The 60948-nt window shown below is 40.5% G+C and overlaps 2 protein-coding genes across 3 annotated transcripts; one reads left to right on the forward strand and one right to left on the reverse strand.

Annotated features, from left to right (window-relative positions):
* Positions 1-23932: 23932 nt before the first annotated feature.
* On the forward strand, positions 23933-60724 carry LOC308696690 (GTPase IMAP family member 8-like; the record flags this gene model as incomplete). The annotated part of the gene is made up of 5 exons (XM_081375586.1): positions 23933-23939; positions 25291-25995; positions 31158-31823; positions 32104-32283; positions 58232-60724. The coding sequence occupies 5 exons, from the start codon at positions 23933-23935 to the stop codon at positions 58450-58452; spliced, it is 1779 nt and encodes a 592-aa protein (XP_081231712.1). The 3' UTR covers positions 58453-60724.
* LOC308695804 (uncharacterized protein) lies at positions 36008-43054 on the reverse strand. 2 transcript variants are annotated; one of them, XM_081374021.1, is made up of 5 exons: positions 42744-42989; positions 42079-42154; positions 41074-41166; positions 40356-40490; positions 36008-36242 (listed from the first exon to the last, which is right to left on the reverse strand). In XM_081374021.1, exons 2-5 carry the CDS (start codon positions 42145-42147, stop codon positions 36240-36242), a joined length of 300 nt encoding a protein of 99 aa, XP_081230147.1. In that variant the 5' UTR covers positions 42148-42154; positions 42744-42989; the 3' UTR covers positions 36008-36239. The 2 variants fall into 2 exon arrangements, with proteins under 2 accessions (XP_081230147.1, XP_081230146.1); XM_081374020.1 differs by lacking the exon at positions 36008-36242 and having other exon boundaries at positions 39677-40490; positions 42744-43054.
* Positions 60725-60948: the final 224 nt, after the last annotated feature.

Genomic DNA, 60948 nt, shown 5'->3' on the forward strand with positions numbered 1-60948 from the left:
TGATGTGGAATAACGTTATGGAATAACGTTAGTGTAGGCCTATGTAAACCGCAAAAAGATGAATCGCATTTCTATAATATGACTCGCCTTTCTGTGAGATGAATGAAGGGTACATATTTGTAAAGACTGTTTAGCCTAAATATGAATCGCGCGTCTGTGTGTGAAAGAATAAACTGCTTTTGCTACTGAGATGAGTAAAAATCGACTGAAATATGTTGAAATAAAATATATTTGTATAAGCAACATATTAAACAGTTTTTAGGCTACTGTAGAATATACTGCCACATCAAATAAGCTTTTGTTTAGCAATTTCTGCTCATATCTAATGTTTTATATATATATATATATATATATATATATATATATATATATATATATATATATATATATATATAAAATAGCCTACTATTTTTGTCAAAAATAAAGTCATAGACTAAGATGTTAGATGTTCCAATGTTGGCTATATTCAAACTAATGAATACATATGATAAAATGTAGGCCTATATTCTTTTTTTTTTTTTTTTTTTTACAAAGAAAGAGTACACTTGAAATATTGTTGAAATTGTAATTGTTGTAATTGTAACATTTTTAATAAAATAGCAAAACATATTTACAAGAGAGATGTAAGCGAAATCTTAAATGGTCAATGTAAGTCTAAATACATCTTTTGTCCTTGCATTGGGGCTCAGTCAGTGTCACACCTGGCTCATTAGGCAGAGTCATTATGCAGAGTGGGTGGGACATTGTAATCTAAGGTGTAAACTACTCCTCCTCCTCGCATATTGGCTTTCCAAGCAAAACCTGTTTTACACCATTTAAATCAATGTATTTTTTTTTGTGAACGATAAAGCAAGACTATTTTCACATCATTTTGAAGCTAGAACTCAAAGGGACAACATCCATTAGTCAAAAGTCTTGTGGACACATATTTAATATGTGTTTTGTGGTCTTAATTCAGCAACTTTCATTTTTATTTTTTCCAATAACCACGCATAAACATTATTCTCTTAAAAATACAAACATCTACATACACGTTGCTCGCATATTATGGTAGCCCTGTTTGTGCTATATAGAGTGAATTTACACCTTAGCCATTAACATATCAGTATTAAATAACTGAAAAAAGCACAAATGTCAAGGCATGTCAGAACATCTCAAGGACCCCAAAAACAGCTTGGTCCCCAGAGGGTTAAACATTAAACATTAACCCAAACCCGACCCGCAAATTTATCGGGACCCGTTGGGCTCGGGTCGGGTAGCAGACCTCTATAAAGGAGGAGCGACGACAGTGAAGAGCGAGAAAGGACAGGCCTGAATTTGTGTTGTGTTTTGTTTTATTTTATTGTGACAGCAGTCGTCCGTGAGGGGCTGCTGTCTTTTACTTTCATTTTGTATTTGTATTTACATCATTAAATGTTTGAATGTTCGCCAGTTCCCGCCTCCTTCTTCCCATAACATCTGAACTGCATTACAATCTCCTTTTATCACCTAATTTTAACTTCAGCAAATCAGCACAGTGCTCAAACGACAAAGTTTGGATTACTACAAAAACGCAGAATTCTTTTATCCGACTAGCTTACATTCCGGGGAAAGGAAAACACAACTGCCTACATTCATAAGGATAAGAGAAAATGCCTCTTCTGGTTCAAGAATCTACTTGCTGCTCTAACTGCCACAGACTTTTACAAAGGATTGCAGTTTTTGAAACAAAGTTACTTACGGGACCACCAAACCAGACGGAACACACAATAGAGCTTCGTCATGGACACCCTCAGCATATAGCCGGTGAGTCCCATGAAACTAGTGCTCCTCGACAGGCCATACTGAGTGTAGAGAAAGAAGTCGAACAACTTACAAATCGATGGCACAAACAGGGAGCGAGACCCAAAGGCACTCGAGACATCAGATTGTCACGAGCATCACATATTGCCGCAGTAGCATCCTCTACCCTAGATACAGCTCTGAAAAGGATTGCAAACACTGGTCTCCTACCACCGCCTATACATCCTGAGAACAGATATGAAGTACTAATGAATGCAAATGAGGAATCCCCAAACGTGATGAATGTGATCGAAAACAGACTGAATGGGCCAGTAGCTAACACTGATGTTAACTGGTGCTCAAGGTCGAGCAGACAGCGGCACTCAGCTCAGAGCGCAGCCGAGCACAGGACTCTGATAGAGGGGGACTCCATAATCAGAAACATTAGCGGCAGGGATACAACTACGTGCTGCCTTCCACAAGCAACAACCTCTCATAAACAGGGAACTTCCGAACATTCTGATGAAACGTAAGACTACAAATCGACTCATCATTCATGTAGGGAAGAATGATATTCATAAAGAGCAGTCAGAACTCCTTAAGAAGGATTTTAATGAACTTTTTGAAACACTTAACCCTCTGGGGACCAAGCTGTTTTTGGGGTCGTTGAGATGTTCTGACATGCTCTGACATTTGTGCTTTTTTCAGTTATTTATAAACATGTTAATGGCAAAGGTGTAAATTCACTCTATATAGCACAAACAGGGCTACCATAATATGCAAGCAACGTGTATGTAGATGTTTGTATTTTTAGGAGAATAATGTTTATGCGTGGTTATTGGAAAAAATTAAAATGAAAGTTGCTGATTTAAGAACACAAAACACATATTAAATAGGTGTCCACAAGACTTTTGACTAATGGATGTTGTCCCTTTGAGTTCTAGCTTCAAAATTATGTGAAAATCATCCTGCCTAATTTTTCACATAAAACACTACATTGATTTAAACATTGTAAAACAGTTTTTTTGTCAGAAGAGGTTTATGCGTGGGAGTGGTAATGGGTCATCAATATTAATGAGATTCAGACCAGGGGTGTGACATAGACGCTCCCCCAAGTGCTAATGGGCCATCAAGTGAGGCAGCCTTAACAAAGAATGAGGAGATTCAAATGTTTTGTTTTTCAATCTGTTTTATTGTAATTTTGTAAAAACAAAAGTAAAGTAAGTAAGTAAGTAAGTAAAATTTATTTATATAGCACATTTATCACAGCAAAGCTGACCAAAGTGCTGAACAAAGTCAAAGAATAACATGAAATAAACAAAACATACGATACAATAAAACAAATGGAAACATAGATAAAATCACAAATTTAAAATGCCTGGGAATAAAAATATGTTTTCAACTTCATTTTAAAGGTTGTGATAGACGTTACAAGGCGAATGTCCAGTGGAAGTTGGTTCCAGAGACGGGGGGCCGCAATAGAAAAAGCCCTATCACCCTTTGTCTTTAGGCGTGAACGAGGGACAACTAAGAGAGCTCTATCAGAAGATCTTAATGATCTGGGGGATGAAAACGGAATAAGATGATCTGAGAGATAAGATGGAGCTTGACCATTGAGAGCTTTAAAAACAAACAACAAAATTTTAAATTGAATTCTGAAATAAACAGGAAGCCAATGAAGAGAGGCCAAAACTGGTGTAATGTGATCTGTTTTCTTTGCCCCAGTCAACAGCCTTGCAGCAGCATTTTGTACCATCTGTAAGCGTGCAATGGATGACTGTGGAAGACCCAAATATAATGAATTGCAGTAGTCGAGGCGGGAGGTAATAAAAGCATGAATGACTTTCTCCAGATCATTAAAAGTTAAAAATGATTTCAGTCTCGAAATTATCCGTAACTGATAAAAACTGTTCTTGACAACTGTATTAATTTGTTTAGTTAAGCAAAGTTCAGAGTCCAAAATGATACCAAGATTCCTGACCTGGGATGAGACTGAGGGGAAGTGCTTGCCGAGCTCATTTATGAGACAACTTCTCAACTTAGAGGGGCCAAAGACGATTACTTCCGTTTTATTTTCATTAAGTCTAAGAAAGTTGTTGGAAAGCCAATTTTTAATGTCCCCTAGGCAGGCCAATAAAGGTTGAATGGTATCACCAGCTTTCAATGGTATGTACAGCTGGGTATCATCCGCATATAAATGAAATGCAACTTTGTGTCTCCTAATAATGTCTCCCAAAGGTCGCATATATAAATTAAAAAGGAGTGGCCCTAAAATGGATCCTTGAGGCACTCCACAGATAATAGGAGCAACAGACGAAGAAAACTTACCCAACTCAACAGAAAAAAAACCTGTCTCTAAGATATGAATTAAACCACTGCAAAGCAATACCCCCAATACCAAACAAATTTTCTAACCGGCAGAGAAGAATATCATGATCAACTGTATCAAAAGCTGCTGTAAGATCAAGAAGCAGCAGAACTGAATTTTTACCACTATCCGCTGCAAGCAAAATGTCATTGAATACTTTAAGCAAAGCAGACTCAGTGCTATGATGGGCAGAGAAACCAGATTGGAGAGGTTCTGTTAATTTAGCTGCATTCAAAAAGGAAATCAATTGTGAATATACAACTTTTTCTAAAACTTTAGATAAAAATGAAAGCTTAGAGACAGGCCGATAATTATCAAGACAGTTTTCATCTAAACCCTGTTTCTTGAGCAAAGGTTGAACTACAGCATATTTAAAAAAATTCGGGACTACCCCAGCACTTAGAGACGAGTTAATCACTGACTGAATGGAAGTACCAATTTCAGAAAAAGAGGCCTTAATAATCTCAGAAGGAATGACATCAAGTGAAGAGGCAGTTTTCTTCATCTTATTGACCAAATCACAAAGTTCCCTCAAAGAAACACTTTGAAAACAAGAAAAAGAAGCCGGACTTGCCAGCGAAAACAGTGACAGATCTGATGACTGCAAGGTAAAAGAAGAGCGGATAGCTAAAACTTTATCTGAAAAAAAACTGTAAAAAATCTTCACAAAGTTTAGTTGAGGGTTCCACATGAAACTGACAACCTGGATTAATTACTGAATTAATCGTGGAAAACAGAATTCTAGGTCTATGAGAGTGTGTAGTAATTAAATCTGAAAAATACTTAGACCTAGCTGATTTTGCAGCTTTCTGAAAGTTAAATAAACATTCTTTGAAAAACTCACAAGACACAGTTAACGAATCCTGTTTCCATTTCCTCTCCGCTTGACGACATGCCCGCCTAAGAGAGCGAGCATTGTCATCAAGCCAATAATAAGATTTATGTCTGGGTGTCTTTAACTTAAAAGGTGCAATAATATCTAAAATATTTGAACAATTTGTATAGAGAAGGGTAGTCAGTTCATCAGGCCCAGTGGAAGACTCAACAGCATTCAAAATAGATCCTTCAACAGCGTTAGCATGATAGATTTCACTAAACTGAGGAGGAATAGATGAATTTATACAACGAGAGTAATGGCCCAGATGTTTTTCCATGACTGCAGAATTCTCAGCATGGACATTAAAAACAATAGGGCAGTGATCAGAAAAGGAGACATCTTTCTATGTAAAGGCAGGTATCTCACAGTAAATGCTTATGCCCCGTTGATGCGGGCTCTAAGCAAATCAAATGTGACCAAAATAAATAATCAGTCGGCTATTGTGAGCGATAAATAAACAAAAGTAAAGGCAGGTATCTCACAGTAAATGCTTATGCCCCGTTGATGCGGGCTCTAAGCAAATCAAATGTGAGGAAAATAAACAAAAGTAAAGGCAGTTGGTAAATATGTACTTACTCTTTCTGATTTCTGACTGTGTTGCTAAGCGCACTCCGAGTTGCAGGCGGAGGTAGTGATGAAGCTACATTCCTTTTAAAAAAGTTGAAGAATATTATTACATAAATATAACTATAGTAGCATTAGTCTATAATGAATAACTGATGTAAATAATTTTAGACGCGTGCAATAAGCCTATATGCGTGTCAATGGGCCATTACCGGAAAGGCACACCGCAAACATTAGCCTAACACATTTGTGCACTTCATTAACTGGGTATATTTACACATTTCAGCACATTTACACACATTTACAACTGATATTTGCGAGCATGCATCGTTAATGATAATGAGGCAGCATTTATATAGTCAAAATATAATCTAAACACCTACTAGGCCTACTTTCTAAAATAATTTCTAAATTCTATCTTTCATACATAATGATCTAAACATATCATTTACTGCTAGGCTACACATACAAATACAAATTTTCTTAACCAAGGGGAGTAGCATATGTACACACAAAAACAGAACAAAACATTTTTGACGTTGAAATGGTACGAGATATTAAATTCATGGTATAGATATGCACTTTCATTAGATCGTGTTGAATATAGGTAGATATCAAATGTCAATACTCTGGATGGCAAGTCCACCCAGTATAATATGTAAGCTCATGTATTGAATAGCTTGTCAACTAATGCAAGTAAGAATAAATACTTACTCATCCGAAATTCTATCCACGGCTGGATCAATTCGCTCTTCAAAATACAAACGGTCGTCATCAGAGTAGTCGCGCTCCTCTTCTGATGAAAATCTGGACTCTTCGTCGCTAGTATCCAGGACGAGCTGAAGGGCTTCCGCACCGGTGTACCGTGTCATCTTCCCAACGCGCAGGTGACTGAATGATGAAACTTGAAGCATTTAATGCATTTGCTTGGGGGCGTTTACCTGTTTTGCATAGATGGCTTAACACATTATCTTGTGAATAGCGCGCTCCGTGAGTAGGCGTGAACGAATTAAAGTCAATGAGCTCGTAATGAGCTCGACTGGAATCGCTCTCTTTTTATACAGATTACAGAAGCTGATAATATTTGTTTTTTATATAAATTACTTCATTTAAAAGCTGCGATCTCAAGCTTTATGCCCGTGGGTCTGTTTGCCTGTTTGACTGAATTTTGGAGTTATAGATCATTTTCGAACGTGTTTCAAATGGGAGTTTACTGACAGAGAGAAGGCAGAAATCGCATCATGTTAAAGTTTCTTTATTTGTCAAAAAGCAAAACACTTTATTTTTATTGTGAGTATACAGAAAAAAAATTGAAACTGAACAGGATCGATTGATGTATAACACGAAAATTAAAGATCAAAATTAACAGAGCATTTTGTGTTTATTTTTCATTGCTAAAAAAAAAAAACGAGCAAAACGCGCAGGCGCGTTTTTGGTCCCCAGAGGGTTAAGACTGAAAGTTCAAACATTCATCAGTGGACCTCTCCCAGCAAGAGGAACAAACAGGTTTTCATGGTTGCTTGGGCTAAATACATGGCTGCAAAAAACCTGCAATTTAAAAGTAGTGAACTTCATTGACAACAATCTTTTCTGGAGTCAGAGACAACTGTTTCATCAGGATGGCCACCACCCAAACAAACTTGGTTCAAGAGTGTTAAAAGACAATATCTACTTCTCCCTCAATCATCCTTCTGCAGTGAGTGCCAATCCACTCAATCTGAAAGGCACACACACACCAGGACACAGTATGAATGACCACGGGACTTCACTTCAGCAGCAGAATGGACATGCGGTTGATATATCACACAAGGACAATGATAACACCACTCCGCCACAACAACCTCTGCTTATGGACTCAATCTCAGCTGAACCCTGCCCACAGAGACTGCTCGAAGATTCAGCACCCAAGGACGACTTCCTGGAAAACAGCCAGGGAAGCCAGGACAGCATATTACAGCCTCCGATAATACCAGAGCAACAGCCCCTCTCACCAGACACTTTATCCCTCTCTCCAGCATCTCCACTTCTGTGCTTCTCACAGAAAATGGAAGAACTGGTGTATGCTGGAACCAAACTATCCCACTCTTTTGCTGCAAGCCCCCAGATACCAACCAAAAAACGACAGGCACCGCTACCACCAAAGCCTGCGGGCCCAGCTCGCCCTCCCCCTCCTGTGAGAGCTCTTCGGCCTCTGCCACAACGCCAGGGCCCACACCCTCCTCCATCTGCTCGAGGTGAACCAAAAACAACTGATACCAGCTCTCAGTGATATGTGTTGGGTCCCCACTATGATAACAGTAACTTTCTCAAATGTTTACAGAACAAGCGGGAACCCAGTGTGCCTGTATCTTTCTCTATTGCTGTTCTATTACAAGATAGAAAGTCTAAGGCCTTCAATAGCCGTACAGAAAACCCAACTAATCTGGTGCCTATTACACGTCAAACTAAGATTGCTATGGGGACAAAAAGTAAGACTGTTAAGTTGGCACTTTTAAACATCTGCTCACTTAAAAATAAATAATTTCTAGTCAAAGACTTAATAACCACAAACAACCTGGATGTTATGCTTCTAAATGAAACCTGGCTAGAAGACAGCAGCAGTGCAACAATCCTCAATGAAGCAGCCCCTCCTAACTTTACTTTTATGAGTGTCTGCAGAGCTGTTAAGAGAGGTGGGGGTCTAGCTGCTCTTTTTAAAGATATCTATCAATGTAAGCAAATATCATTTGGGAATTGCCTGTCTTTCGAATATCTGGGTATTGTGTTAAAAGGTGCTCCACGCATTTTACTTTATTTACAGGCCTCCAAAATACTTTGGAGCCTGTCCAGTCTTTGCTGAGGACTTTACAGAACTGTTATCAACAATTACCTCAGAGTTTGACTGTTTTGCCATTGATGGAGATTTTAAAATTCACATAGATAATGCAGAAACCAATATGGCAAAAGAAATCAAAACTGTTTTAAAAACGTTTGATCTGACTCAGCATGTACATGGACCCACACACAATCGTGGACACACTCTAGATTTACTTATCAGTAAGGGTCTAAACATTTCATTGATTGTTAAGGATGTAGCACTGTCTGATCATTTCTGTATTTCCTTAGATATATTGATCTCTCCTACCATTGAAGCTAGATCTGTGTCTGTCAAGAAGAGATGCTTAAATGAGAACACTAGTGTACTATTTATGAAGGCTATATTTTTAACATCAAGCATATCTGCAGACTCTGTTGATTTTCTCCTTGATTCTTTTAACTCAAAAGTTAAAAGTGTAATTGATGATATTGCTCCTGTTAAAGTCAGGAAGAAGAGTGGCAGACAAAAAGCACCTTGGAGAAACTCAACAGCAGTGCAAAATATGAAAAGACAATGTAGAAAAGCATGTGGCGCCGCGGAAGACAAAACTTGTAGTCCAATATAACATCTACAAAGACAGCCTTCATGCTTTCAATATGGAACTAGGCAAAGCTAGACAGACTTTTTTCTCAAATATTATAAACAGCAATTTAAACAACACACACTATTTTTGCTACAGTAGAGAGACTGACAAACCCCCCAAGCCAGATTCCCAGTGAAATGCTCTCAGACAACAAGTGCAGTGAGTTTGCTTCTTTCTTCTCTGAGAAAATCAATAATATCAGAAAGGTGATCAGCACATCCTTGAGTTGCACTGAGGTCAGACAGATCAGACCTCCTGAGAAAGTAGTTACTATGTCTGATTTCAAAGAAATTGATGGCAAAATTTTGGAAGAAACCATACAGCACCTTAAAACATCAACATGCGCCCTTGACACACTTCCCACATCTTTTTTCAAAAATGTGTTAAACAGTTTAGAAGCAGATCTTCTAGAAGTGGTAAATGCCTCACTTCTCTCTGGGAGTTTTCCAAACTCCCTTAAAACTGCAGTTGTCAAGCCCCTCCTGAAAAAGAGCAATCTGGATAAAACCATATTATGCAACTAGACCAATCTCAAATCTTCCTTTCATAGGCAAGATCATTGAAAAAGTTGTCTTCAATCAGCTGAACAAATTCTTAAGCTCGAATGGATACATGGATACAGATTTTCAATCTGGTTTTCGACCGCACCACAGCACAGAGACAGCGCTCATGAAGATAATAAATACTGATACAGGCAAATTATCAGTGCTGGTACTACCCGACCTCAGTGCTGCATTTGACACTGTCGATCACAACATACTTCTTGACAGGCTGAAAAACTGGGTGGGGCTTTCAGGGATAGTCCTAAAATGGTTCAGGTCATAGGTCAGAGGTTATTATGTGAGTATAGGAGACCATAAGTCTGAGTAGACATCCATGACATGCAGAGTCCCTCAAAACTCAATTCTTGCGCCACTCCTGGTCAACCTGTATATGCTCCCAATGAGCCAAATAATGAAAAAAACCCAAATTGCTTACCACAGCTACCACAGCTCTACTTAGCCCTATCACCTAACGATTACAGCCCCAAGTCATTGCGTTTGGAAACAAAGATGAAGTTCTCAAGGTGAATGCATACCTTCACTGTAGGGGCCCTATTTTAACGATCTGAAACGCAAATATCAAACGCGAAATGCAAGTAACTTTGTTGGCGGATCTCGGGCACTGTTGCTATTATACCAGCGGGATAAATGACTCTTGCGCCCGATGCAAATCTAAAATGGGTTGGTCTGAAGTAGCTTCATTGCTCATAGGTGTGGTTTGGGCGTAACGTGAAATAAACCAATCAGAGCGACATCTCACATTCCCTTTAAGAGCAGGCGCTTGTTCCATGGCGGATCGCTATTATAACGGCGGATTTGCCAGGCACACACCGGGAGTGTTTCACAGCCGAGGAGACCGACGTTCGCGTCAGGGCCGTAAAAGACAGAGAAGTAACATTGGGGATGGGAGAAACCTACCCAAATTATCTTCGGTAAAACAGGCGTATAATAATTTGGGTAAATGTGTAAGCTAGATTTCTGCCTATTTTTTCACATCTTCATGGACACAACAATGATTTTCCTCGTGTGTTAATATTTTTCCTTGTAATAATGTATGATTTGCAAAAATGAAAACTGCTGCTTCTGTGTAAATGAGAGAATCAAAGTTTATGCACATTGTGCACACGCTACATTATGGCCAAGCATGCGCCCTTAAAATAGCATATGAATAACATGTGCAACGCGCCACTGACTTTAGACGAGGTTTTTCCTGGCCTGTGGCGGAATTGTTTTCTAAACCTGCAAAATAGCACCAGGGAACGTTTGCGCCGGAACACACCTCCTCTTTTCGCTGAACTGCCCACGGAGCGCAAGTTCATTCCCTAATTTACTGACGTGCGTCTGTGGAGGGAAAAGTCTGCTGTGCACGGGTGTAAAATAGGAATGATACATGCGTTGTATACAAATTCAATTGCACTGGGTGCAAGATAGGGCCCTAGGGGTCAAACAACTAAAAATCAAGTCAGGAATCTTGGTGTGTCACTAGAGTCAGACCTTAGTTTCAGTAGTCATGTCAAAGCAATAAGTAAATCAGCATACTATCATCTCAAAAATATTGCAAGAATAAGATGCTTTGTTTCCAGACAAGACTAGAGAAACTTGTTCATGCTTTCATCACCAGCAGGGTGGATTATTGTAATGGACTCCTCACTGGCCTTCCCAAAAAGACCATAAGACAGTTGCAACTCATACAGAACGCTGCCGCCAGGATACTGAGCAGAACCAGAAAATATGAACATATCACACCAGTCCTCGGGTCTTTACACTGGCTCCCACTTAGATTTAGGATTGATTTTAAAGTATTATTACGTATATAAATCATTCAATGGCCTAGGACCTCAATACATTGCAGATATTCTCACTGAATATAAACAGATCACTCAGATCATTAGGATCACATCAGCTAGAAATACCAAGGGTTCACTCTAAGCAGGGCGAGTCCGCTTTTAGCTATTATGCTGGAACCAAAGAGATCAGATGTGCTCCTACAGTAGTCACATTCAAATCCAGACTCAAAACACATCTGTTTAGCTGTGCATTTAATGAATGAGCACTGTGCCACTGTTCGTCCGACTGTTTGCACTGTACTGTATTTTATTCTATTTAACTGTTTTAATTATTCTTATTTCTTTTTATTATTTTAATTTCTTCTATGTAAAGCACTTTGAATTGCCATTGTGTATGAAATGTGCTATATAAATAAACTTGCCTTGCCTGATGCGATACTGTAGTAGACGGTTGCATAGTAATAATTTTCTCCCTGATATTATCAATCTTATAAGTGAAGAAGATCATAAAGTCATTACTGCTGTGCTGCTTGGAAACTTCTGGGCTTGAAGCTTTATTAGTTTAGCCACTGTTTTAAATAAATACCTAGGGTTTTGTTTATTTTCTTCTAATAGGGTTGAAAAATAAGCAGATCTAGCTGCTTTTAAGTAGCCTGGAAATCTAGACACCCTAGCGGCAGCAAAATTTATTTTGCAGCCAGGGTAGTCTAGCAACTCTCCGTTGACTTTCGAGTTGTAAAAACCAAACTCTAGTCAGGCCAATCAAATCATGTATAGAGTCGGTGGGCGGGCTTAACATAATGACGTCAGAGTTGTGACGGTTCTGTGTGAATTCCCTGCTACTTGAAAACAAAGAAGAGCTGCTGCTGGCGAACAGCGGTCTTTCGAATCGGCTTTGGCCGCGACACTGGAGGACTTGGAGTTTTGTTTGAGAAAAGAACAAAGAAAGGCACTTAAGTCATTCTTAAAAAAAGGAAGATGTGTTCGTAGTTTTGCCGACCAGAAACGGCAAAAGTTTAATCTATCAATTAGCTCCGCTGGTGGAAAAATGCTCTGGTTGGTTGTAGCGTTATCCTATTGTGTGCAGAGGGAATTTGAAAGACAATTGTTTATCCCACCCCTCAGATTGAGCCGTGCCAATGTTGCGTTGCCAGACCTAACATCTTGATGTAGGTCTGGCTTGCCAGGCTAGCTTTTAAGGCCTCTCTGTATGCAATCGAGCTCTCTTTCCATGAAATGCGAAATACCTCTAGTTTTGTTTTCTTCCAGTTGCGCTCCATTTTTCTGGCTGCTCTCTTAAGGGCCCGAGTGTGCTCGTTGTATCACGGAGTTGGTGTATTTTCTTTAATCTTCTTTAAGCGTAACGGAGCAACTGAGTCTAAAATGCTGGAAAAGAGAGAGTTAAAAGTTTAAAAGTTAAAAGTCGCAATATCGAGTTCTTCTAAGCTATCTGGGATGCTGAGATGATGAAACTGATCAGCAAGATTATTACTGAAGCAATATTTAGTGGCAGAAGTGATAGGTCTAAGTCGGTGATAGGTCTAACACGGAGTCCGCTTTGCAGCCTTGGCTAAATGAAGTTTACACAAGACTAGATAATGATCTGAGATGTCATCGCTCTGCTGCAGGATTTCAATGGCATCAACATTGATTCCGTGTGATAATATTAGATCTAGGGTTTGATTACGACAATGAGTAGGTCCTGACACGTGTTGTCTAACTCCAATAGAGTTAAGAATGTCTTTAAATGCCAATCCCAATGCATTTTTTTCGATATCTACATGTATATTAAAATCACCAACAATTATGACTTTATCTGCAACCTGGACCAACTCTGACAGCAAATACTTTGATAAAGTCTGTATGGTGCCCTGGTGGCCTGAATACAGTAGCCAGCACAAATCTCAAATGTGATTTATCATTTACACTATATATTGCTATATTAAGCACCAACACTTCAAAATAATTATATTTGAAACTAGACTTCTTAGTAATTCTAAAAATATTAGGCAAGGCAAGTTTATTTATATAGCACATTTCATACACAATGGCAATTCAAAGTGCTTTACATAGAAGAAATTAAAATAATATAAAGAAATAAGAATAATTAAAACGGTTTAGAAAAATAAAATAAAATACATTACAGTGCAAACAGTTGGACGAACAGCGGCACAGTGCTCAATCAGTAAATGCATAGCTAAACAGATGTGTTTTGAGTCTGGATTTGAATGTGACTACTGTAGGAGCACGTCTGATCTCCTCTGGAAGCTGGTTCCAGCTGCGGCTGGCATAATAGCTAAAAACGGACTCGCCCTGCTTAGAGTGAACCCTTGGTATTTCTAGCTGACATGATCCTAGTGATATGAGTGATCTTTTGGGTTTATATTTAGTGAGCATATCTGCAATATATTGAGGTCCTAGGCCATTGAATGATTTATATACCAGTAATAATACTTTAAAATCAATCCTAAATCTAACTGGGAGCCAGTGTAAAGACCTGAGGACTGGTGTGATATGTTCATATTTTCTGGTTCTGCTCAGAATCCTGGCTGCAGCGTTCTGTATGAGCTGCAACTGTCTTATGGGGCCCTATCTTGCACCCAGCGCAATTGACTTTGTACACTGACGCATGTATCATTCCTATTTTGCACCCACGCAAAGCGGACTTTTCCCTCCACAGACACACGTCGGTTAACTAGCAAATACACTTGCGCTCCCCGGGGCGGTTCAGCGCAAAGAGGAGGCGTGTTCCGGCGCAAACGTTCCCTCATGCTATTTTACAGGTTTAGAAAACAATTCCGCCAGTGACCAGGAAAAACCTAGTCTAAAGTCAGTGGCGCGTTGCGCATGTTATTCATGCTATTTTAAGGGCGCATGCTTGGCCATAATCAATGTAGCGTGTGCACAACGCGCATTACAATTTGATGCTCTCATCTACACAGAAGCAGCCGTTTTCATTTTTGCAGATGATACATTATTACTAGGAAAAATATTAGGTCTTGTAGGTCTTGATAAGCCTAGGGCTTCTACATATCCCTTTTCGAACAGTGTGATTATTATGCAAAAAAAAAAAAAAAAAAAAGGTTTTGTTTTTCTTGATTTTGTTTTATTTTTATTGATGGATATTTAATGTGTTGCTGTCTTTGGTTTAATTTATTTTTTAATTGTTCGAAATAAAGATTTCATTCATTTATTCATATTAATACACGAGGGAAATCATCGTTGTGTCCATGAAGATGTGAAAATAAAATAGGCATAAATCTAGCTTACACATTTAATCACACGCCCAAATTATCATACGCCTGTTTAACCGAAGCTAATTTGGGTGTGTTTGTTTCTCCATCCCCAATGTCACTTCTCTGTGTTTTACGGCCGTGACGAGGACGTCGGTCTCCTCGGCTGTGAACCGCTCCTGGCGCGCGCCTGGCAAATCCGCCGTTATAATAGGAATCCGCTTAGAAAAAGCGCGCCTGCTCTTAAAGGGAATGTGAGATGTCGCTCTGATTGGTTTATTTCACGTTACGCCCAAACCACACCAATGAATAATGAAGCTACTTCAGACCAACCCCTTTTAGATTTGCGTCGGGCGCAAGAGTCATTTATCCCGCCGGGAAAATAGCAACAGCGCCGAGACCCGCCCACAAAGTTACTTGCGCTTTGCGCTTTGACACTTGCGTTTCAGATCGTTAAAATAGGGCCCATGGTCTTTTTGGGAAGGCCAGTGAGGAGTCCATTACAGTAATCCACCCTGCTGGTGATGAAAGCATGAACAAGTTTCTCTAAGTCTTGTCTGGAAACAAAGCATCTTATTCTTGCAATATTTTTCAGATGATAGTATGCTGATTTAGTTATTGCTTTGACATGACTACTGAAACTAAGGTCTGACTCTAGTGTCACACCAAGATTCCTGACTTGATGTTTAGTTGTTTGACCCCTAGAGTGAAGGTATGCGTTCACCTTGAGAACTTCCTCTTTGTTTCCAAACGCAATGACTTCAGTTTTGTCTTTGTTTAACTGAAGAAAGTTTTGACACATCCAACTGTTGACTTCATCAATGCATTGGCACAGGGAGTCAATGTGGCTGTAATCGTTAGGCGAAAGGGCTAAGTAAATCTGTGTGTCGTCTGCATAGCTGTGGTAAGCAATTTGGTTCTTTCTCATTATTTGGCTCATTGGGAGCATATACAGGTTGAACAGGAGTGGCGCAAGAATCGAGCCTTGAGGGACTCCGCATGTCATGGATGTCCACTCAGACTTATGGTCTCCTATACTCACATAATAACCTCTCCCATCTAAGTAAGACCTGAACCATTTTAGGACTATCCCAGAAAGCCCCACCCAGTTTTCCAGCCTGTCAAGAAGTATGTTATGATCGACAGTGTCAAATGCAGCACTGAGGTCGAGTAGTACCAGCACCGATAATTTGCCAATATCAGTATTTAAGCGAATATCGTTTATTATCTTTATGAGCGCTGTCTCTGTGCTGTGGTGCGGTCGGAAACCAGATTGAAAATTGTCAAAGGATCCATTCAAGCTCAGGAATTTGTTCAGCTGATTGAAGACAACTTTTTCAATGATCTTGCCTATGAAAGGAAGATTTGAAAATCGGTCTATAGTTGCTTAATATGGTCTTATCCAGATTGCTCTTTTTCAGGAGGGGCTTGTCAACTGCAGTTTTCAGGGAGTTTGGAAAACTCCCAGAGAGGAGTGAAGCATTTACCACTTCTAGAAGATCTGCTTCTAAACTGTTTAACACAATTTTGAAAAAAGATGTGGGAACTGTGTCAAGAGCGCAGGTTGATGTTTTAAGGTGCTGTATGGTTTCTTCCGAAATTTTGCCATCAATTTCTTTGAAATCAGACATAGTAACTACTTTCTCAGGAGGTCTGATCTGTCTGACCTCAGTGCAACTCAAGGATGTGCTGATCACCTTTCTGATATTATTGATTTTCTCACAGAAGAAAGAAGCAAACTCACTGCACTTATTGTCTGAGAGCATTTCAATGGGAATCTGGCTTGGAGGGTTTGTCAGTCTCTCTACAGTAGCAAAAAGAGTGCGTGTGTTGTTTAAAATGCAGTTTATAATATTTGAGAAGAAAGTCTGTCTAGTTTTGCCTAGTTCCATATTGAAAGCATGAAGGCTGTCTTTGTAGATGTTATAATGGATTGCAAGTTTTGTCTTCCGCGGCGCCACATGCTTTTCTACATTGTCTTTTCATATTTTACACTGCTTTTGAGTTTCTCCAAGGTGCTTTTTGTCTGCCACTCTTCTTCCTGACTTTAACAGGAGCAATATCATCAATTACACTTTTAACTTTTGAGTTAAAAGAATCAAGGAGAAAATCAACAGAGTCTGCAGATATGCTTGGTGTTAAGGATATAGCCTTCATAAATAGTACACTAGTGTTCTCATTTGAGCATCTCTTCTTGACAGACACAGATCTAGCTTCAGTGGCAGGAGAGATCAATATATCAAAGAAAATACAGAAATGATCAGACAGTGCTACATCCTTAATAACAATCATACCCCTTTTCCACCAAGGCAGAGCTGGTGCTGGTTCGGAGCCAGAGCCTAGTTTCAAATCGGTTCTTTGTTTTTCCACCGCCAAAGCACCAGCTCCGAACCAGTAAAACTGGTTCTTAAGTAGCACCAAATCATTGCAGGGTCTAAAACGGAGCCAAGAAAGAACCGCTTGCGTCAGGGGCTGGGGGCGGGGTTACCGTGACCAACAAGACGAATAGAAACTTGTGACCGCCATTTTTAAATAGCAGCTAGTCGAGCTAATAGCAGCTCGATTATAATATCCGTCTATGTAAGTTACGGCGAGCTGCACGAACGCGTTGGATTCCGATGTATTTTTGCAAATCCATGAGCATCCATAGTATTACAACGTCCGTTATTGTTGATGGCTTGTTCGAGATGCATCGGAGCGGCAGGGACCGATCGGAGTTGCAGGGTGTTTGAAGAGCACACGACTCCTTGTGCTTTTAGATCGCTATCGCAGTGCTTTGATGTCACGCGGCGATCGATCTGCGAGAAGCCGATGCATCTCGAACAAGCCTGGCGTGTTTGTGTTTGGCGCTACCGCACTAGCGGTTGCTGGGCAACATGAGACGTATACAGTGACGTAAGATCTGGCTCTGTTGTGGCTCTCTAGCCGGTGGAAAGGCAAACCGGTTCTAGTAAGCTCGTCAGTCGAACCAACTCTGAACCAGCTCTGGCTCTGGCTCTGAACCAGCACCCGGTTCTTGTTGGTGGAAAAGGGGTATCAGTGAAATGTTTAGACCCTTACTGATGAGTAAATTTAGAGTGTGTCCACGATTGTGTGTGGGTACATGACATGTACATGTTGAGTCAGATCAAAAGTTTTTAAAACAGTATTGATTTATTTTGCCATATTGTTTTCTGCACTATCTATGTGGATGTTGGATCCAGCAATGGCAAAACAGTCAAACTCTGAGGTAATTGTTGATAACAGTTCTGTAAAGTCCTCAGCAAAGGCTGGAGAGTATTTTGGAGGCCTGTAAATAATGATAAGTAAAATGCGTGGAGCACCTTTTAACACAATACCCAGATATTCGAAAGAAGGGTAATTCCCAAATGATATTTGCTTACATTGATAGATATCTTTAAAAAGAGCAGCTAGACCCCCACCTCTCTTAACAGCTCTGCAGACACTCATAAAAGTAAAGTTAGGAGGGGCTGCTTCATTGAGGATTGTTGCACTGCTGCTGTCTTCTAGCCAGGTTTCATTTAGAAGTATAAAATCCAGGTTGTTTGTGGTTAAGTCGTTGACTAGAAGTTATTTATTTTTAAGTGAACGAATGTTTAATAGTGCTAACTTAACAGTCTTACTTTTTGTCCCCACATCAATCTTAGTTTGACGTGTAATAGGCACCAGATTAGTTTGGTTTGCTGTACGGCTATTGAAGGTCTTAGACTTTCTATCTTGTAATAGAACAGCAATAGAGAAAGATACAGGCACACTGGGTTCCCGCTTGTTCTGTAAACATTTGAGAAAGTTACTGTTATCGTAGCGGGGACCCAACACATATCATTGAGAGCTGGTATCAGTTGTTTTTGGTTCACCTCGAGCAGATGGAGGAGGGTGTGGGCCCTGGCGTTGTGGCAGAGGCCGAAGAGCTCTCACAGGAGGGGGAGGGCGAGCTGGGCCCGCAGGCTTTGGTGGTAGCGGTGCCTGTCGTTTTTTGGTTGGTATCTGGGGGCTTGCAGCAAAAGAGTGGGATAGTTTGGTTCCAGCATACACCAGTTCTTCCATTTTCTGTGAGAAACACAGAAGTGGGGATGCTGGAGAGAGGGATAACGTGTCTGGTGAGAGGGGCTGTTGCTCTGGTATTATCGGAGGCTGTAATATGCTGTCCTGGCTTCCCTGGCTGTTTTCCAGGAAGTTGTCCTTGGGTGCTGAATCTTCGAGCAGTCTCTGTGGGCAGGGTTCAGCTGAGATTGAGTCCGTGAGCAGAGGTTGTTGTGGCGGAGTGGTGTTATCATTGTCCTTGTGTGATATGTCAACCACATGTCCATTTTGCTGCTGAAGTGAAGTCCCGTGGTCATTCATACTGTGTCCTGGTGTGTGTGTGCCTTTCAGATTGAGTGGATTGGCACACACTGCAGAAGGATGATTGAGGGAGAAGTAGATATTGTCCTTTAACACTCTTGAACCAAGTTTGTTTGGGTGGTGGCCATCCCGATGAAACAGTTTTTTCTGACTCCAGAAAAGATTGAAATTGTCAATGAAGTTCACTCCTTTTATATTGCAGGTTTTTTGCAGCCATGTATTTAGCCCAAGCAACCGTGAAAACCTGTTTGTTCCTCTTGCTGGGAGTGGTCCACTGATGAATGTTTGAACTTTCAGTCTTTTAAGTGTTTCAAAAAGTTCATTGAAATCCTTCTTAAGGAGTTCTGACTGCTCTTTATGAATATCATTCTTCCCCACATGAATGATGAGTCGATTTGCAGTCTTATGTTTCATCAGAATGTTCTGAAGTTCCCTGTTTACATCAGAAGTTGTTGCTTGTGGAAGGCAGCACGTAGTTGTATCCCTGCCGCTAATGTTTCTGATTATGGAGTCCCCCACTATCAGAGTCCTGTGCTCGGCTGCGCTCTGAGCTGAGTGCCGCTGTCTGCTCGACCTTGAGCACCAGTTAGCATCAGTGTTATCTACTGGCCCATTCAGTCTGTTTTCGATCACATTCATTATGTTTGGGGATTCCTCATTTACATTCATTAGTACTTCAAATCTCTTCTCAAGATGTATAGGCGGTGGTAGGAGACCAGTGTTTGCAATCCTTATCAGAGTTGATCTGGGGTAGAGGATGCTACAGCAGCAATATATGATGCACGTGACAATCTGATGTCTCGAGTGCCTTTGGGTCTCGCTCCCTGTTTGTGCCATCGATTTGTAAGTCGATCGGTTTGTTTCTCTACCTGTCGAGGAGCACTAGTTTCATGGGACTCACCGGTATGCTGAGGGTGTCCATGACAAAGCTCTGTTGTGTGCTCCGTCTGGTTTGGTGGTCCCGTAAGTAACTTTGTTTCAAGAACTGCAATCCTTTGTAAAAGTCTGTGGCAGTTAGTGCAGCAAGTAGATTCTTGAACCTGAAGAGGCATTTTCTCTTATCCTTGTAGGCAGTTGTGTTTTCCTTTCCTGGAATGTAAGCTGGTCGGGTAAAAGAATTCTGCGTTTTTGTAGTAATCCAAACTCTGTCGTATGAGCACTGTGCTGATTTGCTGAAGTTAAAATTAGGTGATAAAAGGAAATAAAATATAAAAACATAGGAGATAAAATGTAAAAGCGATAGAGCAAAGCGCGGAGCAGTAAGCAAGAGCGTCCGAACAGTAGCTGAGCAGGAAGCTACTGTTCTGAGCTGAGCATTACTATAAATTACAGCAACACCTCCCCCTTTGCCTTTCAGATGAGGTTCATGTTTATAACAGTAATCTTGCGGGGTGGACTCATTTAAAGTAATGTAATTGTTTGGTTTTAGCCAGGTTTCTGTCAAACACAGCACATCTAGATTATAATCTGTAATCATATCATTAACAATAAGTGCTTTTGAAGTAAGGGATCTAATATTCAGCAACCCAAGCTTTATCATTTGCTCATTTGTATTATATCTGTTTTTTATTTGTTGAACATCAATTAAAATTTTACCCTTAGATGGGTTTGGAAGTTTTTTTGTATGTCCTAATTCGGGGAACAGACACAGTCTCTATATGATGATATCTAGATGAAAGAGGCTCTATGTGATGGGATTTACCTGACCTTGGTGACATGAGACAGCTAGCAGACGGTCGGTTTAGCCAGTCTGTGTGCTTCCTGACCTGAGCCCCAATTCATGTTTGAGCTCTAAGACTATGTGCCATATTACTAGAGAGAAGAGCTGCATCATCCGAGGAGGGATTAATCTCTTTTCAACAGGTCAGGTCTGCCCCAAAAACTTTTCCAATTGTCTATGAATTCTATATTATTTTGCAAACACCACTTAGACAACCAGCCATTGAGTGAGGACAATCTACTAAGTATCTCATCACTCCTGAGAACAGGAAGGGGGCCAAAGCAAATTACTGTGCCTGACATCGTACTTGCGAGTTCACACACCTTTTTAACATTAATTTTAGTGATGGCGGAGTCGAACATCATTAGTGCTGACGTGAATAATAATCTTTATGAAAGTTTATGATTAGCATTAGCCAGCACTTTTAAATTTGCTTTGATGTCAGGCGCTCTGGCTCCCAGCAAACATGTGACTATTGTGGCTGGTGTCTCTATTTTCACGTTCCGTGTAATAGAATCACCAATAACTAGGACACATTCAACAGGATTCTCAGTGGGTGTTTCACTGAGTGGGGAGAATCTGTTTGAAGTTGTAATCGGAATGGAAGGGCGGTGTTTTGTCCCTTGACTAGGGTAAACGTACCTATTAAGCTCACCAAAATCTACATTGAGACATTTTTAGTGCACAAGATATTGGTTTTAGTACAAGAAGTTATTTTAAAATAAAATATTAATCTCTCACACTATAATATTTCATTTTATTTTAAATGACAAAAGTATTTCAATTAAGATGTACATCATTAAATATAAAAAGTCTGGCTGTGCTTAATGGGTACATTTTGTACCCTTTAAGCACACCCCTGTTCCCAATAAGCTCACAACAAGTTTTATTAAAAATTCTTGTTTATTTTATACAACCTTTTTAAGGAATAATTGAAAAAAGTTTTATTTGAAGGTACAGAGTCAATCACAAAAAAACAGAACACTAAAATCAAGCAACAAGGCATTCAATTTGATCAGGTAGCCTATCCTATTCATAGTGACGTGTCATTCAAACTCATTGCAACATCTAGACTAGTACACGTTCAGCTATGTAACCCATATTGAAAAATCAAATAACAAAACAAACCAATGTGCTCTTTAAAGGGATACTCCACTTTTTTTGGAAATTGGCTCATTTTACAACTCCCCCAGAGTTAAACAGTTGAGTTTTACCGTTTTCGAATCCATTCAGCCGATCTCCGGGTCTGGCGGTACCACTTTTAGCATAGCTTAGCATAGATCATTGAATCAGACAAGACCATTAGCATCTCTCTCAAAAAAATGACCAAAGAGTTTCGATATTTTTCCTATTTAAAACTCGACTCTTCTGTAGTTACATCGTGTACCGACGGAAAATGTAAAGTTTAAATTTTCTAGGCTGATATGGCTAGGAACTATACTCTCAAAATCGCACCTTTTCATTTTCCGTCCGTCTTAGTACACGATGTAACTACAGAAGAGTCAAGTTTTAAATAGGAAAAATATCGAAACTCTTTGGTAATTTTTTTGAGAGAGATGCTAATGGTCTTGTCCGGTTCAATTCATTATGCTAAGCTATGCTAAAAGTGGTACCGCCAGACCCGGAGATCGGCTGAATGGATTCGAAAACGGTAAAACTCAACTATTTAACTCTGGGGGAGTTGTAAAATGAGCTTATTTCCAAAAAAAGAGTTAAAGGGAGTATCCCTTTAACTCTCTGGGTCAGAGCTTTCCTGTCTACTCCAAACTTCTTGGACAGATACGACAGGTTTCTGATGGCTCCTTCTTTGTATGACATGCCTCTTTCATCTTTGGGCATACACTATAGTTTCGTCTAGCTTTTGTCATCTTAAGACTGTGAAAATAAGTTTATTAATCATTTTTTTGAAGATTAACATAGTGACAACCATCAGTTAATATTTAAATTCTGATTATTAAGTATTTACATAGACGTTTAATGTGGGTGAGCTTAAAGGGAGCACACACTGTGCTTAATTGGAGCAAAAACATTTTTTAATTAATAAATATTAAATTAATATTTAAAGGAAAATATTTAGCTAAATTAATAATCTAGGTAATGTATTAAGTTTATACCAATTTTAATATGAACAACTATTATAGACAATATCTATGAAATTATGCTTTTTCTAATTGATGTCACACTGAAGCTGTGTGATTGTCATAGTAGTGCACCCTTTAAGCTCACCTAACAATAATATGAATTCTTTAAAAATTACAGCAGTTTAAAACCACAGACTATCAATAAAATGTAAAATTATAATATTATGGATTTAAAAGTACAAGCCATTAATTCCTGTGAAGTAATATATTAATGTAGCACACAATCTTATACAGCTAGTAAGCTAGCTATGTTCGTAGCATCTGGGCTATGTTGCTAAAACTATCTTTTAGATCTAACTGTAATTATTTCCCACATCCAGGTTCCAGGTTATAATATTCAAAAGTCTAAACATTAATCTCTTAATTTTGCAATAAGAAGATGTACTTCTTCAAAATAAAGGCTTAAACATATAAAAAATGCACATCTGAGGGGCTCCTCTTCTGGTGAAAGTTTTCAGACAGCTTTGAAAATAGCCGCCAGACAGTGTGAACACATGGACACACATATCTCAGTGTGCAATGGTCTGATTGGTTTAAAATTACAGGAGGTATATAGTAACAAACACATCAATTGGTTAATACATCAAATAGGATAATACATTGCTGTTTCTTTTTATAATCTGAGCTCCAAGATGGTAGTGTGCTTAATGGGTACTTGAGCTTAATAGGTACGTTTACCCTACAGAGCCTCACCGTCACCCAATTGCCCTGCTGCATGGGCTCTACTACTGCCGGAACCGAACAATGTACAGAGTTCACTAAGCTAGTCGCTTCCAAAGCAGTATCTAAAGCCCTTGAACTCTTACAATTAACCTCGATTAAAACTTGGATGCGTGTCTCTAGTTCTGAAATCTTCCCCGTCAGCTTGACTATCTTCCTGCATTTATCACATGTAAATCCTATGCTGACAGAGAAGGATGTGCTAAACATGTTGCATGAGGTGCAAGTAACAATAAGAGGAGAAGCTCACATGACTAACCGTGCTTGATGACTGATCCTACTCACCTAAATTGTTTGATGGACTCATAAAAGGCGCGAGTGCGCGTGAGAAAAATAAATAAATAAATAAATATAGAGCGCACAGATGGCACGCTAACAGGCTTATGAATTACTAGCGTGTCGTGCTAGCAATTACAATTTAGATTGAAGCTAGCGATGTCAGGTTAATGTGTGATGTTGAGTAAGTTATATTTAGCAGTATAAACAACAAGGAATGATAGTAAATAATGATTTAAAACAGAAAGATATACAAAGCTTACAGACGCAAACCAACGCAACAGCAGCAGAAACAACGAGGCAGACAGGAGCACTTATCTAAAGTAACATTAAATTAAAACAGAGGTAAGACACCCAGATTTAGGTTGGTCAAGCAGCATTTTTTTCTGTTCTAAACGGAAATTCACTTCTTGTCTTTGCGAACCAAGTACACTTGAATTAGTGCCAAATATTAGTCATCACTAATCTAACGTAGACTTGCGGTAACACATCAATCCGTTTAATCTACTTGGGAAAACAATTTCAGAGTTAGTCATAATAAATCAAATGTAACAATTTATTATGTCAGGTAAATGTATCAGGCCAATTTCATAATCAATTCAAAGATAATAAATAAAAAACATCAAATGCTCTGGAATAAAGAGAAAAGATGCGAACCTGACATTAGAAAATACATGATGCCGAGTGTCTCGGCCACACTCCACATCACGGGCTAAACATGAATTCACAATGGGAATTTGCATTAGTCACCGTCCGTTACTGGGGACAGAACTTGGGAATGAGACCTTTGTACCAGTCGCATTGAGACATTTAAAATGACCATATAGATTTTTGGGTGAATTGAGGTTGTGTGTATGATGTGTAAATTGTGAGGTGATCAACTCAAGTGTGATCGTGTCTTGAATGGGTATGGTAATATAGCAAGAGGGTTCAAATGTTAATTTCCTTTGTTTTCTCAGAGAGAAACAGTTTCTCTTTCTCTTACAGTTCTTCCCGTTTCTCCAGTCTTACACAGTCATGTATTTGCTGGTGCTAATAGCCACCAGTGCATTGATAATGCTTTCCCCGGTGAGAACACGTACAAGAGAGAGATTTATTCATTGGTTTAGAGGAATAATTTAGTCTAATTATTTAAAAATATATATTCTTTCTGAAAACATTATTCTGAAGCTATTTGGAATTTAGTATTGCTTAATCGGTGTGTTCTGTGATCTGTTGTTTTGTCTGCAGATCATTGAAATTAAGCTATTTTCTTTTCTTCATAATTATTCTCCATCGATAACCTTTGTTCAACTCTGATTTCAGAGTTTAATTAATGTGAAATAAACTTAGATGTCATTTTTATTTAATTACTACACATTAATTAAATAAAAATGACATCTAAGTACAGATTTTTGACACCCATACAGATAAGCTGAACCTAATTTCAGGAACCCCTTTTCACAAAGAGAGATTATTTAAGAAGATTTAAGATGTCACCCACCTTAAGAAGTATGTTTGTTCTGTATTTGTTGCAGGTGACGCCCAACATCTCTCAGAGCTCAGGATTGTGCTGATGGGATATAAAGGAGCTGGTAAGAGTTCAGCTGGAAACATCATCCTGGGCAGAGAGGAGTTTGGCTTGAAGAAATCTGCTCAGTGTGTGAAGAGACATGGAGAAGTAGCAGACAGACACATCACTGTCATTGAAGCTCCAGGATGGTGGAGGAATAACTCTGTAGAGTTCAGTCCTGAGTTACTGAAACAGGAGATTTTGCTCAGTGTGTCTCTGTGTCCTCCAGGACCACACGCTGTACTACTGATCTTACGTGTGGACGACACATTTAAAGAGACTGAGAAAAAAGCATTGCAGGAGCATCTGGATCTTCTCAGTGAGAGAGTCTGGAGTCACACTATAGTGCTGTTCACTCATGGAGACTCTCTATTACACACATCTATAGAGCGGCACATTGAGAGTGAAGGGCCGGATCTCCAGTGGCTGCTGGACAAATGTGGGAACAGGTTTCATGTTCTCAACAATCACATCAGGAGAGACGACACTCAGATCAAGGAGCTGCTGGAGAAGATTGAGGAGACAGTGGCACAAAACAACGGCTGCCATTTTGAAATAGACAGAAAGATTTTACAGGAGATGAAAGAGAGAAGAAGAGCAGAGGAAGAGAGAGCAGAAGAACGAATGAAGAGGATGCAAAAAAGGAGAGAAAACATCAGATCACAGATGAGTGAGTTCATATACTTTATAGTGCACATACACACTGAGTATATTAGTAAATCATGAAAATGTAACAAGTTAAGTCAAGTCATCTTCATTTATATAGCGCTTTTAACAATGTAGATTGTTCCAAAGCAGCTTTACATTGATAATACGAAATTAAAGTAAAGTGTTTTGGCTTTATAGCAGCTCTAGAATAAAGTTATTGTCCAGCTAAAGTTAGTTTGATTGATTCACTTCCATCACAACGATCATTAGTTATTAACTAACACGACACCCTTTTAACAGAAAACTCTTAAGTTCTTTCTGCGCAAACTTCAAAAACGCGAACCAGTGAGAACACCGATGGCGTGCCCATGCGTATTACGAGTTCAGTCTATAGGTATGAGCATTTGAATATATGCACGCAGGCGTGTAGTCCTTTCCTACAAATCAACCCTCAACATACTACTTGTCTGGCCTTAAAATTGATAATACAGAATTTTTATCGCTTCCACTTAGCCACGCGAACCGGAATTATCCCGACAACACTTTATCTGTAGATAGGTAAAAAGAGAGGAGGGAGGCCTTTACAGGGAAGAGCCTAGTTGACATTTCAGGCTGTCGTCTCGTCCAGGCGCAGGTCCTTCATCAGATCTGGATACAGCCTGGATCCGGCGGACTGCGGTAAACCTCGGGATAAACAGAGAGACTAATATTAGCGTAGACTCCATTCTTCTTATGATGTAACGAGTACATCAGGATTTATGGGAAGTGTTCCCGGTTCCGGCTGACCTAATCTATGCAGCCTAACATTGAATTATATTCTAGTCTATAATCTAGTCTATAATCAAGTCTATAATCTGTTATGTGTATGCTAGGTCAAAGAGATGTTTTTTAGTCTAGCTTTGAACTGACAGAGTGTGTCTGCTTCCCGGACAATGTTAGGAAGACTGTTCCAAAGTTTTGGTGCTAAATAGGAAAAGGATCTACCGCCAGCAGTCGATTTTGATATTCTAGGTATTATCAACTGGCCGGAATTTTGAGATCGTAATAGACGTGAAGGACTATAATGCATTAAGAGCTCGCTCAAGTACTGCGGAGCTAAACCATTTAGTGCTTTGTAAGTAATCAGCAATATTTTAAAAATGTATACGTTGTTTAATAGGGAGCCAATGCAGTGTTGACAGAACTGGGCTAATATAGTCATACTTCCTGGTTCTGGTAAGAACTCGAGCTGCTGCGTTTTGGACCAGCTGTAATTTGTTTATTAAGCGTGCAGGGCAACCACCCATAATAGCATTACAATAATCTGTGTGCTTCCTGACCTGAGCCCCAGATTGTCATGTTTGAGCTCTAAGACTATGTGCCATATTACTAGAGAGAAGAGCAACAGGTCAGGTCTGCCCCAAAAACTTTTCCAATTGTCTATGAATTCTATATTATTTTGCGGACACCACTTAGACAACCAGCCATTGAGTGAGGACAATCTACTAAGTATCTCATCACTCCTGAGAACAGGAAGGGGGCCAAAGCAAATTACAGTTCCTGACATCGTACTTGCGAGTTCACACACCTTTTTAACATTAACTTTAGTGATCTCTGACTGGCGGAGTCGAACATCATCGTCTCACCGTCATCCAGTTGCCCTGCTGCACTAACCTGCATCTAACCTGCATTTTTATGGGCTGAAATTCAACATGGTTGAATATTTAAGCTGTGAATATTTCAATTAAAAACATTTCAAACACCTTTTCATTATTAAAAATTCAATAATCCATATTCACCTTTCATATTTCACTTCCAAAATATTCAAACTGTTTAAAAATACAACCAATAATATTCAACAGGCAATTTTCGGTCCATTTTATTTCGCTTTGCAAATTCACTTCCACAAATTCAGTGGTTCAAATTCGACAGTAAATTCAACATTGACGTCCAGGAACTGCAGGAAAAGCAGTAGATTGCCGAGCATACTCTCCATCTGCTGTTAGTCGACCTCACCATCAGATGGTGCAAAAGCGCTTGTTGTTGACGAAGACATTCATTCATAAAATGGAAATGATTATCTGTGTCAGTATATTCGGAAAAGATGATAAACACACAAAAGCTGTGTTTATGTTTCATTCAATAACTTCATTGTTACTTTCCCTGTGTAGCCTACATGTCATCAGCTTTCTCTACCATGAACTGTCACGATCCACACACAAAGGAACGGGAAAAGGGAAGATCCAAATGCAGTAGATATTTATTAGGGTAATCCAAAATCGTGTCCAGTCCAGGCAGGGGTCAAAATCCAAATAATCAATCAATCAATCCAACAACAAGAACACAAACAGGAAATACAGGGAACGGAAGTGGTGTGATATAAGACAAGTGTGCATCCTCGTTTCCTCTCCTCGCTTCCTTTCCTCGTGTCTCAGCTCCGCCCCCTGTAGGATGCGAGGGAAGGCTGCAAGGAAAAGACGCGAGGACGGAGGGATCGAATGAAAGCTTTTTTTATACATTGGAATCCTTGATCACTCGAGCGTCACTTCATCGCGTCATCAGCAGCGCTCAGAGGATCTGCCCTCATGTTGTTGAAATTTGTTTATTTAAGAAATTCATAATAAATAATAATAAAGAAAGATACCCTGTTGAAATATGTGAAGTGTGTGGTTTATATAAACTGCAAAAGTAAAGTATAAATCAAAATTATTGTGACCGATGTGAAGGGGGAGGAGAATTTATATGTGCGTCACGTTTTAGTCGATAAAACTCTTCCGCATACACCTGTGTATCCTTGCTCATGACTCCTCTGGAAGCCTCCTCACTCCTCGATCCTCAACTCCTCGCGGTGCAATTAGAGAATTGAGATGTCCTTCAAGATGGCTGTGCTCGATCGGTTTCCGGGTCATAGGATGGAGGACGGAGGAGAGAGGAGACGAGGAGGGATATTGAGAAGCACCCAAGGAATCCGTGACAAACACTAGACTGGCAGGGTATATATAACAAGAACTAACAATGAATAACAGGGAACAGCTGGGTACAATGATGACGGGGAACAGCTGAGTGCAATGAACAGTGATTGGTACAGACAAGGATTGTGGGAATGCAGTTCATGAACAGGATGACACCGTGGAGACGAGGACCTCTAGTGGACACCAGTGATACATAAACAGACACTGTGACATGAACAGGATTATAATCGGTTTCCCTCAATACCTCATATACTCATGGATTCCCCTTCCGTTGGGACAAAATGCTTAACGTAGCTTAATGGACTAATACAGTGATATGAAAGACCAATCTTGCACCTTATTAGGGAAGTAGGCTGTAGGCTACTATATAGGCTACAGGCAAGAAGATGGACTCAGAATATGAACTTAACGCGCAAAGTTTCATGCTGAGCGTTTCGTGATATACTGGCATAAAATCAACACTTGATCAATTAATACTAACACTCTCTCTTCTCTTCTCTTCTATTCTATTCTATTCTATTCTATTCTATTCTCTCTCTCTCTCTCTCTCTCTCTCTCTATATATATATATATAGTATGCCTATGTGTATTGCATTAGCTTAAACTGTTATAGCACTTGCATATTGTTGTCCTATTGTTTGTTTAACTGTAAATCGCTTTGGATAAAAGCTTCTGCTAAATGACTAAATGTAAAATTGCCTTGACATTGGACATTCGCACATTTAGGGACCGTCTCTAAAGTTGCATACAACATTGGCATACACGTTTCTAACTATGCCTGACACTAAATGAACACTTTACAGTTGGTTTTATGACTGTAAGTTGTTCTATTCAAATGCTATCGGAGTTAGAAACGTGTATAAGTCGTATACACTTTAGAGACGGTCCCTAAATGTGCGAATGTCCAACATCAAGCCATCTTTATGCCAGTCTATCACTGGGAAACGCTAAGCTTTGCGCGTTATTCTGAGTCCATCTGTTTGCCTGCGAGTTTGGTCTTTTACATCATTGTAGTCCATTAAGCTACGTTAAGCGTTGTATATGTCCAGCAGGGGATCCTGAAGTATTGAGGGAAACCCTAATAGCCTGCATGCAGCACATCGCCACAATATAAAGTTAAGGCAACTAAACAACCAAGAGAAATATATGTCAACTTCAAAAATGTAACATTGGATCTGTACATCCGCATCGGGGAATAACATTATAATCTCGTTCACGGTAGAGAAAGATGCATGTAGGCTACACAGGAAAAGTAATCGTGAAGGCACTGAATTTAACATAAAACAGCCGTCATAATAATCACAAATACACTTACATTGCTGTAAATGAGTTTTATGAATGCATGACTTGCTCTAATTTTGCTGGTCTTCGTCTACAACACGCGCTTTTGCACCATCTGATGGTGAGGTCGACTAACAGCAGATGGAGAGTATGCTCGGCAATCTACTGCTTTTCCTGCAGTTCCTGGACGTCAATGTTGAATTTACTGTCGAATTTGAACCACTGAATTTGTGGAAGCGAATTTGCAACGCAAAATAAAATGGACCGAAAATTGCCTGTTGAATATTATTGGTTGTATTTTTAAACAGTTTGAATATTTTGGAAGTGAAATATGAAAGGTGAATATGGATTATTGAATTTTTAATAATGAAAAGGTGTTTGAAATGTTTTTAATTGAAATATTCACAGCTTAAATATTCAACCATGTTGAATTTCAGCCCATAAAAATGCAAGCCCTAAAAATACAATGCATTAAAATGCAAGCATGGTTAATGTAATGCCTATTTTTTTCAAGTAGTGCAATTCAACAGGCTTTTTATTTCAAAAACATTTGACATTATTTTACTTCCATAGATGGGTTCAAAGCAGCTCACAGTGACGGCCCCTAAAATCTGTTACTAAATAAGCACTTTCATTTCTTAAACAATCCTGTTCTTCATAGGATGTGCTTTTGATAACGGAAATCCCTTTTATGCCTAATCCATAGAAAACAATACAAAAGAAAAAGAAAAAGAAAAGAAAACTGCAAACATCTCGTCTTGAATATAATCTTAAACATCAGCTTTACACCTATAGACACGTCTCATGAGAACGCACACAAGAGAGAGATTTATTCATTGGTTTAGAGGGACAATTTAATTTCAGTAACTCCTTTTTCACAAAGAGAGATTATTTAAGAAGCTTTAAGATGTCACCCACCTTAAGAAGTGTGTTTGTTCTGTATTTGTTGCAGGTGATGCCCAACATCTCTCAGAGCTCAGGATTGTGTTGATGGGATATAGAAGAGCTGGTAAGAGTTCAGCTGGAAACACCATCCTGGGCAGAGAGGAGTTTGGCTTGAAGAAATCTGCTCAGTGTGTGAAGAGACATGGAGAAGTAGCAGACAGACACATCACTGTCATTGAAGCTCCAGGATGGTGGAGGAGTTTCTCTGAGTTACTGAAACAGGAGATTTTGCTCAGTGTGTCTCTGTGTCCTCCAGGACCACACGCTGTACTACTGATCATAAGTGTGGACATTAGATTTAAAGAGACTGAAAGAAAAGCATTGCAGGAGTATCTGGATCTTCTCAGTGAGAGAGTCTGGAGTCACACTATAGTGCTGTTCACTGGTGGAGACTCTCTGTTAGACACATCTATAGAGCACCACATCGAGAGTGAAGGGCCGGATCTCCAGTGGCTGCTGGACAAATGTGGGAACAGGTTTCATGTTCTCAACAATCACAACAGGAGTGACGACACTCAGATCAAGGAGCTGCTGGAGAAGATTGAGGAGACAGTGGCACAAAACAGCGGCTGCCATTTTGAAATAGGCAGAAAGATTTTACAAGAGATGGATGGTAGAAATAAAACAGAAGAGCGACTGGACAAATGGAGAGAGGAATCCAGATCACAGACTAGTGAGTGACATCATAAAATATTATGAAGATTATATACATATAGTCTCAGATGTGTTTCTTCCTCATTGTTCTAGACTATGGGCCTAATTTTTAAAACGTGTGAACGCACAGAATTGATCTTAGAGTGTGTGTGTTACATGTGTGTCATGTAATTACAATTACATGAACTGATGAATATATTCCTTCAATGCCATGTCAGTTGCTTTGGATAAAAGTGTCTGTCAAAGACATTAATGTTGTAAATGTTCTTCTGATCTGCTCTCTGCTTTCATTATTATAGTGAGTGGAGATGATGGATCTGATTCATGGTCTGTGGGAAGTTCTGCTTATGGTTCATTCAGATCACGATCTGGAGCAGACCCAATTTTCGGTTCATCACATTCCAGAGATTCATCTCACACAAGTTACGTGTCAGGGGCCATAAAACGATGTAACAGCCTTCAATTTATACCACCAAACAGTGAGTGTCTTGTTTTATTTGGCACTTTCAGTACATTTTGGTCTCCCTGTGACCTTCTTTACAGCATTAGAGCTCATGTTTTCCATGAAAACCATCTGTTTTGTTGTGAAAATATAATATTTAGTCAACATTGTCATAAATTTGTCACCACATATTTTCCCGCATAATAAAATTTGGACCCTTTCTAGCCTACATCTCCTTCCATTTTCTCAATTTTTGATCATTTAATTTATGGCAATAAATGCAAACCTGAAATGAAATAAAATAAAAAAGCACATATAATATTTAGTTTGATCTTCTTATGTTGATGCAACAACATTTTCTTGAATTTAAGCACCGGTTTATACTGATAAATTCTTCTTCTCTATACATCTATGGTCAACTTTAAATGATTACATTAAATAGCAATCAGGCTTGTGATAAAGAAATTTCATAGATAAAACAGGGGCAAAACATGTAAAATACCGTCTGATTAATAAAGTATTTGTATCATGTTTTAATGATTACCAATAGACTGCGTTATTTTTAGGAACATATTGAAAGTTTTAAATCTCAGAATTTTGTTCTATAAGAGTTTCAAACCTTTTACTGATTTAAATGTTTTCCTCCCAGTGAGTGGAGATCAGCGGTCGGGCACATTGTCTGTGGGAAATTCTGCTTACAGTTCAACAAGATCACTATCAGAAGAAGACAGCGATACATTTTGTAGCTTATCACGCTCAAAAGTCTCATCTCACAGCTCAGGATTCGGGTCTTTGTGGTCCATCCCGGAGTCTGAGGAACATTCAGGAACCGGACGAGCACTTGGTGTGACCATGATCTCAAAACTTTTCCCAAGAAGATCAAAGCATGATAAGCATGAAGACACTAAGAAAACTTGAATTATATCAAAATAATGAAAGAGAAATTGTGTCTTTATAATGTTGACATTTATAATTTTGACGACATAATATTTAACAATAACAATAACTAACACTATAAGGTATATGCAGTTGTTTAATAAATTAGTGGAGATGTATAAACAGAAATCATATTGATATGTAATTAACATTAAGGGCTCTATTAATGACAGAATCTGCCTTTAATGATCTAAGCGCATGGTCTAAAGCGCAAGTGCACTTTTTCTAGTTGAACAACGGGAAAAATGGTAAGCTGTCTCGGTGCATGGTCTAAAAGCGTTGTCCCTATTCTCCTAATGTGTAATGGGTGTGTTTTGGGCGTAACGTGCAAAAAAAACAATCAGAGTGTAATTTCCCATTCCCTTTAAAAGCCAGTTGTGCTCGCGCCAGGGCGGATTCACTATTTACATGACGCAATTTGCAAACAGAAAGACTGAACGCTTCTCCAGAGCACAAACGGATCTGCTTGTGCGCAAGATTAAAGGTTAAAGCGAGACCATCTACGAGACAAGCCGGATTCCACCATCTTTATGTACACAATATTAATCTTTTGTACTGTAATCCTATTATTTTTATTTGGCATGTTTGTGTGCTGCTGCGCGTCCCTGTGTGTAATAAACAGAGCGCCTGAACACACCTCGTTTTCAGACCAGCAGCCCATGGGCCACATATGGACACATGCATTTGCTATTTAAACAACGTGTCGCAGGACGTGAAAATGAAAACTGCGTCGGGCTGAAACTAGCAAAAAACACTTTGCACAAACGCATTGCGCCTGGTGTATGATAGAACCCTGAGTGTTTTTTGATTATTTTGTCAAAAATGTATGTTTATTTTTTAACTAACTTTATAAATCCTTTCATTTTTAATCCCAGATTTCTGTGTGTGTGTACATATATATATATATATACAGTGAGGAAAATAAGTATTTGAACACCCTGCTATTTTGCAAGTTCTCCCACTTGGAAATCATGGAGGGGTCTGAAATTGTCATCGTAGGTGCATGTCCACTGTGAGAGACATAATCTAAAAAAAAAAATCCAGAAATCACAATATATGATTTTTTAACTATTTATTTGTATGATACAGCTGCAAATAAGTATTTGAACACCTGTCTATCAGCTAGAATTCTGACCCTCAAAGACCTGTTAGTCTGCCTTTAAAATGTCCACCTCCACTCCATTTATTATCCTAAATTAGATGCACCTGTTTGAGGTCGTTAGCTGCATAAAGACACCTGTCCACCCCATACAATCAGTAAGAATCCAACTACTAACATGGCCAAGACCAAAGAGCTGTCCAAAGACACTAGAGACAAAATTGTACACCTCCACAAGGCTGGAAAGGGCTACGGGGAAATTACCAAGCAGCTTGGTGAAAAAAGGTCCACTGTTGGAGCAATCATTAGAAAATGGAAGAAGCTAAACATGACTGTCAATCTCCCTCGGACTGGGGCTCCATGCAAGATCTCACCTCGTGGGGTCTCAATGATCCTAAGAAAGGTGAGAAATCAGCCCAGAACTACACGGGAGGAGCTGGTCAATGACCTGAAAAGAGCTGGGACCACCGTTTCCAAGGTTACTGTTGGTAATACACTAAGACGTCATGGTTTGAAATCATGCATGGCACGGAAGGTTCCCCTGCTTAAACCAGCACATGTCAAGGCCCGTCTTAAGTTTGCCAATGACCATTTGGATGATCCAGAGGAGTCATGGGAGAAAGTCATGTGGTCAGATGAGACCAAAATAGAACTTTTTGGTCATAATTCCACTAAACGTGATTGAAGGAAGAAGAATGATGATGAGTACCATCCCAAGAACACCATCCCTACTGTGAAGCATGGGGGTGGTAGCATCATGCTTTGGGGGTGTTTTTCTGCACATGGGACAGGGCGACTGCACTGTATTAAGGAGAGGATGAGCGGGGCCATGTATTGCGAGATTTTGGGGAACAACCTCCTTCCCTCAGTTAGAGCATTGAAGATGGGTCGAGGCTGGGTCTTCCAACATGACAATGACCCGAAGCACACAGCCAGGATAACCAAGGAGTGGCTCTGTAAGAAGCATATCAAGGTTCTGGCGTGGCCTAGCCAGTCTCCAGACCTAAACCCAATAGAGAATCTTTGGAGGGAGCTCAAACTCCGTGTTTCTCAGCGACAGCCCAGAAACCTGACTGATCTAGAGAAGATCTGTGTGGAGGAGTGGGCCAAAATCCCTCCTGCAGTGTGTGCAAACCTGGTGAAAAACTACAGGAAACGTTTGACCTCTGTAATTGCAAACAAAGCCTACTGTACCAAATATTAACATTGATTTTCTCAGGTGTTCAAATACTTATTTGCAGCTGTATCATACAAATAAATAATTAAAAAATCATACATTGTGATTTCTGGTTTTTTTTTTTTAGATTATGTCTCTCACAGTGGACATGCACCTAAGATGACAATTTCAGACCCCTCCATTATTTCTAAGTGGGAGAACTTGCAAAATAGCAGGGTGGTCAAATACTTATTTTCCTCACTGTATATATATATTCAGACACAGAAGCGCTGTTCCAGTGCTTTTCAAATGCAGCCGTCTTCTTTAGAAAGCTAAAGTGTATGTGTGTGTGTGTATATATATATATATATATATATATATATATATATATATGTGTGTGTGTGTGTGTGTGTGTGTGTGTGTGTGTGTGTGTGTGTAAATTTGCTGAGGGGTAATTAAATTTAACAAATCATGTAAAATAGTATCATCTTTCAAAAATGTCTGTCAAAATGTATAACGTACAACACATATTGAATGATGTTCACTAACCCGGTAAAGTTTTCAATTGGATCTTTTTTTTCTTTAGTCTGCAGTGTAAAGTATTTCACTCGGTTCTGTGATCATTCCCGATTCAATTTCAGTGAGTGAAGAACAAATTCAGGTGCATTATGTATTATGTACGTTATCGTCTCTGACAGACTGAAGCCTCATGCTGAAGCCGCTCTGGATGCCATTTTCTTCCTCTTCTCGGAAAGAAGCATCTGGTAGTCGAAACATCTGGTAGTGTGTGTTTTCCAGGTAATCACTGAAAAAAAAAAAAATAATAATAATAATTGTTGCATGAACATGATTTAATCGTAGCACCCATTATGCATCAAATCAAATCAAGTAAACCTGGACTGCTTTGAATATTTTATATGGGCACAATATTGATTTGTAGATTAAACATGATTTTAATATGCCAATGTAACTTCTTTGCAACTAATTGAATTAAAATGTTTGTATTGTGTAAGTCTAATATAATGTATTCTTATTCACTCAATGTCGGTAAAGCACTTGTCGTTAAATTATGCCTTGTTAAAACAACTAATTAATGTCTTGTTCATGTATGGTATTGGTAGTTTAATGAATATCTATCTTGTTGTTTCAATTAGATTTGTTTTAGATGACAGCACTAAGAAGCATGACATTACCAAAACTTCAGTTATCTACAAAAAAAGCACAGAAAACATGCAAACAATTAATTTTTTTTTTTTTTACATGCAACAATTAAGTTTAAACCGCTTTCTTCACTCTCCTATCCATTTGAGTGTTTGTAAAATAATGTATAAGAAACATTTAGCTAACAAAATCTTGGCTCTTGAGAAAACTGATGCCCTTTTGTTCTTAAAACTTCAAAAAATACATATACAGTACTGTGCAAAAGTCTTAGGCATGTTAATACATGACAACAGCCAGTATGATCTGATCTCACCATCATCGAGTCCATTGGTGATTACATGAAGAAACAGAAAAAACTGAGACAGACTAAATCCAGAAGAACTGCGGGAACGTCTCCAAGACGCTTGAAGAAACCTTCCTGCAAAGCTCCCTGAAAAACTATGCACAAGTGTACCTGGACAAAAGCCGTTTTAAACGCAAAGGGTCGTTACATCATATATTGATTTGAATTAGTTCATAGAAGTTAAATCATAAATAAATTCAAATTGTGATTTTATTTTTGAAAGCATTCTCACTTTACAGCATTTTAACACAAGTGCCAGTGCTCTTCACAGTACTGTAGCTTTGCAGGAAGGTTTCTTCAAGCGTCTCGGAGACGTTCCCACAGTTCTTCTGGATTTAGTCTGTCTCAGTTTCTTCATGTAATCACAGACGGACTCGATGATGGTGAGATCATATCATACTGGCTGTTGTCATACAGAAATCTCACTGGATTATTACAATTAATTGCAAAAAGAATGTTTGGAAATGTAAACTGATATTTCCTACTGACACGCTACAGCAAAAGATATAAATAATTGACTTAAAAAAAATTGTAATGGGGGGTGGGGTATTAAAGGTCCCGTATAATGCCCCTTTTCACAAGATGTAAAATAAGTCTCTGATGTCCCCAGAGTGTGTATGTGAAGTTTGAGCTCAAAATACCCAACAGATCATTTTTTACAGCATGTTTAAATTGACATTTTTTGGGGCTCAGAAAAACGAGCTGTTTCAGTGTGTGCCCTTTAAATGCAAATGAGGTGCTGCTGGACGACACAGGGGGCGGAGCTTCATGAGCTCGCGCTCAGTCTCTCAGGACAATTTCATCTCACGGAATGATGATAATATCAGAAACTCTCAGTAACGGTGTTCATTTCGAGTCGGACAATAATGCCTACAGAGTCAGAGTGCTGTATAGAGATGAAACAGGTATGGTTTAGTAGTTTAATTACGGTTATTATAACGTATTTGTCATCTGCTTGTAGGCTATGTATCCATTATTTATTAATAGCCTACAAGTCTGCTGTCTGAATGATGATCAAACATGTTCTGATGAGTTTAATAAAGTTTATTGTACATCACACAAAAGATGAAGCGTCAGTTTTACTTCAGAAAATCACCGTAAGAGCTGAGTAAACACAGTAGCCTAAGTTATAAGAAGTGCGCAAGTAGCCAGTAGAGTTGAGGGAGCATTCCTGTGGGCGGAGGTTAGTCAAGAAACGGTTCTAGTGACATCATTAAAGAAGGAAGTAGAGGGATGTAGTCCAATCGAGCCGTTTTTTGTAGTCAACTTCTGTTAAATAAAATATCTCGCTTGGCATTGAACTTTGAGCTTTATAATTTTACAGATATTATTTATGCTCTAACAGCAACATTACACACTAACTAAAGTTTGAAACATGGGATCACGCAGAACGGGACCTTTAAAGGAGAACTCCGGTCAATTTTAACATTGAGCTCATTTTTTTGTACATTTGGAGTGCTGTCAGTACAGAGAACAACGACAAAAATCGGTGTTGCCTACACCGTGTTATCCTCTTTTTAAAATTTGCACCCTGTTGACTTCAATGGGGCAAGTTTTAAACCTGCTTTTAGCCTCTTAACATCCTTGATGTGTCATTACAAGTGCACAGTCATGTGAGTGATTCCTTCAGAGTGAACATGGTGAATCTGACTGCAGTAGATGTGAAAGATATGAATAAAAATGAAGTTAATTCGGCCAGCACTCATACCTGTATTTATTTCCTGTTTTCGGTCGAAGTCCATAGTAGTCGATTGTCGAGTTCACGCGCATGATCATAAGTAACTAAGCAACAGTGGAGAACTCGACAATCGACTACTGTGGACTTCGACCGAAAACAGGAAGTAAATACAGGTATGAGCGCTGGCTGAATTAACTTTGAACTTTTTATTCATATCTTTCACATCTACTGCAGTCAGATTCACCCGTGTTCACTCAGAAGGAATCACTCACATGACCTGTGCACTTGTAATGACACATCAAGGATGTTAAGAGGCTAAAAGCAGGTTTAAAACTTGCCCCATTGAAGTCAACAGGGTGCAAATTTTAAAAAGAGGATAACACGGTGTGGGCAACACCGATTTTTGTCGTTGTTCTCTGTACTGACAGCACTCAAAAATTACAAAAAAAATGAGCTCAATGTTTAAATTGACTGGAGTTCTCCTTTAACATGGGGGGGGGGGGTATTAACATGCCTAAGACTTTTGCACAGTACTGTACATATACATAAACTCCAAGTGCATTTTGTTTGACTTAAAAGTCTTGTTCAAGCTCACTTACTCCAAAAGCTTGTTTTTGAGGAACTGTGCCTTTGATGACAACATCTGTCCATTTCGATTTAGAAAGATTTTTTGCAAGACTTCAAAAGTGCATGTTACAGGGTAAGCCTGTGACTATGCATGGACTGAACACACACACATACACGCACATTTCATACATACACCGGCATAATGTTAACACGGTCTGTTTGCCGGCACTGACAATCATGTATACACGGACTTGTGTAGAGTTTGATGCTATTGTATGTTTAAAGGTGTGCTGTGGTGTATTATGTCCTGTATGTTGGTATTACCTGGTTTACGTGAGTTATATGGGGAATCAGTGGCTGTAACATCAGCGCATATAACATAATAGGATTGTTGTCTTATGTACAGAAATAATCACTCCACTATTATTATTTGGCTTATATTGTTTATTAAGTACAGTGTTAAGAGTTATACAAATATACTTACCACATTTGACGAGTCATTTGCCAAACCTGTTCAGTTAAAAATCCGGTCTATTTATACTTGGTGTTCGCGCCATCTTGGTAGCGCGTCCGTGTGTGTGACGTCACCGGGAGTTCCATCCGTCATAGCTGTACAAAAGAAATGTTTTATGAGTTATTTGTTTTATTTTTTGTGTGTAGATAATGTGTGTGTTATGTGTGTATCTGCAGATATGAGTTGTTGTATGTATTATTGTTATTATTATATGTATACCGGTATGTGTTTTATGTGAAACATAATTACCTTTTCAAATGGTATGTCCCGGACCAGGGGAGGAGTTAGGCCTATAAAAAGGCTCCAGAAATTTAGTATGGGAATGGGAAGTGCTGTTTGTGTCGTGCGGCTGCACGTACAGGTCAGATGTTGTCTTGTTAATATCATTTATTTTGATCATGTATTCTGTTGCATTTAAGTTTTTGTTTTGTTTTGTTTTGTTTTGTTTTGTTTTGGTGTTTTTTCTACAATTGAGAGACTCATCATGTGGCAAATAAAATGCACTCTTGAACCTGACCAACGGCTTCCTCTGTCACTTTGGGCCTCCATCCGCTACTGCTATCTTAACAGTGCATTTGAGCTCTGGTGGGTAGCTCAGGTTCAAACAGTATATCAGTCCAAATAACAGAGCACAAACCTGTGCATTGCTACTCACATCACTGAGGACTTCCACACCTTCAAGGACACCAATGTCTGCTGGGTCATCGTCAGGCAGCGCTCCGTCCTTCAGTATGACATACACTCCCATCACAGTTTGCTCCATGGTACTTTGTGACCCAATGTCTGAATCCTGTGGGACGAAATACATGAAATATCACAAATTCAAATATTTATTACAAGAATTGTACACTTATACACTCTCTGGCCACTTTATTAGGTACACCTGTAAAGTAAACTTAAACATTTACATGTTTATAATTTCTCAGTTTTTAAGTTGAAACTGTCAGAAAGATGATAATTCTACTATGTTTATTATTGAGGTCACAGTGGGTGCTGGAGTTCTGTTGCAGTGCATTATATTATAAGATTGTTATAATTTATTTGGCCACCATATTTAAAATGAATGAGGTGGCTAAAACATTAGAACCATCTTAGAATATAATGCAATAAAACAAAAGCATGCATGTACAGTTTCTGATGCCGTTTATTTTTATTTTTTAATGTAAATTAGGCCCCAAGAGAGCTCAACCGATATGAATAAAAAATGTATTGGTTTAGTGCATCAACCAATTTACATAAGAACTTTGTCACAGTGTCCAGCTCAGTTATTTGACAAAGTTATGTGTTCTCTCATGTCACATGTTTGTTGTAGCAAACAAGGCCCAAGTACAGATTCAAATGGCTTTTGAAACTGTTTTTTCTCATCAACTCACCAAATACGCCTTCACTAGTTTTTCAGGGTCTTCATATAAGTAGGTGCACAGAGACTTGATGGCACAGGCTCTTCGGGTATGTATAGTGTCATCCTGTGGGGTGGGGACAAGATTAACTCAAACTTCAGTGGCGGCACAGCTTAAAGGGTTAGTTCACCCAGAAATGAAAACTCTGTCAGTAATTACTCTCCCTCATGTTGTTCAACCCCGTAAGACTTTCGTTCATTTTCAGAACACAAATTAAGATATTTCTGATTAAATCTGAGAGCTGTCTCACTCCTCCATAGGCTTCTCTGTTAGTGAAACTTGCCGGTCCAGAAAGTGTTCTGGGCGGTTGTTAGGCGGTTGCTAAGGTATTTTGGGTGGTTGCTAGGCGATTGCTAGGGTGTTCTGGGTGGTTGCTATGGTGTTGCTAGGCTAGGGTGTTCTAAGGTATTTTGGGTGGTTGCTAGGGAGTTCTGGGTGGTTGTTAGGCAGTTGCTAGGGTGTTCTGGGTGGTTGCTTTGGTGTATTATCACATATCACATATCTGCATATCTGTAATATATCATTACTAATAAACTAATATTTTTAATCCAATAATTTTTAATCCCATCAGATATACAGTATTTTACAAAACTACCACATATTACACACATTCACCCAAAAATGCTTTATCACATTTTATCACAGGTTTAACATGCCAGTTTTTCTTGCTTTTTCATGTTCAACATTTGTTGCTGTATAGTTACCTTCACATATTTTCTCATTATATTAGTCTCAATTCTAATAACGCCTCTTTGACTTCTTATCTCTACTAGCTTGAGCTGCTCTTTCTTAACTTATTGATGATTTTCTTGCTAAATTTCTTTCTTTGGCTCCTTATTTTCTAAAAATGACCAAATTAATTTTATTCCAGAGGCCATTTTCAGATAATTCTACAGTATGTTTATCAATATCTTAATTATTTGATCTTTTTAAGTAATTAAATCTTTAAATGGTTTATTTGTCATTTTATTGTCCAACCTGATCCAGACGTTGTCTCCTACTTGGCAACAGTCCTCTGGCTGCTTCTCCAGTGCTGCAGTCTTTCATTTAATCTCTGTAAAATTAACATAAAACATCAGTTCCCTTTCGTGGTCACTCCGAGTTACGTCGGATGACGACGATTGGGGTTTCGCTTAGAAAGCCTGTCATCTTCGAGTATATAAAACGAGCCAATGGCAATGAAATGCCATGGGTCTGCGGAATTTGCATAGCGTATCTCCGCCCCACGCAGGGGGTATATAAGGAAGTACGCCGGCAACATGCAGATATGTTTTCGCTTCGGAGCCAAGAGTTTTCTTCACTCCTATAAGCCATTCTGTATCATCTTCACTCTACGAGACGAGCGGCTCTTCAGTGTGTTTGTGTGATGGCGTGTTCCAGCGAGATCGCATTGCCTGCTGCTGATCTGTGCAGTGATCTGCCGACAGTGAGTGTGTTTCTCCCTGGGCGCTTCAGCACTCTGCTGAGCTTTTCCTCTCTCTAAAAGAGCTGCACGCGGCACGTCTTTTTCAAGACGGTTCGCCCGTGTATTACTGGATGTGGGCGCGTGACTCATCTGTTTAATGGTCGCGAGCGCTGTTTTGCGTGTTGGGCTTAAAGGGATAGTTCGCCCAAAAATTATATTTAAGCCATGATTTACTCACCCTCAAGCCGTTCGAGATGCATATGTCAATCTTTTTTCAGACGAACACATTTTCAGTTATTTTAGAAAATGTCTTAGATCTTTCAGTGGTTATAATGTGAAGCAATGGGGTCCAGCTGCTCCAAGTCGCAAATTGTGCATGCATCCTTCACAAAAGTAATCCATCCGGCTCCAGGGGGATAAACGAAGGCCTTCCGAGGGTAATCCGTGCGGTTTTGTCGTAAAAATATACATATTTAAAACTTTATAAATGAAAATAACTGGCTTCCGGTGGCGGTCGGCGCGCGTTCACGGAGATGGATGCTGGCATATGACGTATGACGTAGTGTAGGAAGCGTCGTGACGTAGAACGAACGCAGAGTTTTGTTTTGCTCTGCTCTCTGGCTGCGCTGTCACGCTCGTTATACGTCACGACGCTTCCATCTCCGTGAACGCGCGTCGACCACGACCGGAAGCCAGTTATTTTCGTTTATAAAGTTTTAAATATGTATATTTTTACGACAAAACCGCACGGATTACCCTCGGAAGGCCTTCGTTTATCCCCCTGGAGCCGGATGGATTACTTTTGTGAAGGATGCATGCTCATTTTGCGACTTGGAGCAGCTGGACCCCATTGCTTCACATTATAACCACTGAAAGATCTAAGACATTTTCTAAAATAACTGAAAATGTGTTCGTCTGAAAAAAGATTGACATATGCATCTCGAACGGCTTGAGGGTGAGTAAATCATGGCTTAAATATCATTTTTGGGCGAACTATCCCTTTAATCACGCTCGGCAGCGCTCGTGGATGAGTCATGTTTTCATTGCGGGAACATGACCATCGCGATGTTTATAGATCGAGACTCAATGATCTCTGTGTGAGAGTCCCCTCTGCCACACCCCAATCTATCTCTTCCTAAAAAGAAAAACAAGAGGGATACTGTTGAGGCAAAAACAAGTAACTAACAAAATAGCATCAGGCATAAGAGACATCAGGATTCAAATTGTCCTTTAAAGATATTTATTCTTGCAAGAATGTTCCCAGTCCATCCACAGTCCAGCTGCAGGTGGAGTGAGACTCAGAGCAGAGGTTGGCCAGCATTTTTATAGTGTTATCTCTTGTCACCCTTCACAGCACAAGGAACAAAAGGGACCCCCCTTGACCCCTCTTGACCCCTCCCCAGCACGGGAATCTCCTTACCTCTGAAATCTCACACACACACACCCTGCAGCTGTATCAATATCATAAAAGAAACTCAAAATACAGCCAAAGAACGCATGGCATTCGTTTGTTAAATCGTTGAAAATAAAATACAAAGAAAAGATGAATTTTTCCACAACATTTCCTCCTCTTTATCATTCTCTGATAAACAACATAGAAAAAATTCACTCTTGTTTTCTAATCAAACCCATTATACTATTAAATCTTTAAGAATAGAATTAATTCAAGTCTTAATTCAAGAACAGTTATAACCTTCATGTATATCAATACTAAGCCCTAATTTGATTCAATCAAATAAAATCGCAAAACCTTTCTTCAACCATTAATTGGTCAACATTTTCTCCAGATATGTTGATCATCTCGTTGCCTCATGGACGTTCCATCTTCACCAATATGACACTTTGTGTGCTGTTGAAATGGTCTTTTTCCAACGTTGGCAGGAGAGGTATGTTCTAGCGCATATCCTTGATCTTCCACTTTATTCTTCGTTGTGGCGTATGGGGTTGCTGATGTTGGTTGGTATAGTTTAAGGTGAGATGCTTGGACCCAGATCCTTCCAAGATTTTCCCTTAGATCACGATCGCACCCCCACTGGAATGAGTCGTTTACTGTCTGCTGTCACCTGTGAAGGCAGACCTTAAGTGATTTTGTTAGTGACCGCTTGTCTTGTCGTCCCTTTGGTGTGACCTGTGGATTCAACAGCCTGAAACATTATTGTCACCAGATAATTTTTGCTCACTGAATATCACTCAGGGTCCTTGTTCCCCTGAAAAAAACATTCAACCCACGTTGCTCATGTTTAACAAAACAATACAGAATCAGTTCTGTGTGGTTCAATCCATCCTGACATCCTGCAAAATGAAAATTTTAAGTTAGGCATTACACAGGGTTAGGCACTGTTTCTTCACTTTGCTCATGCCATGTGCGCAAAAGTCTGCATCTTCTGTAAAGAAAAACAAATGTTGAGGTTATTGTCACATAGTTTTCTTTTGTCTGCTGTGCTGCCACATCTGCTCCGGCGTTTCCTGTCAAAACGATTCTTGTTATTAGCACACTTAAAATACAAACAATGCACACAATTAAACCCAATGTCCTCCCAACATTTATCTTCCCACCTGTGCGATGGCTTTCAGCAAATGTGAACCCCTTAGTAAACCAGATCTAGCTGGTTAATACAAATAAAGTTCTTCAAATAAACCCCTCCTGGACTTTTACTGTCCTCATATACCGATGAGGTCAAAGCTAGATAACCTCTCAGCCTGCTGTGAAGACAATGGGTTTAGCCCTCCCCCCCTGGATTTACTGTTTTCCCACCTGTGAGGCCGAAATGTCTTTGTTTGTGGCCTGAATACAAATTATCCATACTAAAAAGTTCAAAGACTCATCTGACCACTTGTTTTACTGTGCGTTCTCTTGTTCCCGCTATGAGCATATTCATCCTCCTCTTGATGCACAACACCCATCTCGTGCATAAATTTAATATAATAAAATTCTCTTACTTTTATCAGACGCTTTTATCCAAAGCGACTTACATTTCAAGGTACACATTTACATTCTTATCAATTCTTGCTTTCCCTCGGAAATTGAACCCATGACTTTGGCGTTACAAGCGCTAACGCTCTACTGTTTGAGCTATAGAAAACTGCAATATTTGTTCATATTTATTTGGTAACATTTGTTTGGATAAAGTTTGCTAACCCAAACGTTGTCCTTCAGCCAAATTTCCCATCTTTCTCTGCCTCTGAAATAAAAATATTACTTAAAGCCACAATTTCATCTTATCAAATTGTTTTTTTTTTTTTTTTTTTTAAGGCAACGGCCCCTAGTCTCACAGCGTTTCTTGCTTTTCAAGCCTATTGTTTGGTCTCTTAATCAACTGTCATCTACGAACATTCTCCAGGTCATCAATTGGTCAGTTCAGGTCGTGTACACTTTGTCAACGTCAGTACACTTCGTCAACGTCAGTCGAATAACAATCTTCCCCTTTTTACAATACATAACTGTTAAGGGCTCTCTGGATAATCTGATATTTACTTAGCCTACTGTACGTGTTTGTTGCTGTCAAATTTATAACTTTTTCTCAAAACATGACTGACGGCTATCTATGACTTCACAATTCTAATTTATCAATACTTAAACCTGTCCAGAAAGTAATTCAAATCTACTGCACATCATGAATGACCAAAATAATAATTAATAGACAGAGCTCGATGATCAATCAACTTAAAGCTCATCCTGTTCTGTGTTGCCTTCTCATCAGATTGACTCACAATCCTCAGCTTACTTTCAAATTTGTCATTCGCCTTAACCCATCTATAATGCTAAAACACTCTTTCCAGAGGTTAATGACAAATTTATACACACTATTCAGACAGAATAGTTGTCCTAAACTAACACATACTGTACAAACATGAATTAACACTCACACTCATCCCTGACTATGAACTGCTCATATTTCTTATTCATATCTTTTCTCTAAAAAGATTTAAATTTTAAATGACATTTTAACCTTACATTTTCCTGTATCTTTTATCTAATGTTTTTATGGCCTCTTAACCAGTTTCAAAGCATGTCTGTTCATTATTCATCTGATTTTAGAAAAGTCAGCTGGATTGTTTTGGTGCATAATTATTACTTTGCTTCAGCTTTCTTTGGCTGACTGATAACAGAAGAACAGACAGAGTACCATCCTCTTCCTCCACTCAAGCAGTCTCTTTCTCTCTCATTATAAGCAAATAATCTTTTCAACAGCCTCCTAGGACTGTAACTAAAATAATCATAGTCATAGTCAATCCTTAATAGTTCACAAATGTCAAAATACAAATGTTTGACTCAAATTAGAACCGTTACAATAATCTAAAATACATTATGCTATGATCTTTTTTTCTAAGGTTATTTTTAGTTTAAATACTCAATTCACCTAACCTTCGTTTTTCAGAAATTTCTCTTGACTCATCACAAGCTGTTCTCATCTTTAGCCACCACCATGTCTAATGACCTTCAGGAGTTAAAAACTAGTTCAATATCAAACATTTTCTTTGCCCATAAGGCAACCAACATCATGTTCCTTATGTCACATCTTTGATCTTCTGTTAAAACAGAACGGTCAAATGTTTAAGGTGACAAGCTATTCGAAGTCCCCGTAATCAAGATGGTTGTTGGTTGTGCTCTGTGATTCTATTTACATATTACTGAGATTGGATGTAATTGTCTCTATATGATAATTAAGCTCTTTTAAGTGAAGGAACATTTTGATATATATATATTGGAGTGGAAGTTGTAGGGAACAGACCCCTCTTTGATGCTCTTGGCCCCAAGTAGCATCACAACCACTCCCTTCTTGTAGGTAACACCTCCCGAACCTGGTGGGCAGGTGCCCCAGTGGCGGCGATAGTCCCTTGTCTTAGGTTGTTCCCATCTATGGCCATCAGAGAATCTTACCCGTCTTTGGGATCTACGCCTCCTGCACACTGAGTTATGGCTCTACTTCACTTGAGCAAAATTATCATAGTTTGTGGTAATGAAATTTTTTTTTTTTTTTTTTTTTTTTTTTTAATCGAGGTAATCAAGAACCATCATATCCACTTGGAACATTTAATATTGACATTCAGTGTACTGTTACTTCTGTAGCCGGAGCCATCGGCCCTGTTTTATGGTGGAGGCTAAAATCAGACAAAGAAGCGGTCAAAAATGTCACTTCTATCATTTAAGGTCTGCATTATTATTTTAAAGACTTCTTTAAAATCATTCAGTTTTACTTTTAAAACATTTACAAATTGTCCTCTAAATTTGTCAAATCTGATTTGTTTTAGCTTTTCCATATCTATGAATCTTTTCAACTGAAACACTGTGCTTTACACAGGCTCAGACAACAGCTTTCAGCTGATATTGAATGAGAGAGAGACTCTTGAGGCATTCAGGACTGGTACACTGCATTCTCATAAACTTTTAACTTCAGACTTTATCTACCATCTTTTTCAACTGTAGCCCATCTTAAGGCATCTTTTCCATGAATTACATGTATTGTAATTTAGACATAATATCCACTCAGAATGAGTCTCTGTTGCACTGAAACTGTGGCAGTTTCAGTCACAGCACATGCCAGATTCAGATAAGCAAACCTGTTTTGGCCAAATCACAATCTTATCTTTTAAAATCAACATTAACAAGCCTTTGTTTAATCAAATGCCTTTTACACATTTTACATTTAGCAACTGTTAATCCTGTAACACTGCTTCTGTTTATTTTATCTTAAAGAAATAATACGAATTATTCTAGTTCTTAATAACAATTTCATTTCAATTTTACTTCAATGTTTTCTCTAGGAGTTTATCAATCTGCTTCTATGATTCACTTTTGAGGCTGCTCCCTGCTTGTGATACATTTTTTTGATTATCATTATAAATCATTCATTAGATTTGTCTCTCCATATCATCTAAAACCTTATCAAAGCATTTCATTCAAAACACAATCATCCTTTTAGTGACCGGTACTTTTAAAATATTTTGCAACTCATTTAGTCTTATCCGTAATTTTATGTCAACCGGTACTTTTTATAGTTCTTTCCTTTCAAAAGGAATTCCTTACACTTAAATCTTTCAATCTTCTTACAACTTTCAAAAGTTCCAACTATCAACTTTATTTCTCCCTCATTTACTTTTACAGTCATACAGTGCGCATACAGTCACTGAATGACCCAGCTGACCGCAATAAACACTCTTTGTTATTCTGCCAACAGTCTTATCACTCTGATCTTTCTAACATCTCCACCCTACCTCACACCCCCGAAGCAGTGTGTTGAAAATGTAAACAGAGCCGCTGATAAGCAGTTGTCTGTATTTTTCTATTACAGTCTCGTTTGCAAATTCAATTACAATAGCCGAATCATAATCTTCATCATGTTAACATTGATCTACTTTCTAACCCATATTAACACAGACTTTTCTTAAAATTTGTGTAATTCTGGCACTTTCTTTGTTTGGAGCCAGTCAAGTTATTGTTTATCTTTCCAATCACAATCAAACTTTTACAAAACATCATCTGCAAATCTCTTCAGAGCGTGAGCAGAACTGCTTACAGTATTTGCTCTCTTTTATCTCACTATTTATCGGGACTGTTCAGTTACTCTTCATACAGTATTAAAACTTTAACGTGTCATTAATTTCATCAACACTGGTTTTTAAAAGCTTATTCTTCTATCAAATGGTTAGTTTGCAGATTCAACTTAAATCACAAGATTGTATTACAATTATTCAGTCCTACTTATCTCTACTGTTTCACAGAAAACACAAGATTCTCTAAATCTTCTCAGTCTCTAAATTACACAGACAGCTATCTTAGCCGCTTGCACCTTCAACTCTTGTTACAAAAATATGGCAATCTATTCTTCAATACTCTGTTCTCTTTTCATAACATTAATACAATAAAGCACATTCACATCACTATTATTGGCAGAACATTAATTTTCATAAGCGACACGGAAAATCTAAATATTCTAAATGGGTTTCACAAAGTTTCTGATTAACTTTAGTCACACGTGTCTGGGGAAATTATCTCCAACCCATAATTTCCTTTATAAAACAATATATTTCCTTAAATGGCTTAATATCAACAAAATATCCAATCTCTGGACATTTTCTAATTTGATATTATCATCAACAACACTGATTACAAAACAAGTATACATTTAACATTCAGAAGCTGGTTTGAACAAGCAAGCGCTGTTGCTGTACTCCCAGCATAGCTGGACCCTTTAGGTTCAAAAGACAATCGTTTTACTTAATGAAACATTCCTTATCCTTATATCATGCCAATCCCTGTTAATCATACTCAACGCCCCATTTCCATCTAAAACTCACTTTTCGTACCATTTCAACTTAATTTGACTTAATCAGGCGTTCATAAATAGTTCCATGAACTCTATCTTCCCCTACATGTCAGTTCCTTCTGCATCGACTCTGTTCTCTTTTATCTGCTTCTTTCCTATCCAACAATTCACTGTCCGTTCACAGTTTTACACTCATGAACAAACTAAAACAACCCTTTCTGACTAGTAACGGATAAGTTAGCATTTCAGAAAACCCTGTAGGCTACCTTTGTACAATCTCATATGCTCATTATTCACAACACTGCTCAAATCATCAGTCATAACTTTGCTCAAAGTTTCATCAGCCACACATAAAGATTTCCAACCGTTTTTTTTTTTTTTTTTTTTTTTTTTCATTGCAGGTAGCAGAAAGTAAATCAGCGTATGCATTCGTGTGTGCGTCCTTTACACACATGTTTAACACACACATAACAACCATTCTGTTTTCCCTCGTTCTTTTCTATTGATTCTTTTACGACATTGAGTCTTATCTTACTCAAGGTTCCCGCCTCGGGGAAATACATTTACATTTACCACCATCATTATTTCTCCTTTGACAGAAAATTGGTGTATAAAAATGATCTACTTTACTGTTAGATGACCCCATTTTGGCTGAGTTCCTCTTTTCTGGATTTCACAATTCGACACGTGTCTTACAGAATCTGTCAAACGTCTTCGACAGACCCGATCTTTTACTCCGAGATCGGACGGACCTCTGCTTGTTTACGTTCCACTCAAAGTTTTCTCACGTGCGCTTATTCGCTCGCTCAATTCTTTTTACTTGATTAATTCAACCTGGTCTTGTAATTACGTTCCACTCAAAGTTCCCCCACGTGCGCTTATTCGCTTGACTCAATTCAATGTGGTAAAACTTCGAGTAGAGCACAATCACCCAGAAACTTCTTTTTTACTTGATTAATTCAACCTGGTCTTGTAATTACGTTCCACTCAAAGTTCCCCCACGTGCGCTTATTCGCTTGACTCAATTCAATGTGGTAAAACTTCAAGTAGAGCACAATCACCCAGAAACTTCTTTTTTACTTGATTAATTCAACCTGGTCTTGTAATTACGTTCCACTCAAAGTTCCCCCACGTGCGCTTATTCGCTTGACTCAATTCAATGTGGTAAAACTTCGAGTAGAGCACAATCACCCAGAAACTTCTTTTTTACTTGATTAATTCAACCTGGTCTTGTAATTACGTTCCACTCAAAGTTCCCCCACGTGCGCTTATTCGCTTGACTCAATTCAATGTGGTAAAACTTCGAGTAGAGCACAATCACCCAGAAACTTCTTTTTTACTTGATTAATTCAACCTGGTCTTGTAATTACGTTCCACTCAAAGTTCCCCCACGTGCGCTTATTCGCTTGACTCAATTCAATGTGGTAAAACTTCGAGTAGAGCACAATCATCTCAGCAGCTGTGATTTCTCTGAATCACCAGTGGATCCCCTGTCCACTAACGAGCTAAGTGAGGCAGAAACTGGTCTGCTTTGTCAGATCAATTTCTCCCCATAAAATTTGTGATTAACTGACTCACCTCTCGCCTCGTACCAAAAAGCAAAACTCAGCCAACATGGTTCACGTTCACTCACAATTATCAAAAATAATTTAACTGTCTCTTACCCGAGATGCTTTTACTGCCTCCGAGTTCTTTCTGAATCCAGTGGGTTCCTCCTGGCCCTGATAGCAGTTTTGGCTCTTCTCTCTCAATTCGGCGAGGTAAGACTAAAGCCTTTTGTGCTTTAGGGTGATCAGTCCGTCAATACGCTTTCTCAGGGCCAGAAGAAACCTCATGGTTCGCACTTCTGACACCAACTTGTTGAGGCAAAAACAAGTAACTAACAAAATAGCATCAGGCATAAGAGACATCAGGATTCAAATTGTCCTTTAAAGATATTTATTCTTGCAAGAATGTTCCCAGTCCATCCACAGTCCAGCTGCAGGTGGAGTGAGACTCAGAGCAGAGGTTGGCCAGCATTTTTATAGTGTTATCTCTTGTCACCCTTCACAGCACAAGGAACAAAAGGGACCCCCCTTGACCCCTCTTGACCCCTCCCCAGCACGGGAATCTCCTTACCTCTGAAATCTCACACACACACACCCTGCAGCTGTATCAATATCATAAAAGAAACTCAAAATACAGCCAAAGAACGCATGGCATTCGTTTGTTAAATCGTTGAAAATAAAATACAAAGAAAAGATGAATTTTTTCCACAACAATACTTTGGCTGGTGGCCAGGGTGATCTGAAGGTTATGGTGTGGCATAATCCCGACGAGCTTTCCTCGGGCCACGCCCCCCTCCACATCGCAAACCGTGGGGTTTCCGTGTGTGCCTGGTTCCTCTCGGGGACCCAGTGTTTTCATTCGGGACTCCAGCAGATGGTGTCATGTCACTCACAGCATCATAAGGCGGGCTTGATTCCTCTGGAAATGAGGATTCAACTACGTTGCCTCCCTCGGGAGTGTCAGCGTTAGTCGAGTCAGATCCAGAGCTGATGGCCATGCTTTCCCGGGCAGCTGAAAGCATCGGTTGGAGTGGCGTCCTCCCCCCGAGCGCTGTAGGCTTCCCGGATGTGCATCAGGACGCCTCCGGCCCGCGGGAGTCCACGTGACTTTCGCGGCCTGCGGGCGTCCTTCGCCTTCGCTGCCCTTGATCGTGAGGTGATCTTGGTCTGTATGTTCTCTGTCACTATTGTGACACAGGCATGCAGTCCTGTGTGTCGCCTTCGCCTTCGAGGCAGTGCTGACTCTGGAGTTCTGTCAGAACCGGCCGCAGTGGAATGCTGGTCCTTCCCTGGCCAACACTGACAGAATGCGGAAACTCGACTACGCCCCCTTGCTGGGACGCTATGCCTCCCATGCCCGGCCTGGTCGTTCCACCGCGCACACTACTGACCTCGCTCTCGGGCGACATCGGTACCTGCGTGATCCTGGGTCAGGTGGTGTCCACTAGAGTGGTCCAGACATGGGCTTAGCCAGGTTGATGTGAGGGGGTCTGGGAATTAATTTTCTCAGCTCCCCCATGTCCCAGGCTGGGCTCTTCGGCGGGATGGCTTCGGCCACCAGAAGCAGACTCAGGTCCGTCTGCACTGATGGTCATCCATCCGTGTGGTCTCCTTAGTTTGCTTCCCGCCAAGGCCACCTCCATGCGGCTCCTCCCCTCAGGCCTTCACCGGCCCTGAGCAGGAGGATGTCACAGGAGGGCGGCGCTGCCAGTCTCCGCCCCTTGGACTGCCACACCAGTCTAAGCAGCACTCTTGAGATGGGCAGCTTGGTCGGCGGGGTGGTTGAGGACTGCGCCCAACAGTTTTCGATCTCTCCAGAAACGGACTGAGGCTTCTGCACTGACGGTCATCCGTCCGTGTGGCCTCCTTAGTCTGTTTCCCGCCGACGCCACCTCCATGCGGCTCCTCCCCTTGAGCCTTCACCGGCCCGAGCATGAGGAGGTCGCTGGAGGCTGGCACCGCCTGTCTCTGCCCCTTAGCCGACTAACACCTGGTTAAGCAGCACTCCTGAGATGGGCGGCTTAGAGTTAGGGCTCAGTTCTTTCTGGAGCTGGTATCAGGACCACTCCTTCCCCCGGTGGAGGGCTGGGGGAGAATCTCATTCAAAAAGAACTGATGCTCTTTCTCTGAGCCCCAAGAGGCTGTGGATGACAGCACGCGCCGCCCACGGGCCACGCTCCTCTCATCCCCCTCTGTCGCCAGACCCCTGCCAGAGCACGCCCCCGTGGGACGCGCGCCCTCCCCTGGCCTCCTCTGGCAGGACGCGGTTAATGACCGTGCCCCCGCACAGGGCCGCTATGCCACCCTCGCCGGTGCCGGTCATTCCGCCTCGCTGCCCCACCGACGGTACGTCTGTGGTTCATATGACCCCGCTGGTGCACTTTCTGGAGGCCTGGCTAGAGCTTCCCAGACTGTCCCGCTGGGTCGCGAGAACCATCAGATTCGGCTACGCGATTCAGTTTGCGATATCTCCTCCCCGCTTCAGGGGAGTCCGCTTCACTATGGTCGGTGGCAATGCCCCTGGCATGAGAGCGGAGGTCGCCACCCTACTGGCGAAGGGTGCGATCGAGATTGTCCCTCCAGCCGAGATGAAGTCCGGCTTCTACAGCCCTTACTTCATTGTACCCAAGAAGTCCGGTGGGTTACGGCCAATCCTCGACCTGCGCGTCTTGAACCGCTCCCTTCACAGGCTGCCGTTCAAGATGCTAACGGCCAAACACATCCTCCAGTGTGTGCGGCCGCAGGATTGGTTTGCAGCGATCGACCTGAAGGACACCTACTTCCATGTCTCCATTTTACCTCGACACAGACCATTTCTTCGGTTTGCTTTCGAGGGGCGGGCATACCAGTACGCGGTTCTCCCTTTCGGGCTAGCCCTGTCTCCTCGCGTCTTTACGAAGGTCGTCGAGGCAGCCCTTGTTCCCCTCCGGGAACACGGGGTTCGCATCCTGAACTATCTCGACGACTGGCTGATCCTAGCTCACTCTCGAGACCAGGTTTGCGAACACAGGGACCTAGTGCTCCGGCACCTAGCTCGTCTGGGCCTTCGGGTCAACTGGGAGAAGAGCAAACTCTGCCCCGCGCAGAGGATCTCTTTTCTCGGTATGGAGATCGACTCGGTCGCCATGTGCGCGCAGCTTACGAGCGAGCGCGCGCAGTCACTGCTGACTTGTCTTCGTCAGTTCGAGGGCAAGAGTGTGGTTCCACTGAAACTTTTTCAGAGGCTCCTGGGGCATATGGCATCCGCAGCCGCAGTAACGCCGCTGGGATTGCTTCATATGAGACCGCTTCAGCTTTGGCTTCGCGATCGAGTCCCGAGGTGGGCATGGCTACACGACACGCTCAGAGTCCCAGTGACTCCAGCCTGCCGTCAGACCTTCACCCCGTGGACGAACCTCAAGTTTCTACGGGCCGGAGTGCCCCTAGAACAAGTTTCCCGGCATGTTGTTGTATCAACAGATGCCTCCACCACGGGCTGGGGCGCCATGTGCAATGGACATGCTGCCACGGGCTCCTGGACAGGACCCCAGCGCCTTTGGCATGTCAATTGCCTCGAGTTGCTGGCTGTGCGTCTCGCCCTGCACCGCTTCCATGCGCTGCTCAAGGGTCAGCACGTACTAGTCCGATCAGACAATACCACGACAGTAGCGTACATCAACCGTCAAGGTGGTCTACGCTCCCGCCGTATGTCGCAACTCACTCGCCACCTCCTCATATGGAGTCAGAAGCATCTGAGGTCGCTTCGAGCCATTTATATCCCGGGACACCTGAACCAGGCGGCGACGAGCTGTCTCGAGTTCGGCCTCTCGCTGGAGAATGGCGACTCCATCCCCAGTCGGTCCAGCTGATTGGGATCAGTTCGGCGACGCACAGGTAGACCTGTTTGCCTCCCACGACTCGTCCCACTGCGACCTGTATTATTCCCTGACCGAGGGCACGCTCGGCACGGATGCACTGGCGCACAGCTGGCCGCGGGGCCTCCGCAAGTATGCGTTTCCCCCTGTGAGCCTTCTTGCGCAGACTTTGCGCAAGATCAGGGAGGACGAGGAGCAGGTCATTTTGGTTGCCCTGTATTGGCACAACCGGACCTGGTTCTCCGAACTTGTACTCCTCGCGACAGCACCTCCCTGGCCAATTCCTCTGAGGAAGGACCTCCTTTCTCAGGGACGGGGCACCCTTTGGCACCCTCGTCCTGATCTTTGGAACCTCCACGTGTGGCTCCTGGACGGGACGAGGCAGGTTTGAGTACCCTACCACCTGTGGTGGTGGCTACCATCACTTCCGCTAGAGCATCGTCCACGAGACATCTCTATGCGTTGAAGTGGAACCTCTTCGTCAACTGGTGTTCTTCTAAACATCAAGAACCCTTGAAATGCCCGATCAGTGTTGTGCTTTCCTTCCTGCAAGAAGGGTTGGAGCGAAGGCTGTCTCCCTCCACCCTGAAAGTGTATGTTGCCGCCATTGCCGCACAGCATGATGCAGTTGATGGTAAGTCTCTGGGAAGGCACGACCTGATCATCAGGTTCCTGAGGGGAGCGAGGAGACTGAATCCTCCTCGTCCTCCCCTCGTACCCTCTTGGGACCTCTCAGTGGTTCTAACTGCCCTGCAGAGTGCTCCATTTGAGCCTTTGCAATCAGTAGAGCTTAAGTTCCTGTCTATGAAGACAGCGCTCCTGATTGCATTGGCCTCCATCAAGAGGGTAGGGGACCTGCAGGCATTTTCGGTTGACGAAGCGTGCCTGGAATTCGGGCCGGCTAACTCTCACGTGATCCTGAGACCCCGGCCTGGATACGTGACCAAGGTTCCTACCACACCCTTTCGAGACCAGGTGGTGAACCTGCAAGCGCTGCCCTTGGAGGAGGCAGACCCAGCCTTGGCACTGCTCTGCCCATTACGCACCCTTCGTGCTTACTTAGACAGAACGCGGTGTTTCAGGACCTCAGACCAGCTCTTTGTCTGTTATGGTGGGAAGCTGAAGGGAAAGGCTCTCTCAAAGCAAAGGTTATCTCACTGGATAGTGGATACCATTGCTTTGGCATACCAGCAGCAAGGTCGTCAATGCCCCCTTGGTGTGAAAGCCCACTCCACTCGTAGTGTGGCTTCCTCTTGGGCTCTAGCGCATGGCGCCTCGCTAACAGACATTTGTAGAGCTGCAGGCTGGGCGACACCCAACACATTCGCGAGATTCTATAATCTCCGAGTAGAGCCAGTTTCTTCCCATGTACTCGCTTCAACCAGCCGGTACTAGATTCTGCTCAGGTGTCTTAGCTTGCTCGCCATTCCTCTCCACGGACGGGATACGTGCGATTATCTTCTCAGGTGAGTCTAATAAGCTCTGAGTTTCCTCCAGCACTGGTTACGTCAACACCTGAGTTATGCCAATCTGCCATAACGCAGCTTTTGCGCTTGACTAGGTGCCTCCATGTGCATGGTCCCCCCTCTGGGCGACCCCCACATGTGTATTCCACTGTAAGTCTCTTTTGAGCGTGTGTCTTTCCCTTGGCAAGCCACCTTGCCACCCCTGGGGTTTAAATATTCCACCTGCGGCTGGACACCCCAGTGATACCCCATATGCATCCCTCTGGTTCATATGTGTCTCTCAAGTCCCCCCCTTAATGGTTGGGCGTAATTGCATATTTCTCCTGAGATATGCTTCCCAGTGTACCTTGGTATTCCTGTGTTAGGTAGGACTCCTTCGTTCGTGCTAGTCTCACAACAGGGAGCTCAGACTTACGCAGGGCACTGGATGACAGCCGAGGTGGCGTGATTAGACTGGAACCCCAATCGTCGTCATCCGACGTAACTCGGAGTGACCACGAAAGGGAACGTCTCGGTTACGGATGTAACCCTCGTTCCCTGAGTAGGGAACGGAGACGTTACGTCTTCCTGCCACTTCCGCTGTACCGCTGGGAACGCCTGAGTTCAGTCTCGGCTCCTCAGCGAAGACATATCTGCATGTTGCCGGCGTACTTCCTTATATACCCCCTGCGTGGGGCGGAGATACGCTATGCAAATTCCGCAGACCCATGGCATTTCATTGCCATTGGCTCGTTTTATATACTCGAAGATGACAGGCTTTCTAAGCGAAACCCCAATCGTCGTCATCCGACGTAACGTCTCCGTTCCCTACTCAGGGAACGAGGGTTACATCCGTAACCGAGACGTTCTTCAATGTGCTGATCCCATTTCCCAACTTTTTTTGATAGTGCCTGTCGCCCTTTCAGCGATACCATTGCTCTCTGGAGCGTCTCTCAAGGACAAGTCAAGATTAAATGTTTTCTGGTTAGAAAATCTTCAAAATGTCCCCAGGCAATCATTAACTCCTCTATACTGAAATAATTATTGCATTTTCTTTTGTTTCTTTTAAATGTTTTGCCCAAATTAATTCTGTAAACCATCCATTGCCACTAATATATATTTATTACCTGCTTTAGATCTAGGGTTCAACGGTCCTGCAATATCTAAGACCATTCTTGATTTACTCTTTCCGGTGTTATAGTTCTGTAATCACTTTGTATTGTTCAATTATACACTTTCCGCATACAAATCTCACAATTTAATTGTTTTTCTTCACATACGTATATAAGGCTGGAGAGACAAACTCCTTTAACATGGTTAAGTATACTTGCTAATAGCAATTGGTATAATTTTTGTACATAGTTTTTCTTTTCAATATTCCATCATTTCAATAAATGTTTTCACATCATCATTACTTGGGTTTTTCTGCAATGAAGTGAATCCTCCATTACCTGACTCATTTAGAGTTGACAAAGTTGACCATCTGACAATCACATGAACTGATGAATATATTCCTTCAATGCCATGTCAGTTGCTTTGGATAAAAGTGTCTGTTAAATGTATTAATGTTGTAAATGTTCTTCTGATCTGCTCTCTGCTTTCATTATTATAGTGAGTGGAGATGATGGATCTGTTTCATGGTCTGTGGGAAGTTCTGCTTATGGTTCATTCAGATCACGATCAGGAGCAGACCCAATTTTCGGTTCATCACATTCCAGAGATTCATCTCACACAAGTTACGTGTCAGGGGCCGTAAAACGATGTAACAGCATTGAATTACCGCCACCAAGCAGCGAGTGTCTGGTTTTATTGGAGTGGATCAGGTACTCCTAGCTGATGTTATTAAGTGGGACTGATTTGCTCGTATACTAAATGGTGCAGAGTTACACTCAAGGTGTGCTTCTCAATATCCCTCCTCGTCTCCTCCATCCTCCGTCCTCCATCCTATGACCCAGAAACCGATCGAGCTCAGCCATCTTGAAGGACATCTCAATTCTCTCATTGCACCGCGAGGATCGAGGAGTTAGGAGCTTCCTGAGGAGTCATGGTGCGTTCAAGTCATCTTTTGAAGATCGTATTTACAAGTTGAACGCACATGAACACAATGTGGTAAATATGAGTGGGAAGCTTGTATTTTCTTTAAGCCCCGATCTTTACGAGTTGGGTGTGTGTCAGTGAGAAACATGGAGGAATACCACAATACTTAAAGGTATTTAGCACTGATATTGTCTGGCTTTTCTATATACAACAAAAAGTAAGCTAATTGCCTGCACAGAATACGATGGCATTATAATATTACAATGTAATTTGTAAAGATAAATTTTGCAGTGGCTTCATAAATTATTTAAAAACATAAAAAAGCAAAGCACACCTGATGCACATTTCTTTGTTTTCTAGAACTAGAGTTTAAGAACCTTGCTGTATTCTTGTGTAATTAATTAAGAGAAAATACACCGCCATCTTACTCCATTAAAAGTGACTTGAACGCAGTGCCGTCGTAAACACGACTTCCCACCTCGTACGTACAAACTTCTCAGGAGTCATGAGCGAGGATGCACAGGTGTTTCCTATGCGGAAGTGTTTCTTGTCGAGAAACCTGACGCAAGTATAAATTCTCATCCCCCTTTACATCTGTCACAATAATTTTAATTTATGCTTTACATTTGCAGTTTAAATAAATCATATATCACACATATATCAACAGGGCATCTTGCTTCATGTTTATTATTTATTAATCTCTTATATAACCAAACTTTAACAACATATTAAAGTTATATAACATATGGGGCTGATCTTTGAGCGCAGATGATGACGCAGTGAAGTGACGCTCGAGTGATCAAGAATATTCCAATATACAAATAAGCTTTCCTTCGATTCCTCATTCTCTTCCCTCACATCCTACAGGAGTGGAGCTGAGACAGGAGGAAATTAGACGAGGATGCACAAATAAGAATTGAGAAGCACCCAAGGTATTTTAAGGCATGAAGAAATTATTTTCACGTTTTAATGTCATTTTAAAATATCTGGATTTAAAGATTAGCCTACTTATCTTACTTTTGAAAAAACTGCTAACATCATATTTTTGTGTAGCCTAAGTGTAAAATAACCTCAAACCTCACCTCCGTTCAAGTCATGTCGTAAAGATCGTATTTACAGGTTGAAAGCACATGAACGCCACCACAATGTTGTTAATACAAACTCAGGATTTTCTTTAAGCCCCATCTTTACGAGTTGGAGGCTTGTCAGTGAGAAACATGGCACAATACGACAATACGGTATTTAGCAGTCATTGTCAGGCTTTTCTATTACAGCTTAGTAAGTAATTGCCTGCACAAAATACAGTATGATAGCATTATTGTAACAATAATATAGGCTATAACGATAAAATTTGTGGCTTCATAAATTAATTAAAAACATAAAAAAGCAAAACACACCTGATGTACATTCCTTGTTCTTAATTTTCTAGAAGTAGAGGAGAGTAAGACCCTTGCTGTATTTGTGTGTAATTAATTAAGAGAAAATGCACCGCTGTCACGAACTGCTCGGAGACACGAAGGTTCAGATCCAAATGCAGCTTCTATTTAAGGGGCAATCCAAAGGCGTAATCCAAAGTACAGGCAATGGGTCAAAACACAGGTAGGTAGTCCAAACAAACAAATAAACAAACAAACAATCAAAACAGGCAGGGGTCAGAGGCAAAAGAGTAATCCAGGGAACAGGCAAGAAATCCAAAAGACCAAGAGACAAACAGGGAAAACGCTCAGAAATGCAGTGTGACACAAACAAGACTTCGCAGTAAGTGAATGAATGAACATGGTATAAATAGACTGAGACTAACAGGATGATGAGACACAGGTGAATGCAATCAGTGAATGAGGTACAGGTGAATGTGATCAGTGATAAGTGATGATGAGTCTGGGCAGTGAGTTATGGGAAATGTAGTTTGTGAGTGATAATAGTCTTATGTGGAGTGCCCTCTGGTGGCTCTCAACCCATATGAAAAAAACCTGCATGGTTCATATACAGCAACCATATATCTTCCTTACTTAAATCGGCCAGAATTACCTTCTGTGTTTCATATAAGGCCAATACATGTCCTATACAAAATCAGACCGATTATGGCCACTTTCATACTAAATAGCACACATACAACTTGTAGGGGATTTTTGCATTATATATGAATACTTTTAAAAGACTTATATGAGTTTTACATGACAAAAGTATGCAAATGTGTATGGTATTAGTAGAAATATATAAAACTCATATAAAATTCATATATAAATCATTTAAAGTTCTTATATTGAATCATATGCTAGTCAAATTAAAGTC

This window comes from Scardinius erythrophthalmus (assembly GCF_964197995.2).
Source record: "Scardinius erythrophthalmus genome assembly, chromosome: 9".
In the NCBI taxonomy this organism is placed as follows: Eukaryota; Metazoa; Chordata; class Actinopteri; order Cypriniformes; family Leuciscidae; genus Scardinius; species Scardinius erythrophthalmus.

Bases quoted from the DNA above. Each gene is read 5' to 3' on its own strand.
- LOC308695804 (XM_081374020.1), bottom strand. From the start codon at position 42,147: ATGAAAGACTGCAGCACTGGAGAAGCAGCCAGAGGACTGTTGCCAAGT. The intron at 41,167-42,078 runs GTTGGACAATAA...CCCACCCCACAG, and splicing joins GGAGACAACGTCTGGATCAG to GATGACACTATACATACCCG. The intron at 40,491-41,073 runs GTGAGTTGATGA...TTCGTCCCACAG, and splicing joins AACTAGTGAAGGCGTATTTG to GATTCAGACATTGGGTCACA.